The sequence below is a fragment of the Tetrao urogallus genome (assembly GCF_951394365.1).
Source record: "Tetrao urogallus genome assembly, chromosome: 12".
Lineage (NCBI taxonomy): Eukaryota > Metazoa > Chordata > Aves > Galliformes > Phasianidae > Tetrao > Tetrao urogallus.
This window is the reverse complement of record NC_136825.1, coordinates 16,961,376-17,022,323: the sequence shown is the minus strand read 5'-3', so window position 1 is coordinate 17,022,323 and position 60,948 is coordinate 16,961,376. Positions and strand designations below refer to the sequence as shown.

Here is a 60,948-nt window from a genome sequence, read left to right as displayed (position 1 = left end):
CAGCATCATCACCCCATCCGTTCCAGGCAGCAGCCCGTACCGACCTGCTTTACCGGGACCGGCTCCGGGTCCCGCTCATCCCTCGGAAGGAGCGCCCAGACGGAACGGAGGCACTTCCAGGCCGGGCTCAGCGGGCGGCGAACAGCTTCTCGCCCGGGGCTCCCCGCAGCCCGAGCCCACCGCCGGGCCCGCCCCGCCCGCGGCCCGCCGCCCCCATGGGCCGCCCCGAGGCCCCGCGGACGCGCGGGGGGCAACTTCCCGCCGGCCCGAGGCCCGCACAAAGGGCCCTCACCTGCGGCGGGAGGCCCCGCTCAGCCCGCTCGCTACCCGCGGGCGGGGCCGCGGCCTGCTCGCTCCGCCCGATCCCCGCGCTCGCTTGGCGGCGGCGGCGGGCGGCGGGGCGGGGAGGGCCGGGCCGGGCGGCGGAGCGGAGCGGAGCGCAGGAGGCGGAGCGCGGCCGGCGCACGGCGCCCCCTGTCGGGCGGAGCGCGCAGCGCAGCGCCGCCATGAGCGCGACGCTCGTGGGGTACAGCAGCTCCGAGGATGAGGAGGAAGGAGGGGGGGGGACGCGGGGCAGGTGGGTGCCGTGCTGCCGTGCGGCGCCGAGCCCGGCGCGGGGGGAAACCGACGCGCTTCTTTCTGTCTTGCAGCCGCCGCCTGCCCGTCCCCGAGTGCGTGCTGGCCATGTTCAGCGAGGAGGAGCGGGAGGAGAAGCGGGACGACAGCTCTCGGCACGGCGGCCGCGTGCGGTGCTTCCCACACGAGCGGGGCAGCTGGGCCACGCACGTGTACCTGCCCTGTGCGTGAGCCGGGGCGCGGGGCCGGGCCTGGGGCTGCGGGGCGGCGTGCGGGGCATCGCTGACGCCTCGCCGTGGGAGGGCGGTGCGGCCAGGCACCGCTGCCCGGAGCTGTGGGTGCCCCGGCGCTGGAGGTGCCCCGGGACGCGGGCGGGCTCTGGGGGGCCGGCTGCCTACGGCAGGGCCTGGAGCTCAACAGGCTGTACGGTCCCCTGCAACCTCTGCCGTTCTTTGTGCCCCACAGACCAGGCCCAGGAGGAGTTCCTGGAGCTGCTGGAGCTGCTGGCGTCCCACGCTCGCACCTACGTCCCGTCCCTCACTGCCATGGAGGAGTTCCACGTCAGCCTGTCGCAGAGCGTGGTGCTGCGCTACCACTGGATCAACCCCTTCATGCAGAGCCTCAAGGAGCGCCTGGCCTCCTTCCACAGGTGGGGACAGATGAGTCCCTGGGCAGCTGCTGTGGGCCTCTCATCCCACTCTTTAACAGGGCCTGTTGTGATAGAATCATAGAACCATAGAACGGCCTGGGTTGCAAAGGACCACAGTGCTCATCCAGTTCCAACCCCCTGCTGTGTGCAGGTCACCAACCAGCAGCCCAGGCTGCCCAGAGCCACATCCAGCCTGGCCTCGAATGCCTGCAGGGATGGGGCATCCACAGCCTCCTTGGGCAACCTGTTCCAGTGCCTCACCACCCTCTGGGTGAAAAACTTCCTCCTAATATCCAACCTAAACCTCCTCTGTCTCAGTTTAGGACGAGAGGAAATGGTTTCAAACTAAAACAAGGGAGATGTAGACTGGATATAAGAAAGAAGTTCTTTACACTAAGATTGGTGAGGCAGTGGCACAGTGGTGCCCCATCCCAAGGTCTGGAGGGGCTTTGAGCACTGATGGAGCTGTGGGTTGTCTCTGCTCATTGCAGGAAGTGGGACCAGATGGCCTTTAGGTGTCCCTTCAACTCAAACAGTTCTATGATTCTATGAAATTCCATGCCTTCTCTGTCTTCTGTTTGTGTTTGGTTTTTTTTTTCCCTAGCTGAAACAGTTTCTATCTCACTTCAGGTTCTTCTGTGTGGCTGACCGAGTGAAGGTGTACACCAACCAGAACAAAACCAGGTGAGCGAGCAAAGGGGAACAGTGCCAGGCAGGTGAGAGCGGAGAGCTGCCCGTGCCATCCCACACCATGGCAGGGAAGTCCATGGAGGGGCAGACCCTGAAGTTTCAGATCTTTGTCCAGCCCCTTCCAGCAGCGCCTTGGCGTGCGTGTGTTTTTAGTTTCTCCATCAGTTCTCCGCAAGCTGTTATTGTCTTGTGGGGACTGAACCTCGGGCTGCAGAATTTCAGCCTTCTGAAGTTAGGAGGAGGGATGTGTTCCCAACGTGGCCTGAGGCAGCCTTTCTGCTGGGGTTGGGTGATGCTGCAGCTTCACATCCGCTCTGCCAGAGAGACAGCCCTGCACATTGCTGTGCTGATCTCGTTGGCTCTGTGGTTGCACAGATCCCTGTGCCAGCTGGGAGAGTGGGTGAGGGAATGAGCAGCCTGGGGCCAGCGGAGTGGAGGCCACCTCCTTTGGCAGCACTGCCAGCTTATGCTGATGGTGAAATTGCATTGTGAGTCTTCAAAGGGCTGGAGACAAACAGCTCTGGCAGCGCTAACTCACCTGGGCGCCAGCTCAGAAGCCTGATGGTGCTGCTTCCAGTTTAACAAAATGAAGCAATTTAAATGCCAAAGCACATTAAAGAGAAAGGTGATTAAAATTATGAAAAGCTGCTGAATCTAATGGGAATGGAAAACCACATCAGCCATGGGCAGGAGGAAGCAGGTCTTTGAGGAAGACTTGTCCACCCTCCCGTCGTGCGGTCAGACGCAGGCGTATGAGAAGTGTCACCACGACGCTCCTCATGAGGAACCTCTTTGTCACAGCACTTCCCCATCCACACTGTTCTCAGCTGGTGCTTTGCAGCCACTTCCTCTCCATTGTACAACTCCTGTAGCAACCTCCATCTTCTCAAAGCCATACAGCTCTTGCACAGGGCTCTGTTGAGTTACTCACGTGTGTTCTGGTCTTTGTTTAGGACCTTTGTAGGTTTGGAAGTCTCTACTGGACATTTCCAGCTGCTGGAATTGGTCTCAGAGGTGGACAGGGTTATGGAGGAATATGACCTCCCCGTATTTTACAAGGTGAGGCCTTTCCCTGCTGGTCTGGAGGTGCTGTCTGGTTCCCTGTGATGGGTTGGGGCCTGACTGGTCTGTGCTGTGTTCAACGTTAAATAAACAGGAGTGGAGAAATTGGGCTCTGAAATGGTTTTCCACGGGCCAATCAGTGGCATTCACAGCTAACACCCTGAACAGGATCTTGCTGAGAGTGGGACTTGCACAAGTATGACTTCTGTTTTGTGCCCTGGATGGGAGAGTAAGGATGTTAACTAACTGGTGCCCTCTGGGAGTGGGGCAGAGTTGGGGAGGACCCTCATTTCCAGCGCTGTCACATTTCAGCTCTGCAACCACGGATCTGGCTTTGGGGCTCCCTGCTTTGCGATCCTCCTGCCCATGAATGCAGAGCACTCCACAGGGCAGCACCGCAGCGAATCTCCCACTGCAGTGAGCAGAGCCTCCTTTCATCCTTGTGATCCAATCCCTGCTTTATCTTCAGGACCCATCGTTCCACATCAGCATGGCCTGGTGCGTCGGGGACCTGAGTGGCAGCCTGGAGGGGCAGTGTCTGCAGGAGCTCCAGGTGTGTCCCCACATGGGCACGGGGGAGAGCCAAGCAGAGGGAGTTTGCTTCTGTGAGGCAAACTCAGCTTGGCTGAAAGAATGGAGGCTTTGGGCGGGGGGGACAGAGGGAGGTCAGCGAGTTGAGTCACCTTGCCGAAGAACAGCCACAAACCAGTCTCTGACTCGGTTCTGGGATGGAGCAGCCGACTTCCCCCTCCAGCAGCCGGCCCACCCAGCCTCCTTATGCTCACTCCTGCCCCTGCTTGTGTTTTTCAGGACATTGTGGACAGGTTTGAGGACTCGGCGCGCATTCTGCGTGTCCAATGGGAACAAATCCGCTGCAAGTCAGGCAACAAGTTCTTCTCCTTCCCCTTGAGGTAGGACCTGATGGGGCTGTGCATCTCAGAGCCCAAAGAAAGACCTGCTGTTCAACAAAGAGCCGTTCTCCAGCACAGCTCCAAACACTGGGGGCTGCCACACGCCTCCCACGCTCTTCTTGTCTGCTCAGCAGCTCTGGGAAGTTTGTGGTCTCAAGCCACGCAACTTCCAAGTCTGAGTTGTTGGCTAAAGAAATGTGTGTTTGCAGATTTCTTACAGCGGCGTGCTGTCAGCAGCCAGGATGTGCTGCTGTCAGCATTGGTGGCTCCAGTCAGAGCTGCTAATTTTGCTGATTTTAAAAAAGAAAAAAAAACAACCCTCTCTAAAAGCCGTAGATGCCTTATGTTTAGGAGAAGGGAGGTCGCGTGGGAAGCGGTTGCTGAAGGCAGCTTGTCTCGCGCAGTTGGAAGTGGCACTGTCATTGTCTGGGAGGCTCAGGGCTGACTGCTGAGCTCAGTTGTAGCTCTGAAAAACAAGAAGGCAGGGATGCAGCAGGGCATCTCCCTACCGTAACGCAGCCCACAGAAACTCCTGGGTCACATCTGCGGCCCTCTCACGCTGCTGCTGCTGCCTCTGCAAATTGCAGTACGAGATCCCGTCGCCAAGACTGAATCGTGGCGATTGCATCTTGACGGAGAGGCTTTACAACGACGACTTTGAGGTTATTCGAGTCGGAAGGCCGTGTTCGCAGGGCTGTCCCTGCCGTCGCGTTACGGCGAGCCCAAGAGAGGGCACTGTCGGCTCTCGCACCGCGGCCCGGTGGGCGTTCTCGCTCGGTCGGGGGGTGGCACGGGGGCTTCTCCATAAAGCGGCACCCACCGCGCTGGGCTGTCCCTGCGCTGCCCGTGGGCGGACTTTTGTCCTCGGGAAAAGGCCCCTTCTGTCCTTTGTTCCTGCTGCGCTGCCCTCCATCTTTCGTCCCGCGTTTATTGATGAAACACTGCCAGAGTCCTTCCGGGCAGTAAAACGCGTCTCACAGCGTTGTTTCTGTGCTACATCTGAGCCGCTCCGCGTCTGATGCGCCGTCGGCTCCCAACGAGGCGATGCCCGCGGCGCTCCTGGGAGCGGAGTGCGCGAAGAGCATCGCCGCGCGGCGCGGCCCGCAGCCCTCACGGCCACGGGGCGCATCTCCCCGTGCCTGCCAGCCGCCCCGCAACTGCGGGTTTGACATTAACCGAACTCCCGGGGGCAGCGGGAGGGAGAAGCGGCAAAAGCGGCGCGTCGGCTGGTTTACAAACAACCCCGTCCTCGCCGCTGTTTGCTGGGAGCGCCGGCCCTGACGGCCCCCTCCTCCCCCGCCGTGGCTGCGCGCACCCGGAGGGACGCAGCGCGGCCCTTTCCCGGCCCGTCCCCCTCCTCGTCGCGCGGAGGAGGCGGCGCTCGCGGCGCGGGCACCTGCCGGGAACGCGGCTTGCCTTCCCCCGCCCCGCCCCGCCGACCGCCCCGCCCCGCGCCGCCACCGCCCCGCGTCTCTCCGCCGGGGCAGCGCCGAGCCGAGCCTCGCCGAGCGGCCCTCGGAGCACATGGGCCGCGCCCCGCCGGCCTGAGCCGCACACAAAGGCGGGCGGGCGGGCGCCGAGGGGCAGCGCCGCCCATGCTCCGCTCGCAGCCCCCGCGGCGGCGGCCCGGGCCCGGGCCATGAGGGCGGCGTAGATCGGGATGGCGGGCGGCGGGGCGCGACGTGAGGGCGCCCCCTGCCGGGCGGGCGGAACCCTGGTGGCGGCCGTGCTGCTGGCGCTGCCGGCACTGCTGGGGGCGGCGGGCGGAGAGCTGAACGCCGAGGTGAGAGCGGGGAGCGGGGAGCGGGGAGCGGGGCTCGGGCCGGGCCGCCGTGCCCCCGGGAGAGGCTGCGGGGCCGCGCGGAACCGTCGGCCCGGTCCCCGCCCGCTGACCGCCGCGTGCCCTTAGGCATGGCTGCGGCTGTACGGGTACCTGCCGCCGGGCAGCCGGCAGATGTCCACCATGCGCTCCGCCCAGATCCTCTCCTCGGCCCTCTCCGAGATGCAGAAGTTCTACGGGATCCCCGTCACCGGCGTGCTGGACGAGGAGACCAAAACGTGAGCTCGCCCCCGTGCCTCCCCTCGCTCTGCCCCCCGGCCCTCCTCTCCCCGAAGCGGGCTCTGCCCTTGACCCACGCGCGGGGCCCCGTTCTTTCCCGGCGCGGTGGACGCGCTCCGGCGCTGCCCCGCGGGGTGCACGAGCCCTGCCCGCCACCAGGAGCGCGGCCGCTCTCCCCCCCCCCCGGCGCTGTAAGCCCTCGGGGTGCCGTGCCCTGAGCCCCGTCGCCCCCCGCCAGGTGGATGAAGCGGCCCCGCTGCGGGGTCCCGGACCAGTTTGGGGTGCGGATGAAGTCCAACATGCGGCGGAAGCGGTACGCGCTGACCGGGCGGCGCTGGAGCCAGAACCACCTCACCTTCAGGTACACGGCCACCAGCGTTGCTTGCCCTCGGGCGCAGACCCTGCAACCCACGGGCGCAGCCCTGAGCCGGCACCGCTCTGTGCCCGCAGCATCCAGAACTACACGGAGAAGCTGGGCCGCTACCACTCGTATGAGGCCATCCGCCAGGCGTTCCGCGTGTGGGAGCAGGCCACGCCGCTGGCCTTCCAGGAGGTGCCCTACGAAGACATCCGCCAGAAGCGAAAGAAGGAGGCTGACATCATGGTGCTCTTCGCCTCCGGCTTCCACGGGGACAGCTCCCCTTTCGATGGCGTCGGGGGGTTCTTGGCTCACGCTTATTTCCCCGGCCCGGGGATGGGGGGGGACACTCACTTTGACTCGGATGAGCCCTGGACGCTGGAAAACACGGATGTGTCGGGTGAGCTGGGGCTGAGGGCTGAGTCGGGTGGTGCTGGGGACAGCCTGAGGGCCGGACGGTGTCCCTGGCACATGAAGAGCGTGGCCCGAGGCAGTGAGAGTGTGTGGGCAGGAGTGCTGGGAGAAGAGATCCTCTGAGGGCAGCATGGATGGCTGTGGCTCCCTGCAGAACATCACAGGGTGCAGGGTGTTGGAGCAGGGAGCGCCCTGTGCTAGGTGCTGTGCTGACGGTGCCTTTCCCCATAGGGAACAACCTCTTCCTGGTGGCTGTGCACGAGCTGGGGCACTCACTGGGCCTGGAGCACTCTAGCAACCCCAGTGCTATCATGGCCCCCTTCTACCAGTGGATGGACACGGAGAACTTCCAGCTCCCTGAGGACGACCTGAAGGGCATACAGCAGCTGTACGGTGAGGAGCTGCGCTGGAACGTGGGCTGGCAGGGGGACGTGGATGCTCCACCAACCTTGGCGCTGGGTGCTGGGTCTTGGAGCCTCTGAATGGGGAGGAGAAGCACTGTGGGTTGACAGTGCTCAATCCACCCTCTCCTGTTCTGTGCAGGTACCGCGGATGGGCACCCTCAGCCCACCAAGCCCTTGCCCACTGTGACACCTCGGAGACCTGGCAGGCCGGACCACAGACCCCCCAAACCACCTCCGCCAGGGAAACCAGAGCGGCCCCCAAAACCTGGCAGCCCAGACCGACCCGACCAGTACGGCCCTGACATCTGTGATGGGAACTTTGACACAGTGGCGGTGCTGCGGGGAGAGATGTTTGTGTTCAAGGTACCAGCCAGGACACCTCCCCTCCCTTCTGAGCCTACATCCACCCCATGTTCTCTGGGTGGAAGGGGTACTCCGGCACTTTGCCCATCCCCAGGGCTCTGACCCTGTGTGTGCCTGTGCTGTGCTGATGCTTTGCTTCCCACCAGGGCAAGTGGTTCTGGCGGGTCCGGCACAATCGGGTGCTGGACAACTACCCCATGCCCATCGGGCACTTCTGGCGGGGACTGCCTGGGGACATCGATGCTGCCTACGAGAGGCACGACGGGAGATTTGTCTTCTTTAAAGGTGAGCAGGGCAGCTGGAGCTGGCGGGGATGGGGCAGGGGGTGCCCCCACATCATGGCCAGTCCATGCACAGCTGGGCAACGCAGCCTCACCTGCTTTCTCCGTTTCCTTCCAATCAGGCAACCGGTACTGGCTCTTCCGTGAAGCCAACCTGGAAGCTGGGTACCCCCAGCCCCTGTCCACCTACGGGCAGGGCATCCCCTACGACAGCATCGACACTGCAGTCTGGTGGGAGCCAACAGGGCACACCTTCTTCTTCCGTGGAGACAGGTGGGTGCTTCTGTTCCCCCGGCTGGAGTGGGGGCAGTGTGGGGTGCATGGAGGTGGGATGATGAGTTGTTGGCAAATGGCTTTCTGGACCAAGGGCTGATGGAAAAGCTGGGGCTCTCAGGGGGCAGCGTGTCTGTGCCCCCCCTGCTCACCATGTCCCGCTGCCTCCCACAGATACTGGCGCTTCAATGAGGACACACGCTCAGTGGACCCCGGCTACCCCAAGCCCATCTCGGTCTGGGTGGGCATCCCCCCCTCGCCCAAGGGTGCCTTCCTCAGCTCAGATGCCTGTAAGTAGAGAAGGGTGGGCAGGAGGGGTGGGCAAAGGAAATGCAGTCACCCTGCCAGCAGCTGCCTGTGACCATTGTGGGCCGCAATGGGATGCTGCAGGATGCGATGGAGGCAGAGCCTGCCGTGCTTGGCACTTTCTGCTCTCCATCGTATGGGAGCTGTGCCTGGATGCAGCCGCTCACCCCTCTCCCCCGTCTCTCCCCCCCGTCCTTCTCCCCAGCCTCCACTTACTTCTACAGAGGCACAAAGTACTGGAAGTTTGACAACGAACGGCTCAGGACGGAGCCGGGCTATCCCAAATCCATCCTGCGGGACTTCATGGGCTGCAATGTGGAGCTGGTCCCGGAGCCCAGCCCGCCGCGCTGGCCTGACATGGACCGACCGCCTTTCAACCCTGACGGCGACGAAACACCACGGGATGATGGCGACGAGGAGGAGGAGCAGGAGGACGAGGAGGATTATGGCGAAGGCGGCCGCGAGAAGGGCGGTGACGTGGACGTGGTGGTGCAGATCGATGAGTACACGCGCACCATGAGTGTGGTGATGGTGCTGGTGCTGCTGGTGCTGCTGCTCTGCATCCTCGGCCTCATCTATGTCATCGTGCAGATGCAGAGGAAGGGCACACCCCGAATGCTCTTGTACTGCAAGCGCTCCTTGCAGGAGTGGGTCTGACCCCCGCCTTCCTCCCCCCCTCCCCACCACCATGGTGCTAACAATGAGCCCGCCCCACCCTGCCCTCCCCAGCGGCATATTTATATGCAGAGGTTGGTCCCGTTCCCCTCGGTCCCTGCGCACTCTGCCACCCTCTGGTCTGGCTCCAGAAAGGAGGGATGCTGCCTGCCCCAGCCCTGGGCTCAGGGCTTCTCAGAGCCCCTGGCCTGAGTGCAGCCAGGTGCCACAGCACCAGGGCTGGGGTGTGGGCGAGGAGCTGGGGAGAGTCGAAGTCCCTCAGGCTGGAGGTGCCCCTCTGTGTCTTGGCATCCCCGGTCACCTTGTCTTGCGTGCCCCAGCCCAGCTGCATTCTTTGGCCTGAACTGTGGACACTGCTTGTGCGTGCAGGGCAGAGAGGTTCTGTGCTGCCCACCCATGCCCCCAGCCGGCAGCAGGTGGACATACGGAGCTGTGGGCACCTGAAGCGTGAGGCAAGTGGGGGCTGAGCGTGGCTGGCGACAGGGGACAGTGCATGTGGGAGACAAAGCGCCTAGCAATGGCGCCAAGCTTGCAAACCCCATCAGAAAAGCAGGCGAGGGGCCAAGCCCCCTCCCCAAACCCTCACAGGGCCTTTGGTTGGCGTTGGGTGTGAAGCTGCATCCACATCCCCCTGCTCAGCTCAGCCCCCTCTTCCCGCTTTGTCTGCCAGCACAGGCACCTGCTGCAGCTGTCGAAGCCCTCCAGGAGCATTTCCCTTCGCAGAGCGTTGCCTCCCCCGGCCCCGCGGGCAGGGCAGTGGGCACGGGCGCCTTGTGCTTCTATTAAACGGGTCGGGTGCGTGGAGCTGTGGTGCCATCCTTTGTGCAGGGATGGGCTGGCTGCCGTTGTGCGGGTGGACGCGTACTCAGTGGGTGTCAGTGGGGTGGGGGGATGCAGCGGGAGTTGTGCGCAAGGCTGGGAGGGGGGCTGTGGGGATTGGGGCTGCTGCTGGGGCCGCTGCCTCCAGGCTGCCGTTCTGGGGGGTCAGCGGAGGCAGCCCGGCAGCAGCAGCAGACAGAGCTGCCTTTCAGGGGCTCCCGCGGGAACACAGCGTGCCTTGTTCTGTGCACGGCTGAGCAGTGTGGCACGCTGGGGGCTGCGTGGTTCCCCAGCAGGGCTGGGGCTGGGTTTGGCTGTCTGCTTGCTTTACCCCCTGCCCCATGCTGCGTGGTGGCCGTCCTGGAGGAGCAAGGCCACAACTTGTGAGGGAAGGTGAAAGCTGGAGAAGCTGTAACTGCTACAGATGGGAGAAAATCTTGGGACTGGGAGAGATTAGATCCAAGAGCAGGAAATTGGCTTTATCCAGGGAAAAACGCTGCTCAGCCCACAGTGGGAAGGAGAGCTGGCAAGGCAGCAGACACAGCTCTGCCAGCAAAGCCTAGGCACGGGTCGGGCGGCTCCAGTGGGGCTCAGCATCCCCACGCTTCCCTGGCCCAGGTCACCCCTCAGTGGGGGCATGGACTCCTCTGGTGGTGCTGCCAGCTCCTGGGAGCTGTGCTGCTGGGAAGGGCCCCGCCTCCCATGCAGGCTGCCACGGACTGAGCGGATGCAGAGGCCATCAGCATGACGTGCAGTGAGCGCTCGAGGGGGGAGCATGGCTGGCGCAGGGCCGAGTTCCTGCAGGGACCGAGGCGGAAGCAGCCTGGCCTGACCCTATGGAGCGTAGGGGTCTGGGCTGCCGCGCAGGGAGCAGACCCCAATCCTTATCCTCTTTTCACCTTGTGCCCTCCATCCTGCCCAGCTCCCCAGCAGGATGAGACCAGGAGCAGTGGAGCAGGCACTGTCCCTGACCTGCTCCCCCCACTGACCCCAGCCCTGCCAACCGCAGAGGGAGGGGACTCCCCCAGTTCAGAGGGGATGGTGCCTTGATGCCTGTGGCCAAGCAGGAGGGATGAGGCCCCCTCCACCATCTTGGGCTCAGGGCTGCTGGCACAGTGCCGAAGACAGAGCTGCAGCCAATTCCCAGCAGTTGCCCCGCGCTTCCATATCTCTAATTACATTAAAAGGGGAGGGGTGCCAGCACTCACCTCCTCCCTGGCTGCCACCCACAGCACTGGGGAGCCCCATGGTAGAGGACACCCTACCCCTGACCCCATCCCTGCCTACTGGAGCTGGGCAGTGCCACCCGAGCACATGCTCTATTCCCTGGAACTCAGTGCAGCACTGCAGCCCCAGGAGACGACAGCACTGGGAACAAAGAAACATTGGGAAAAGTGTCCCAGGTGAATCCACTGCCTTGATTTCCACCTGCCTGGCCCCGCTGGGTCACTGCTTGTGGGGTTTGCTCTCTATTTCCCCCATATTCGAGGGGGGCTGTGCTGGGAGGCAGTGATGGCAGCTCTCCGAGGTCAGGCCTCCTGATTTAGCTGTTATGGCTCCGGCCCAGGAAACTGAAACAAACAAACGAAACAAACCCCGCAGCAGTTCCCTTGCAACCAAACGTGTTTCTCCCACCGCTCTGGGGCCCGGTGCCAGAGCCGAGGACACCCCCAGGCAGACCCTGCAGGCAGCTCATATCCCCCAGCACGGTGGGACCCCAAGGGATGACCCCAGCCAAAGGGTGCGGAGGCGGCGGCAGGACATGTGGCTGGGAGTTGCTGTTTCCCATGGTGGATGCCTTTCCCACAGCAGCTGTGTTTCTCCTCTCTCCTGGTGGGGCTCGGTGGGGTGCAGGGCAGACACCAAAGCCCGGTGCCCAGAGTCGCTGCGGAGCCGCCCAAGGATGTGCGGCATCTCCTTCCTGGGGCAACGTCTCACTCCTGCTTTGGGGCTGGGAGCGGCCTGGGGGAACCATGGCCCTGGCCGCCCCGCTCGCTCTGCAGGGATGTCACTGCCCACCCCCAGCTTTTCCCCGGATGCTGCAGCAGAGCTGGTGCCAGGAGCCCGGGGCCATCTGGAAACACTCACTGACAGCAGCCGGGGACCCTGCCAGAGACAAAGGCTTTGGCAGAGCCCAGGCTCTTCGCTGCTGGCTCTGCACGGCCTCTGGGCACCGCGCATGAGACCCTGGGGAGCGCGGGGATGGACCCCAGCAGGAGCCCCGCTCCTCGCCCCTCCCAGCACCTCTCCGTGCTTGGGGAGCACGCGTCCTGCTCAGCTGCACCCTGCCAGGATCCACCTCCCAGGCAGCCCCAGATTCCCAAAATAGGCTGGAGAACGCCCAGAGCTCAGTGTCTTGCTGGGATGGGGCCACTGGCACCCCCCGCTCTGCCCTGCAGACCCAGGGCTGGCACAAAGCGCAGCCCCAGCCATCCCGCATCCACATCCCCTGCCGCAGTGGGGGCAGCACCTGTGGCTTCTAGACACATGGCAAGGCCGCACTGCCCCTTCCCAACGTGCTGGCAGCCAGTTCAGCAGACAATGGTGGTGAGCCCAGGGGCAGCACCCAGGGAAGGGCAAGGTATAAATAGCTGCAGCTGATAAGCAGAGCCTGAAGGGCGCTGAGAGTTACAAGGCAGAGAGGCGTCAGCAGCACACACAGGGAAATGAGTGCCTGTGCCCCTTTTCTCTGCCTCAGTTTCCCATGCTGTTCTAAGGGCTATGAGCTCCATCTGCAGGGAGAACCCCAGCCATGAACAGAGCATCCCACAGCCTGCAAGTGACCTTCTCCTGGGGGTGATGCTAGCAGAGATTCACTGCTGCCCGCTCAGCACTGTGACCCTGCTCTGCTACAAGCAGAAGGGAAGGAATAGGGCCCACGTGCCCCACAGCAGGACCAGGAGGAGCCTCCGCCCTCCTCTTCCTCTGCAGGACACAGAGCAGGGCACAGACCCCTGCATGCTGCGGGGAGAGGACCCGGAAAGCAGAGAGGAAGCCAGAGAGGAAGAGCTGGGGCCAGGCCCCGCGGACCGCCGCCTCAAGGCCAGAGGAAACGCTGCTGGGGGAAGGACAGAAGGAAGAGCCACGAGGCCATGGGGCTCCTGAAAAGCAGCTCGCTGCAGCCATGGGAGGCAATGAACTCACATCCATGGCTTTTCCCATCCTGTGCCAGGGGCAGCAGTCAGGGCGCGCAGCTGTTCCCTCATCCAAATAAAACCTTGCTTGGGTGGTCGTGCAGCACAGGGTGCCAAGGGAAGCCCTCACCCCTGGCACCATTTTCCTGCTGCGCAGAAGTGGCCAAAGTCCTCAGCACGGTCCTTCACTTTTCCTGGGCAGTGGCCAATAGCAAAACTCAAAACAAATATTTCCCTCGCCTCCAGCACCACCCTCCCCACGCTGGAAAACAGCTGCAGAGGATTAGCATTGCCCCAGAGGTGTAACCCCCTCATCGAGAGGGCAATGTTTAGCCCGTGACATCCAGGGAGATGAAGAAACAAAGGCAAAAAGGGCAAGAAGCTGAGCTTGGCTCAGATGTTAATTCCTGGATATAGCATCCATGGTTGGATCAGAAGTAAACGGGACAGTTCTCTGCAAGGCAAGGTGTTGGGATGGCACAACACAGCCCAGCGCTGCTCAGCTCTGCTCCTGCTCACTGCCAGCACTTCTGCTCCCTCACTCAGCTCCCCAGATTTGCTCTCAGGTGCAGTAACACATGCATTTGGCATCCTTCAGCAGTCAAGATTACAAGGGAAGGAAGGCTTAGGAAGAAGGCTTGGGGTGCCCACATCATGCTCAAAGTGCTCGTTCACATGACCTTGCCCCAACCAGTAGAGGAAGGAGGAAAGCTTGCAGAGATGTGGGAAGCTCTTCTCTGGACCTCATCAGCACCCGCTCCACCCCAGGCTGAAACTTTCCAAGGGTTCCCTGTGAAGAGAGATTCCTTTCTCTCCCACCATAGAAAACAGTATGGGTTCAGGCAGGAAGGAAGGAGCAGGCCACCCACAGAAAGGTGAAGGAGCAGGAGATAGTTCAGAGCTGCTCTCTGCAGGGTCCCCCACCCCCCTGCCCACTCCCTGCCCTGAGCTGGGGCTGCCTCGCAGCACACACGGCGGCCATCCTGGGCTCCTGGCTGAGGCTCTGCACTCCTCCTGCTTCCACCCCTCCCACGTTGGGGCACGCTGCTGCATCCAGGTTGGCCAAAGCCGTATGCAAAGCAGCAAAAAGCTGGGCCCTTCATCACAGGAGTTTTGCTAGTGCATGTTCACTCTAGAAAGTGACTGAAACAGTTCCTGGGATATTCCTGCCCATCTGCCAGCAGCATCCCCTTCTCCTGTGGGCAGAGCATCCCCATTTCACCTGCTTTCATGTCAGTGACATAGTTAAAGTTTTGATGGGAGAGCAGGATTAAAATAGAATAGCTTTGAACTGCACTCTGTAAACTCATCACCATCTGCCTGTACAGGAAAGAGCCAGTATCTGATGATGCTCCACTTTGTGCACTGTATAAACAGGAAGATTCCCTATTTGGCTTCATCTTAAAAACGACAAAGAGAGCCCACAGAGCTGTGAGGGTCTGGAAGGGAGCTGGCACAGCTCCTGGAGCCGGGCAGGAATCGGCAGCAGGGCCCAGCACATCCCTGACACAGACAGCCACAGGGATGCCTGCGTTAACACACCAAGGTCACTCACCCAGCGCCATCCCAAATCCCTGGTGGATGAGGGACGATGACCGGCGTGGACCCAGCAGGGCTGGCAATGGCAACTCCTGGAAATGCGCTCGTGAGCGAGGGCTGGTGGGATGGGGTGCTTCATTTGCCAGGGTTTGATGGATTCCCTCGGCAGCTGAGGCTGGCCTGCTCCTCCACGCCTGGCAAGTGCTGAAATCCTGTCAGGAGAGCCTGGCCATAGACTTCATCAAGGCCAATCCTTGGCACATGATACAGCATGACTCCACTTAACGAATCTTAAGGCCAGCCAAAGCTTGACAAGCATCTGAGCAAGATGGATGGTGCCTTCCCATGTGGGCTTCCTTGGAACCACCAAGCTGTTTAGCTGCTACAGAAATCAGGAAGACTTTCACCAGAAAGCTTCCTACAAGTGCCATTTAGCACCAAGCAGCAGCACAGGGTCAGCACCTCCCTTTCCAATCACAAGGTGCACCAAGCAGCTGCATGGGAGGTGACACAAGAACCAGGTGGAGAAGTGGGGCCCTCATACAGGACTGAAGAGAAACGGTCATTCCAAGTCCCGAAACCAGGACTAAACACTGAACGTGGGGCACGTGCCCCCCAGCGTGCTGCCCTCCAGGGGACACCAGCTTTGTTTCACAGGACAATAACCCAACTAAATCCCAGTTCACACAGAGCCCAACACCAGGGACTGACCCCTGCAGTGGGCACACACCGCCTGCACAGCTGCTGGGGCCCGGCCCCAGGGAGGAAAGGCATCAGCGTCTCCAGACTTTCTCCATTACTGGTGGAGGTTTGCAGCCTCCTCTCTGCACGCCACTCCACAACAAAGGCGAATCGGTTCGAGGCAGGGAAGGGCAGGCTCAGAACAGGAAAAGACTTCCGCTCCGCTGCTTCGCTTCTATTATGCTTCTTTGCTAAACCTCCTCTTTGATCCCCGGGGAAGGGGACAATTTGGCAGTCGGAAGGCTATTGTGAGCTTTCTGCTGTAAGTAGCTGCTAAAGGCTTGGCTGAGAGCAGGAGTTGTTTAAATACACAGCTATCAGAACCGTGCCAGTCGAACAGGCAGGTAAGACCAATTTGTCACTGCTGGGAAAATGGCTTCAAGTAGGCAGGGAATGAAAAATCCATTTCCGTGTACCAGAAGAGAACAGCATGGGTTTTGTCACAGGTCAATTAACACCAGCTCATGAACTGGAATAAGCCACGGCACACAGATCCCATCTCCTCTACTGAAACCCTCCTGCTTTTCCTCTCTCCACACCACTGCTGTCCGCAACCCTTAAAAAGCAAGGCTGCCAAAACCAAATTCAGAGGCAAATCTTAACATCTGGGTTCCTATGGAAACTCAGCACTCTCTGGAGTGCAAACTCGTATGAGCTGAAGAGCCCATCAAAGGAGGAAAATGACAGGAGCAGACTTACAAACAGTCAAATGTTTAATAACTTTCCAAGAATGAGTATTACATCCATATTTAGAGTGTATATAAAATAAGAGATGGAAAACAAGGAAAGGAAGATAAAATTGGTATCTTCAAGGGGGCACGCTTAACTGCAATTCCTGCCGAATCCTCTGTTCAGAGGGGCAGTGGCCACTTTGAGCAACACCAGATCAGGATCCATGCCACTTGCAGTGTTTAGGCTCAGCACTTTAGGAACAGTTAGTAGGAAAACTTTGATTCTGTAGGATCTGCACACCAACAACACAGTCCCAGACCTGCTACGTGGTCAACTGTGTCCTGTCCAGAAGGATACTGGATGAATCAAAGTTACCCTAGGCAAGGTGAGCTGACAGAAAACTTGGTCTCAGCATGACTCTCTCCTTCACCTGCTTTTGCCGACTCGAAACATTTCTCGTGTCTCTTCTCAATACAGTGTTATTGCTGGACAGAGCAGGGAGAAGAAAGGAGACACTTAGTACACACACACAGCATTCAGATGGCACCAAGAAGACTGTCCTGGAAGGCACTGAGAGTTCCCTGAACACCTCTGCGAGGCCACTTCATCCCAGAAGGCTGTGACGGATTCCTCAGAGGTGTGACCTCCTGTTCACACTGCCTCCCACTTCCCACTAAGATCAGGACCTCCCACCTCAGATCCTTGAAATTGTATCCAGGAATATCCCCTGTTAAAACCAGGTATTTGAACTGGGAAAGCCTGGCCCTGACACAGAAGGTGCAGCTAGCTGCAAACAGCAAAGTCACGATGCTGAGTCATGGGCAAGAGCTCCCACAAGATGCCAGAAAGCTGCTGCTCTGCCCAGCACCCTCCAGCACAAATGGGAAGGGAGAGGGGAACAGCTGCACAGCTCTCCCTGCTCCCAAGTGGGAATGGCAACTTCCATGCGCTTTGGCAGGAAAGCCACTCAGCAAGCCACCAGACAAACTGCTCATCTTGGAAACAGAGAGGGTGCTCCCTGGCTGCAGGCCAAAGCTGGAGAGAACTCTGCTCCCAGAAGAAACTCTGGATTGTAAAGACAGCAGCAGAAGGAGAAATGCTTGCCTGGCTCCAGTGCTGCTGCCCCCCTTCTCCCCCACAGCTGGCTCACCTTGGCCTTGTTCTGGACAGGCAGGTACAGCTTGAACTCAGCTGGGAGCTCATCCTCAGAGTACAGCCGGTCAGAGAAGTACACCCGCCGGATGCGACAGTTGGCGTGGATCTGTGAGTCACAACAGACAGTCAGCTCCTTTTTCCACTTGCTGTCCCCACATCCAGCTTTGCCATCACGCAGCAGTTTGGATTCCCCAGCTCAGCAGCCTGCATGAGTCCTTCCAGCCTGATCACTGCTGTTGAGTGGTCTCCCTCCTGCCCCAGCACCATCTATTGCAGGTTTGGAGGCAAGGTGCCACAGCACACCAGCTATTCAAAGAACTAACCAGTCAGCAAACACCCTTGTTTGTTTTGCAAGGAAGGAGACATTCTGGCTGCCCCATTAGAAGAGTTTTGGCCTGAGTCTTTCCAGGAGACCTCATGAACTTTCTGAATCTAATGGACAGCAGAGAAAAAACAACAGCCCTCTGCTTTCTTAGCTGCTCTCTCCATTGACACAGGCTGTCTCAGGAAGCATGGCCAAACTCTGCCATCTCCACAAAACAGAGATCCATCTTATTTGCTTGGTAGCAGAGTGTTCTTGGCTGTGAACCCGTTTCTACTTCTCCACTGGTATCAGCATTAGCCAGAAGGACACTCAGCCTGCTGCACTTGAAGCACTCCCTCTGTAGGGCTTCCTGAAGTTGGTAATCACACCGTCCAGGCTGCGCTGCCTCTGCTACCAGCTGAAGGAATCGCTCCAGTCCCCTCGTGGGTACGTGAGAAACCTGACATTTCCCAGGTCAGCAGTTTGCTGATCTGAGGGCAACCCCACGAGGCACTGCAGCAGTCGTACTAAGGAACAGGCACACTCAGAATAACACATGCCACTCAATACAGAAAATGTGATTTGCCAGCATAAGAACCAAGCTACGCATCCTCAGCGAGAAAAGGCACAGCAGAGGAACCAAATGGGGCTCGGCTTGGATTCCTGCCTCCCAGCAAAGCTGTTCCAACCACAGGAAGCCTGCCGCGTCGCACTCTGCGTGCAGGACGTGCTTCTTACCTGAACTCTCAGAGTCTCAATGTAATTTGTCCCGTAAGCCCTGCGCGTGAAGTCCGAGAGGTTGAACTGGATTTGGTTCCAGCCGTCGTCCAGCCGCATGGGCATGGTGCAGATGAAGGGCTTCACTCGAGTTGTGCTCTGGTAGTTACTCGCCCGGAAGCGCCGCCGTACGTTCTTGTCATCGAGCACCTGGGGCAAGGAAGGCAGGCTGCTGACACCGAGGCCGGGCTGTCGGCCCCCTCGCGCCCACCTCACTGGTCTCTGGACCCTGCCCTCCTCACCTGCACTTCAAAAGTGAAATACTTCTTCAGGTTCTTGATGATCATCACTAGGAAAGGCAGCTTGATGCCCAGGGTCTTCTTTGGGTCAGCAGGGCACGTGATGTACGTGGTACTGAGAAAGGCAGAAAGAGGCTTTAGGATCTCGCACGGCACAAAGCACGCAGTCCGAGTCCCAAGCCTTTCACTTGATCTAATCCCGGAGGACAGGTAGGAAGAGATGGCTGTGACCGTAAGATCTCAACAACCAGCAGGGCTTCCTGTATCAAGGGGGAGAGTTTCAGACAAAGCTTCAGGGGGAACAAGCTGAAAGGCCCAAAGAAGGCTTTTCAAATCCCACTTTTCCCACCTAAGGCATGAAACACCTTCCTGAATGCTGTTTCAAGGCTACGCCAGCACACAAGCTCTTTAAATGAACAGGTAGAGTCCTCCGGAGCATGGCAGAAGGCCTGCGTGCTGTATATGGCTGGAAAGACAAAGGTCATGAGCCCTAAAAGCACACGTCATGTCTGGCAAGTTCTATATCAACACATCGTGGGAGGAAGAGCAGTGCTGGCACAGCCTGTCTGCAGGAGAGGAGACTCCACTGCCCTTATAAGGAGCACCCTGCTCCAAACCACACCGCAGCAGCGTGGCTGTGGGGATGCCGAGCCTGCAGCCACAGGAGCCCACGTCTCCTCTTCCAGCTGACAGGGAAAATGTGATTAAGTGAAGCACCATCAGCAATTCCCCTCATAAATCTCTCGCTCCTGCCTCCTGTCTGCTGTCAGAATAGCTGTCACGTGGGCAGAGCAGCAGAGCAGGCCTAAGACATGAAAGATGCAGAAGGCAGAGGGCTGCTTCCTCAATAGCCGGCAGTTACACCTACACTCAGCTCCAGGACAAGCTCTCAGGACACGCCAAGGGCCGAAGCAGCCTTTCCCTACCTGACGTTTGTTCCTTCGATCTCCAGCACCAGTGACTGGATGTCATTGTCGGTGATCCGCTTGATGTGGCCATTGCGCACCTGGAAGAGAAGCAGGCAGAGAGCACAGCTGTTAGTGGAGAGGGAAACGAGACACCCACAGCTCCACGAGCAAGGGGAAAAAGACCCCGAGAGGATCATCTGCATTTACTTGGCCGCTATTGCTCCGGACATCTCTGCTTCCAAGACTTTAATCCTCGCCCCAGAGTGCCAAGGCTCTAAGCAAGTGTCCGTGGCCAAGCATGCTGCACAGACTTGGATTTATCCAAACGCTCTCCAGAGAACAGGGGTGACTCAAGCTTCGTGTAAGGCGCCCAAATAAACAAACAGAAAAACGTCAGAGCAAGAGCAAGCCGGAGCGCGATAAGAGGTACAAGCATGAGCAACAGAGATGTAAGCAAATGAAGCCAGCAGCCAAAGGGTGTAGGGCTCTACTGCTGGGCACAGCTGGCCGCCTCTGTGGCAGAGCAGGAGCAGGTGGGAGCTTGGTTCAGACTCTTCCATTACAGAGCACACAAGCTCAAAGCCCAGGTCTGCTCTGCTGAGGGGGACGGCCTCCCAGAGCTCAGGGAGGTCACGCAGCAACCAGCAGCCAACACAAACTCAGCTCTCTCCCTAAGCAACACAGCTGAATCCCAGGGTCTGAAGATTTATGTCTTTAATGAAGCAGCTCACATCCCATCAAATTTATCTCAATTTAAAAGGCACTTTTGCTAATTAAGCCTTCCGCTCTTCTCCAACGCTAAATCAGCAAATTGCAATGCTCCTTCCGACTTCATAAATTAATTTCCTTAGCACCTATCACTGCTGCTAATATCCAGGATACATCCAGCTCCTAAAGGGATGGTTGTGATCGGGAACTCCAAAATGACTGACAAATTTAGCAGTTCACCTTCAAGGTTCGTATCTCCACGGGGACCTGCCCTAGGCAGCGCCGCAGGGGTTTGCAGGAAGGAAGAGGAGCCGTGCCAGCAGCCCACCACTCTGCCCCATCTCTGCATGAAACCCCCATCTCTGCATGAAACCCCCATCTCTGCATGAAACCCCCATCTCTGCATGAAACCCCCATCTCTGCATGAAACCCCCATCTCTGCATGAAACCCCCATCTCTGCATGAAACCCATCACCCAACCACTGCTGGGAAGTGCTGGATGGCAGCCTGCCCTGCCAGACTGCTCCTAGCTCTGCTAATTCCAGGAAGCATTAAGCTCAAAGAGGGGATCCTTATGAGACAACCGTATCTCTCCTTTGTATTAAATGCAGCTCTCATGGCCTTACAGGTCACTTGGGAAAAACCAATCACATAAAGGCTGCATCACTTGGTTTTTGGTTTTTCCCCAGTGACATTTTTTTTCCCCTCTAAATCATCAGCCCAGCAGAAAACCCATGTGCCCCTATTAAAGCAGCAGCTGGCACAAAGGAAATTAAAGCCAGGAGCCCACAAGGGCAGAGCATGCTGACTTAACACTGGGAAATCACCCTGCAGCAGGTGACAGCAGCAGTAACCAAACCTCCATAGCAGCACTCCCCAGGAGTGGTTTACAGCTCTATACAGAAAAGCCCAGGTGTGGCCCCTCCAGAGAGGTCAGTAACAAAGCAGGCAGCTAAGCGTGCTTGGAACCGATCACTCAGCATTTTCTGTCTGTGACCAGGTCACCTTCCACCTGAGCTGGAAGGCTTTCCTTCTCCGGATTAAAGCTACAACAGAAAGAAGAAACTTGTCTTCCTCAGCACTATCAGGAAGAGGATGAAAGACACCAGAAAAGAGGCTGGTTGGTAGAAATGCAGGCAGGCAGAGGCCCTCCTCCCAGCCCTACCCAGCACAGCATAAACTCTGTGAGCTGCACCCAGCTGCAGATAACACAGGTGGGCCCATGCTCGTCACCAGCTCCTGCAGGACAGACAGAAAGACGCTGCAAGCGGAACGGCAGCTTGAGGCTTAAGCCTAAGCAGGCAGACTCCTGGAGCTGTAAGACAGGGTAGCGGCCTTCTCAGAAAACAGAATTCCTTCTAATGCCCTATGGATCAAGCAGGAAACTATCTGCTTGATGATTTGAAGGATGAAATGAAGGATGAATTGAAAAAGCTCATTTTGCAGTCGCGTACCCCAAAGCCCCGAGGGGGAGGCAGCTTCACAGAGAATTATTTCTGAACAGACGTTATTCCTTAAGGCTGCGGTTGCTGCTGGCAACGCTCTGGCATAACAAAGCCCAGAGGAAATCGAGCCAGGACGGCGCGAGGCCGACCTCTGGAGGATCGCTGCTGAATCGGTGCTGGCACCAAGGGCCAAAGAAACCCGGCTGCTACCAACGCTCACAGCAGGTCTGGGGATGCACGGGGCACCAGGATGCGCGGGGCTTGTCACATTGCAGTGGTGAGGCGCAGCCAAGCACGAGCTCCTTGTGCCACCTTCCTCGTCCAGAGGCGAATGGGAAGAGGGAACCGCAGGAGCCGATGAGCTCCCGCAGACACAAGTAAGCGCATCCCCACGTTGTGCCAAGGGGCCTCGGATGCTGCTGGGGCAGGCCGAGAGCTCCGAGCAACCACACGCAAACAGAAGCGGTCCCCAGCCCGGGGCGCCCACCTCCTTCCCGGCTGCAGGAGCCAGGCTGTGCGGGCGGCCGTCGGCGCTGCAGCAGCTGCGGATGCCCCGCGGCCGTTACCGGGCGCCAATAACGCGTTCAGCCGGCCCGAGGCAGCCCCGAACAACCCCCCGCCGCAAACACGGCTGCGCAGCCCTGGGACGGCTTATCAGGGCATCGCGCTACGGAGATGCCGGAAGGGATCCGGGGACCCGAGGGATCACCGAGTCCGAGCCGCGACTCCACACGGGGCCACCCGGAACTCGGACCCGGGTTGCGGTGCCCGCCCCGCAGCGGCCCGCGCACACGGCGCTGCTCTCGGCACCGCCCCGCTCCTCGCCGCCCTCCCGGTGACGTTCTGCCCGCCCCGCTCCGCCGCGCACCTTCTTGTCCCAGATCTGTAGCGGCTTGCTGCCGATGCTGTACAGCACCGAGAGGAACCCGCTCTGGAATGTGTTCTTGAACATGGCGGCTGCGGGAGCAGCGCGCCGCCACCACGGCCGGTGGCGGAAGAACAAACAGAACTGGCGAATCCCTCCGCGCCGCCCCGCCGTCGCCGCCGCCGCCGCCAGGCACTTCCGGTAACCGCGGCGCCGTCACCAAGGAACTACTTTCCACGCGGACGATCTACTTCCGGGGGGCGCTGCTGATCTACTTCCGGGAGCGCTGCCATGGCAACGGCGCCGCACGTTGGGCCTCGCCCAGGGTTGGCCGCGTCTGTGAGCAGCGTGAGCGTTCACACTGCCTCCACTCACCGTTTTAATATCGCGTTTTGCTGCAAGCGGCACGTGTGGAAATGTGTTGTAATTTCAAAGTGTCTTCATATCTCAGTGTGCTTTAAGGAATCTCATACCCGCTGTAGGAACATATTCTCCTCCCAGCGAGGCAGCGGCACAGCTGCACTGAGAGGTGTGGGAGGCACCGTCCCTGCAGGTGACCCAGAGCCGCGGGGATGTGGCACTGAGGGACGTGGGCACAGAGGGACCCCAACCCTCATCCCCGAGGTGCAGAGGAGCTGGGTTTTGGGGAGCACACAGAGAAGGCCCGTTACAAGAGGATTATCCAGTCCTAGACGTGAGCAGAGGTGCCTGCTCCAAAAATAGCCATCTGCTGAAGCATTTCCTGCCTTCCGAGTTCCCAGCAATCCGATGCCTTCAGAGGAATGAGATCTTCAGGAAACTCCTGAAATGTTGCTCCTCTGAAGTTTCACACGGCTGCGTGCAGTTACCAGAGCCAAACACAGCAGCTCTCTTTAGCGTCAGCAGGTCTGTGCTTGCCTTGGAGCACACGCTCTGTGTTCACAGCCTGGGAAACCATAACACGGACCATCATCCTCTCAGCACAGTTGATCACTGTGGAGCACAGAATCTCATTCGTGCTGCACGTCCCAGCGGAAGGGACAGCGCTTGGACTGGAAAACCAGAATCAAGTTCAATCAGTATCTCTGTGAGCCAAAAACATTGAAACGCACGGCAAAATGAGAGCAAAGCAACGACTGCTGCAAGGAGTGTGGGACTCTGGCCCTTGTCCAGATGGCTCCACACATCTCCCATAGTCTGGATTTTCCCACGGAAGCACAGCTGGGTGAAGGGCTGCTGTAAAAGGAAACTAAAAAGGGAATTAGGAAGGAAATGCACAGCCACAACACATGGGAAGGCAACGTGTGAACGTGGCTCTGGGTGCTGAGGAAAACTGGATGAAAACCATCAGAGAAGACAGGCAGAGAAAGATGGGCAGCTGATAAGCAGAAATGAGGGTGTGTGCAGGAGGCAGTGCCAGCATGTGCTGGAGACCTTTGGAAGAGAAGGGTCAGGTCAGTGCAGCAGTCCCATGCCACCCTGACCCAAACTCACATTCAGCAGTGCAGACTGGTCTGTCTTTCAGAGAGCCTGGTCTCAGAGGTGCCCTCGACAGCTTCTGTAACTGGGGCGTGGAGGAAAAACCACATGGGCTGTAAAGGAGATGAGCAAATGAAGATAAATGACCGTGTGCGGTCGTACAGCCCAGTCAGAAGGCTTGAGACAAGAGCTTCAAGTACTGCAGAGTTCAAGTTAACATCCTGCCCTCAACACTGGCTTGGAAATGAAGGCTGCCTGCACTGAGAGGAGGAGAGTCTCAGCTCAGGGCAGAGAAAGAGAAGCGAGCTCCTGCTGAGAGAGCCATGAGCAAAGCCCATGGGTTGGAAGAATCAGGTACCAGCATTAGCACCCAGCCTGCCACCTTCAGAAGAGCATGTGGAACTAAGGAGAGGTGTCCCTAAAGATGGCAAATGGCTCCTTTTCCTTTGCTCATGGTGACTGTACAACTAGCTGCTCTTGCTCTCCTCATAAAGCCCATCCTGGCAGGCCACAGGGAAAGGCTTTCACTGCTGGCACCCTGCAGCATGGCCAGCCCTGCCCACAGCTCCCTCCTCACTGAATATTCTTCCTTAAATGTTTCTTTCCCAACTTTTATTTAACAATATAGAATTATTTCAATTATAACATAGAAATATCCATTGTGATGCTACATCCCCTGCTGCTCCCAGACTCTGGCAGGGGCAAGCTGGCTAACCATGGTCTGTCAAAGGCTGGAAGAGTCAGAAGAGCAGAGGAAGGAACAACTAACCAATAACTGTTAGCACAGCCCTCACATTTCCACATTTTCTGAGTCAGAAAGAGGTCAATGGGGAACCAAAGGCAGAACTTTTTACAGAAGAGCTGTGTTCATTAGAAGGTGGGTGCCATCCAGCCAGGCACTCAGCCCTGCCCGTGCTGCACAGTCTGCCCGCTGCCATTCTGTGCACACCGATAACAATTTCATTCTGCTTATGGAAAATTGGGAGCAACAGCATCGGGACCTGGGGAGAGACAGGAAGAGTGAAGTGAGCGTTTCAGGATATTGCCTGCACACTGCTTTGCTCTCCTCCAGTTCTGGTGGCAAGGAAACACCTGGGCCCTTTACCACGCTGCCCATTCCCGCCAGGCTCAGCCATCCCCCTCACCAGCCCAAAGCACAGCATGATCATTGTAGCCAAATCCAAGAGCAAGCCTACAAAGATTTGCTCCCCCGCCTCCTCCCTTCCTAAGGCTGACTTCTTCAGCTCCTGACTGCCCCCACAGGCAGGATGACACTTGTCCACGTCCAGAACACTGGGCTGATGAACGCAGATAGGAATCAGTCTGAGCAGCAACCAAGTGTATGCACCACGGCCTCACTGTCCTCTGGGATGAACCTGCCACAGCTTATCCTGCCCCAGGAACGGTGTAGGGACGCACAGAGATGTAGAGCAGGTTGCTGTGGTGTCTCAGGTCATCAGGACCAGGGAAAGCCATCCCCCATTTCAGACCACCTGCTAGGAGGAGCATATTTTTTTCCTCTGCTTCAATGTATCCAGAAAGCGTTTCTGTTCATAGTTCAGACTGACAGAATTGTCACTTCCTTAATCAGAACCTCAACAGGTTTGGACACTGTCAAGCACTGTATTAATGTCTTTCACCTACAGAACTTCCTCCAGCAAACTCTGTCTTCTCCTCATGCATCTTCTGCACTGGTAAACATGAGAGCTAGAAAACAGGCAAGTTTTCCCCACTGCAAGTTGGACAAACCACAAGAAATACCCTTTTCTGACTTCAAGAGAGCAATTCCACAGTTTTTTCTTTTAAAACAGTTCTGAAATCAACGTCAAAATCCCCAAACCAACCCTACTGCTGTTAGCAGAGCATGACAGCCCCACACCCCTCAGGCCAGGCAGCCTGGAGCAGGGCAGGTGGACGGAGAGCTGGAAACACACGACAGCCAACTCCCACATTGTACCAACAGCTCACACGTCCTCTGCAGCCCCAGGAGTGCAGTGGCTGAGGGCAGGAAAACCTGAAACCAGTGACTAAGGGATCCCAAAACATTCAGAGAAGGGGTGGAAAAGCCAACTTGACCTCCACGAGGAAGCAGTCCCTTCAACTCTTTGCTCTCTGGCTATCCCACAGATCAGAGGCAGCAGACGTTCAGACGTATAGATATTTATTGGTTTCAGTGAATTATACAAATGGATTGACCTGCTATCGATGCCAATAGAACTTTATTGGAATATGGAATGTAAACAGATGTTTCAAATAGAAACATTGCAACCTTATAAAAAATTAACTATTTCGACAATGCCGCAGAAGGAAATTCTGTGTTTAGGTGCTGGTGGGAAAACACTATCTCCAGCTTGTAGGTTTGAGCATCACCAGAACCACTTGATGAAACCACACACAGAACAAGTAGAGGAGGCAACTGTGAATTGTGGGGCTATAAAGCCATCCAGGGATCTGATGAAAGAACCCGCGAGACAAACCCCCCACCCCCCGCGACAGGATCGGCACCCCAGAGTTCAACAAGTGGCTGACTTCGTTAGAACACTACATGGGATCCCAAGTCCCGGATCAGTAGTTGCACAGCCCCCTCCCCGACAGACCACGCCGCTGTTTGCTGATCCTTCCCCACCCCATGCTCTCCTCCCAGGCCCCTGCTCCGCTCCCCTGTCCTGCGGCGCTGGATTGAACCGCTCCAGAGCTGCGCTCCGGCACAAGTCTGCGTCTGGCACGAATTCTCATGGGAGCCACGTCATGAGGTACGTGGTTGCACACCTATCACAAGAAGTCTTGCAGTTCTGACTCTCCTGAGCTCGGTGGGAAAGTCTGGATAGTCCCTCCCCTCTCCTGCCACAAAAGCAGCCCTCACATTCACAAGTTTCCAAAGCAGGTCTATTGAGCTTCTCCTCAGAGGGAGCCTTTGTCAAACACACCTAGAGGGGGGAATCTCACCTTTCCCCTGCAACTCAAATCAGTGCCTTATTTTTAATGCTCCAGCCCAATCCCGAGGTGCTGCTGGGTTTGTGAGCTATGTTTTCCTCGAACATCCCCCCACCCCCCAACGCCCTGGCATTTGCAATTAAAACTGGGATTCAAAGGCCAAATTCAAGCCCAGAGTGAGCAGTAGGACTTGGAGCTCAAAGCAGAGTTGCACCTGCTGACCCCCAGCCTGAATTTGGTTCACCCAGAGTCTACAAGTCAGAAAGGCATGTTAAGAAAGAGGCATGCTAAGGACTGATGGTGGAACGGCCAATTTGTCCCCACCAGCACAGTGGGGAAGGCTGGACAGAGAAGGAAGAGAAGGATCCATAGAGATGTGAACCAGAATCAGTTGTGTTGAGCCCTGGGGATATCACTACATGTTTAACTCTTGCAAGACCATTTGCCCAGGGCTTTGGTACCACAGGGTTAGAGTTACATTAACCACAACCACCAGAGAGGAACTGAGGTTTATGACCCCCCCCAAAGGTTAGATTTCTGCCGAGTATAAAGGGGAGGGAAAGGGGGGGGTCCTTGGTTCATTTCCCTTCACTGTGTGACCGAAGGTTTTGCTTTTATTTGTAAACATCTTGAGTTACCCGTCGTTTTCCAGTCTTCATCGTGCTGTTGTCAGGCCACTGGAGAGCACAGCATTTTCCGAGCTGGGCTGGGACTGCTCCTTCACCACTGGATCTGCAGGAGACAGACCAGGGAGGAAGAGGAAACAGCATTTAATGAAGAGGAAGCTCCACCCCGGCAAACCCTTTCAGAGAAACCGCCTCAAAACTCACAGACCTGTTAAGTCTATGGCAGGATGGGGAGCCAAAAACTTCCCCAAGACCCTCTCTCCATCCCAGCTGGCCCCACTGTTGCACAGACTCACAGAAATAGGGGTGCTCCATCGCCTCCTTGGCCGTCAGCCTCTGTTGATGGTCATATCGCAGGAGCTTGTCCAGGAGGTCTAGGACTTCAGGGCTGACGAGGTGTCTGTTCTCACTGTGGATGAAGTTCTCCCAGCGCTTCCGAGAATGCCTGCAAAGGGACCTGTTGTTACTACCCAGCTCTGATCAGCACAGCAGAACCACTCTGCACTTTTGGGAAGAAACAGCTACGGCAGAGACAGCCTCCATTTCTTTCTTGCAGAAGCTACTGCTTAGCAAGCATTTGCCAAAGAGAGGAAAGCCCTCTTATTTAGCCCTCCCCTCTGTACACGTGACTGAATGGATGTCCAGAGTCTGAGAAAGGCAATGTAGTGCAGAGCCTCTTCTGTCTACAGGAAGTAGACACTTACACAGACCCTCGGGCCCAGAAGTGCTCTGGCTTGCCAGCCAGCTTCACGCAGGCTGTCCTCACTATCCATCCCATCTGCCTCTGGTCCTTTTAGGAAACATCATCAGAGATTTTGAGCTCCTCAACCCACACTCAACTCCAGTGTTCACATCTCCATTTCTAGGATGTCAACAAGCAAGAAAAGCAGGGGAAAGCTCGTGGGTCACGGAAGAGGCAAAAAGAAAGAGCCTGCCTTTCAGTGACCTGCTAGGAGGCCAGCGAGCAGCACTGTGATACAGAAGATCAAAGCAGGCCTTGGATAAGAGTCCTTCAGATGGAAATTCAGTTCATCTCTCTCTGGGTTACAAGGAAAGAAAAGGCTGCATTTCACTTGTCCACTTACTGGCCCAGGATATCATTGAAGTGCGGGTCCAGTTCTATGTGGTACTTCTTGAGATACCCATACAGCTCATCTGTGCCCAGGACCTTTGCGATGCGAACCAGCTGGAACAAAAGGTAGGTTGAGAGAGAGCAAAAGAGTAAACCATCGCAGCTTGAACAAGGAACAAATTCTGCTGAAGCAACTGCTATTAAACTTGTGTCTTCTTTCTGGTTTGAAGTCTACAAATAGGACTAGCTACTGTCCTGCAGAGACAGAGCTGCCCAAATTGTAACAGCTCTTCTTTGGGAAGCCTCACAGAGAGAATGTCTTCCTTGAACATTGCTTTTGCAACACGCACAGAAAACTGTGTCCTACATAAGGCAGTGCTGCTCAAGCCCAGATGGCTCAAGTAGGCATGCAGCAACATCCTCCCAGTCTGGTGCTCCCATTCCCAGAATCTACCCTCTGTACACATGCAGATGAGCTGGTGACAGATGCCTCTTTAGATAAACCAGGTACCAAAGTCCTTACCTGATCGTAATTGTCCTGTCCATGGAAGAAAGGCTCCTTTCGGAAGATCATGCTTGCCAGCATACAGCCTAAACTCCACATGTCTAAGCTGTAGTCATACATCTGAGAGGAAAACGGAGAAGCCATCACAAGAGAAAGGCATGCTCCCCACGGCCTGGCTCCCCAACAACAGCAGACAACTTCAGGCCTTTCACTTCACAGCAAGCCTCTTTCCAACCCAGGCAATGCCCTGACAGGCAAAACCAGACAACCCAACAGTGGCCAAAGTGCAAGCACAAGCAGTATCACTGGCTTGCAAGGAGGAGGCAGACTCTTACTTGGTAGTCCACAAGGAGCTCCGGTCCTTTGAAGTACCTAGAGGCCACACGGACATTGTATTCCTGAGCTGGATGGTAGAATTCTGCCAGACCCCAGTCTATGAGCCGCAGCTGAACATGTGATAAAGAGACACAGAGTCAGGAGCCTCAGTACGAGCAAGTTAGGCAAAGCTGTGTCTGCCAAAGCCTCTCAATCCCATGCTGCAAGCATGGAGGCCGGGGCGGTGGCAGGGAGGCACTCTGAGGACAGGAGATGCTCTCAGCAGTGCTCTTCCCTTCCCCTTGTCACCACGCGGTGCTGACAGGACAGACCCCAGCTTAGAGAGCTCCTCTGCCTCCCACATCCAAACACCACCACCACTGCTGGGTGACTGGCTCCGTCCCAGTGCCACAAGCCACAGCAGGCAGGACGCTGCATGCTAGGGAACAGGCAAAGCCCAGCTGTTTTGTCCCGCTGTTAAGAGGGGCCAGGCCAAAGGCAGTGTTGATTTTAACTGGGGGCTGGCAGCAGGAAAGGAGATGGGAGATGGCACACCACATCTTGCAAGGCAGACTGTCTCCTCCGTGGCCACAGAGATACAGGACCAGTTGCATTACTGAAGGACAACAGATCTAGTAAGAGATTCCCCCTCCTTACAAACCTCAGCTGGTAACCGCTGCTGATTCACACAGTGAGATCCTGTGGACCAGCAACTCATTTGCTGCTGGAAATCCCAAGTCCCTCCAGACGTACACACAACGCCCAGAGAGGCACAGGCACCACAGCAGGGAGGGGAGCTCCCTGTGCTGCCCACTCCCATGGCAGTAAGCCTGGTGCAAACATTTCCTTTTATCTAAGAAGCAGGTGCCAGAAGTAAGGGGGGGGCAGGCTGCACTACAAAAGGAGCTCATCTAATCCTAGATAAAGTTACCCACATGTGCTTCATACAAGGCCACTATTCCTCCATCTACAGTCTCTGCACCCCACCACTACACCTCCCCAGGCAGATTAACAGACCAGATCTGTTCCCCTCAGCAAAGACACGCAGCATGGCTGGCTGGGGAAGAGAGCAACCTTCAAGCCACGGCCTCCAACTGTAGTGCTCCCCAGCGGGATTCTGGCCACCTCCTGACATGGATGTAAATGGATGGGAGCAGATAAAAAAGGTTGAGGGGTAAGCACAGCTGGGCTGGCTATGAGTACAGAGGCAGCAGTGTTGAGCTCCACTGGAAAAGCCCTGCTCGTAAGCCCTGGTGCCATCATACCTTTTTCTGCTGGTGGTCTATCATGACGTTGTGGGGTTTGACATCCCTGTGCATGATGCCCATGCTGTGACAGTAATCCAGGGCCTGGCAGACATACACAGAGATTAGATACGGCCATGCAGCCACAGCACAGCATTAACAATTTAAGACAGTTCTTGTCAAGGAGCAAAACTGTCCAGTCCATGAAGAAGGAGGAACTGGCATTTTCAGTTCTTACACTGCACATGGCAAGCTGGCAATGAAACAGTGCTGATCTCCTGTCCTACAGCATTCCTGGACCCATATTGCCTGGTGTGGTCTAGGGAGAGCACAATCCTGAGTGGTGTCCCACCTGGAAGCAGGCCCAGAGCTCCAGCCTGGGCAGCCCCTGTGCTTCCTAGGGCACAAGAGAAGAACTCTTCTTCCCAGAAGAGGACAATTCTTATGTGCATACAGTTTTATAGCCTTCTAGTGAAGCTTTCCATTGGTGCCCCAAAAAACACTTAAGCTAGATAATCACCTCTACCCTGCTCATTTAAGCCAGAACTCACAAAAAGGCAGGTGATGGCACACAAGGAAAACTGACACTGCTCTTAAAGTCTGAAGGCATGAAAGCACAAAAGCTCTTCAGTTCCATGACCTTGCACCACGCACTCCTCCCATGCAGCTGTTCCTTCAAGCAAGGAGTTTAGAATGTTTTGTTGACCACAGGGGGAAGGAAGACCCATCCATTAGGTGCACTGAAACCTCCAGAGCCACAGGAAGAGGGCACAGCCTGCAGTCATTCAATATGCAAGACATACTGCCAGGGAGTAACGCTGTCCTTGTGTCCCTGCCACAGCAGGAAGCAACGGCTTCATCTCAGCAAGGCCACAAAGAATATACTTGCAATGTGTTGTGGCCTCACAACGAACAGGACAGTTAGAGCCCTGGAATCTGCAGCACTGGAGATCCTCTACAGGTTGGACAAAGTACTTTCCTCTCAGTGCTTGTACTGGCTCTGTCTGGGAGGGAGCAGCCTGTCCTCACTGCAACCCACCCAGTGCTAGAGACACAGGAAGGGGAAGGCCTGCCCCACCTGGCCACCAGCAGTCACAAATGCTTCACAGGGAAAGAACAATCCCCAGGGAATCAGACACTTCAGAGGTGGCTCACGATCCCCAGTTTGGCTCTAATGCCTGATAGCAACAAGCCAGGCAATCAGATCACTTCCAAAACCTTCTCTGGATATAAAATATGGATTCTGTGATTCTGCGCTGGATACAAGAGAGGTAAGTGCTTAATAGTAGTGTCCCAGTAACTTGGCTACTGCCTTTCTCATTCCTGGCTTCTGTGTCAGCTGTCATATGCAATGCCACTCACCTTCAGCAGCTCATACATATAAAACCGAATATCAAAGTCTGTCAGGATCTGGTACAGTTGCTGAAATAGATTTTGGGAGGGAGAAAAAAAAAAAAAAGAGAGAAATAAAATTAAATACTCCAGATTTGTATTAGTGTCATTTCCTGCACCCCACCTGCCTCCAATAAGCAACACTTTCCATGTCCCAGTCAACACTGCCATTCCCAAGGGCCATCCTGGGCTCAGATCTGCCAGGGTTACACAGTAGGAAATCCAGAAAGGAGGCAAGAGCTTCCATGAAAAGCCACTGGGATCATTCAGACCTGTCATAATTTCTTTCCAGCAGGAGACTGCCAAGTTGTCTGTCTGAGGAGACAATGAGGCGAAACAACCAAGATCCAGGGTGCGCCTCAACCTCCACTGGGCCACCAACGCAGTCACTAACAGCTACATCTTCCTGCTGCTGCCACACCAGGTCACAGCTGATCCCTGGATTTGCCTTTTGCTCTGTATCCAACCTTGGCAGCTGTGTCAACCTGGCCCCGTCAGGCTGTGCTCTTGTCTGGTGAAAGCAAGGAGACACTGGGGCACTGAGAGGGGAGCTGGGCCAGGAAGGACATCCATGGGAGAGCAGTAGGACTGGGCCCCTCTGTCCTTTCTAACAAACAAGGATCATCTCACGTTCAGTGAAATCGCCGCCTGAATCAGCATCAGAGCTGACTGCCCATCAAGGGCACCACCTGGCAGCTCCGGGAGAAATCTCACAGCAAGGGATTGAAATTCACATTCCAAGAGAGCTGTTCTGTCCCTGGATCCTCTCCAGGCGCAAGGCAAGATCCTCCTGATCCTGTCGTGCTTAGGGTCAAATTCAAACTAACCCAGCATCCTCAGTACGGCTCTTGGCAGCACGCAAGTGTCACTTACACACGCTGAGCTTAAATGGCCCCCAGAGTGCAAGCTTATTTTATTCTCATGAGCTGGGATGATCCTAGTGCCTGTGAGCAACCCAATGAAGCACACAAGCAAGGAGCAGAACCAACATCACAACAAACTATAGCAGGGCACCATTCCCTGACTCGGCTACACGTGGCCCAGTGAGGCACAACAGAGGGCCAAGCTCTGCCAGCAGGGTTCAGCTTCACCTGGCAGCATCAATGCACCTGAGGAAGGCTGCTGCAGGTAGCATCCCTCTTTACAAGTTACAGCTTATGGTGGCTGAAGGACAGATGTCTCATTTCACATTTGAAACCAATTAGGGAAAGACCTCTAATTTCACTGATGCTTACTGACTTGGTTGCATGGCTCTGCAGCACGGCTGCGTTTTAAGGCAAATGAATGTGGGTAGCTGGAGCACTCCCAGATGACAAGTAACACAACAGGTCTGCAGAGAAGCTGCATGCAACTAGCTGCCTTTCTCACACAGCACAATATACATTTATTCTAGCTCCAAATATTACTCCCATGATTGCAGAACAGGCAGGTTTAGGATGGACCCCGCCAGGTAATTTCAGACAACACAGTCAGACCTACAGAAGTATCATGTCAGCATCCTGTCTATACCAGCATGTCAGAATAGCCAAACCTGCTGGGATACAGCTTGCACTGATGGCTTGGAATTGCCTGTAGCCGTGGCTCAGTCTGGCAGTGATTGCTGAGTATGGCTCTCACCAGTACTGCTGACTCCAGAAGTCAGCACAGAGACAGGTAGATCAGAAGCAGCTAGCCCAAAATGAGAAGAGGTCCCTCCCACCAGGATCAGCCTGTGGGGCTCCCAGCTCCAGGGAGACCAGGATGCTGGGGCAGAAGGGACAACAGAAGGATGATGACTCTGCATGCTCTCCATCTGCTTCATGTAGAGACACCTAACACAAATGTTCTCATCTACTCTGTGCTTCCTGCTTGGCACTTTAGAGCAAAGGAAGACAGCCTTGGAATCTCTGTGCAGGTGTCCCCAGCCCCCGTGCAGCAGCAGCTTTGCAGTCTGTCAGCCAGCTGCAGCCTGAAGAGCCCCCCAAATAGAGCAGCTCACACAAGTACGGCTAGAACAACCCGCATGCCCCACATGGGTTACAAAGAAGCCCTGAACATAAGCAGCCATCCTGCATGCCCTGGGGGACACGCCTGCATTCCCAAGACAAGTTATTCCTGCTCTACGCCGATCAAGTAGGACAAAAGCATCAATACTTCCAGTCTTGGACTTGCACAGCTACAAGCACAGACAGCCTTGAACAGTCAGGATCTTTCTTAGAAGCCTAGAAATGATCCGCAGCAAAATCATCCACTTGTTTCTAATGCAACAGTCAGAGCCGAGTACTGCTACTTCTGCCATGGCCATTTTGCCTTGGCAGCTGCGGAAGAGCTTTCAGCCCAGCTCTCAGCACGTGCTCTAAGCCTGGCATTTCTCAGTCAGCCCCTGATGGCCACAATCTCAAGTCATTATTTAACGCTCTATCTCACAAACACATTTCAGTTATTGAAGGGGATCTCTGGCACCAAAGTTTTCCTCTAAGGACACTACAGAATGGTGTAATGGCATTTAGACTGGGATACAAAAAGTGACCTCCAGCAAGATGTGCTGCTGCCTTTATGACCTGTTTCATCTCAAGTCATATATTAAAAAGTTTAAGAACGAACAACACATCAAGTTAAAAACTTCCTCAATCTGCCTTACTGAGAGTTCCTGAGTCACGAGGAGAAGGAAAGGGGCACATTCCCAACATACACAGTGCAGCAGCAGACCAGCCGATGCCAACAAAGCCCAGACAGACCAAGCCTATTTAATTAGCCCCGAAGGTCAGCACAAAGAACTCCTCTCCTGGCTGCTAACTTGGAGGTAACGCTCATCTCCCTGCCCAGAGCTGTCAGGGCAGATGCTCCTGCAAGTGACTGCTGTTCTAACCTATCTAACAAGTCTCTGATGAGATGAAGGAGCACTAAGAACACCGCCGGAATGGCTGCAGCTCTCGCTGCGCACGGTGAGATTCGCCTTGTCTGACAAACTCCAGGGAAATGAAAACAACACGTGCTGCCCCGCAGCATGCAGGCCTGCAGCGCAGACAGCCTCTAGGCAGTCGCAAGGTCTGTCCTTCCCACCAGCACCAACCCAGAGTCCCTTTCCAGGCATTTGCTGCATCTGGTGAAGCCGCGCTCTAGAATATGCATGTCTTCATAACGCTAGCGCAGACAGGAGCAAAAAAGCACTGTCCTATAACATGAAACAGAGGAGATTTCTTAGCACTGGAGGAAGAGGTGATGCCTAGCTTTCTAATGGTAACTGCTCAATTAATTTTCCACCACTGACAATAACTTGAAGATTCACAAGATTCAAAATAGGTGTGTTTGCTAATGGTGTATTCCTTTCGTGTATCATCTTGACCCTGCCAGCCAGAAGCATTTCAGCAGCCCATGCACATGTAGCTGCACTCAGACAGAAGGACTTCCAGCTTTGGAAAGGAGTGATGCCACTTGGAGCTTCCTAGAAACCAGGATGTGCTTCAGCCTTGGGCAAGCAGAGAGCTGCCAGGACTGCTCAGCCCCTTGCTACCAAGTTCACTGCAGCAGGAGACCTGCTCCAGCCTCAGCCACCTCATGGTTCTCAGGCCTGAAAGATTCTAGCACAAACTGCTGTAATCTGCTCCACCAACTGCACTGCTGTAAACGGAGCATCACAGTATGGGCACTCATCTGGGCTGAATATAGCACAGCAGTGATTAGTGAATTGAGAGGGGAGTTAGAAGTTCTATCCTGTTGAACTTACAGGAGGAGATTCAACACACAAAGCCCTCTACTGTTTCTCATATGCAGCCTATTTAAGAACTTCACGAGTTTCTCATTTATTTGAAGGAAAGAAGGTGAAGCTGACACAGGGAACAGACCCAAACTCCCCTCACAGCTCTTGAGCAGTATCTGACAACCCAAGAACTGAGCAACTTCAACAGAAATGGGAAGCCTCCCCCCTCCACACCCAGGCAGACTCACCTTAAAATCCGTGTTATTGATGTACTCAAACACCAGAGCAGGGGTCTTTGACTGCAAGATTAAGAGAAAGAGCGTGTCATGGTTTAAAACACAGCACTGCCCCAACACCCCCAGTCAGATAATGCACCAGACAAGGCAAAAAGGTGTCAGCAGGGGCTGAAGTCTCACAGTCAGCAGCAGGAAGATGGTCAGCCAGGACTGCCAACAAACACTACAGAGCATCATTTCCTCTCCATGGCTGCTAGCAAGCTGGGAATCACAGCCTTCCGCCAGCTGCTGCTCAGAGCAAACTTCCTGCAAATGGGGTCATTGTGGCAGTGCAGACAGAGGATGTGACCTGTGGTCACTAGACAGGACAGCAAGCAGGATGAGAAGTGCTTAATTGCCCAGCAAAACGTTTATGTTCCAGGTATCAGAAGCTGGAAGGCTGAGGTTTCTGCTTTCTTATAGCAAATTTGGAGGGTACAAAATTTCTCTCTGGTCAGCCAAGGGAAATTCCCAGGTGTGTAGAACAGCCTGGGGACCATGGAGAGACACAAGAACCTCATCTGGTGCAATATCAACCAAAAGGAAGGCAAGCCCACCACCCACACCACACCACAGGCACCTACCACTGGATCCTTGACAGTGTCAATGAGATTAATGATGTTGGTGCCACCACGCAGATTCTCCAGAATCTTAACCTCACGTTTTATCTTCTTTTTCTTCACTGGCTTAAATAGACAAAAGCAATTAGAAGTGAGAGTCCTTTCAGACATTCACACTGACTTGTTCTGCCAATATTCTGACTGTACCCCACAACTTCCCCTCCTCCTGCTCTCCCTATGGAACATTTTTAACTTCAAAAGGAAGACAGACACCTCGAACGAGCGAGGATTTCCCTTTTTTAAGTACAAGTTTCCTACCCATCAGGGGAAGTCAAGCCATTCAAGACAAACATCACTGTGACTCCAGTAACTGTGGTTCAGAGCACAGTGGACTGCACATGGCAGTTGTGTGTTATGCGTTCAGAGACAGTGGACAAACAAGGGCAGACTTCATACCTGATGTATGAAGTCTTTAACACGAAACATTCATGTTTTTAATTCTTATTGCCAAGTGCACTTCTCTGAAGTACTTTAATGCACTGAAGCGACAACACGAGGCTTTCCAACACCACAATCTCCAGTAAGCTCAGACACTGCTGGGCCTCGCTCTGTGAAAGCGTGTTTCACAGCCACCCTGAGAGCAGGGACCCAGCTGCAAGGCATGCCATTGCATCTGTGCATTGTGATGATTCTCAAAGCATACAGACATTTTAAACAGTTTTTGACTCCTACTCAAGCCCATGCAGCCCCAGGAATTCCCTTTGCAAAGTAAGCGTTTCTCTGGACATCACGGTGCACGGAGTGACAAAGAACAGCTGCTCCCAAGGCTGGGAGGGCTTTCACACTCTGCTGATCCAGCGGTTCGTTTCAACGCAAAGGAATGACCATTTCTGTAACCCATCCACTCCCAAGACAACTTGAGCTGTGCCTGCTTGAAAGGAAAGGTAGCTTGCAGCAGCTTCCAAGTGAGACTTTATTTAAGCCCTGGCCAGAGACCAGGATGGGCATCGCTGGCTGCACACCGCTGCTGGCTCCAGCAGTCCTCATTCCCTGCAAAGCTCCTCCTGCACCTCTGCTACCCTAACAGAAAGCCACAGAGACATCTTAGAAAGATGACTAAACTTCTTGCACTGGGAAACTCTCTATTCCAGTCACTCAGCTTTCTGAAGCGTTCACCATCCAGCATGGTGGCCATTCAGCAAGGAGGGCAGTAAGGAGAGGTCAGAGTCACCTTACCCAAGTGACAAGAAGTCAGCACCTTCACAGTGACCTTCTGTCCAAGGCACGAGGAGCCCTGAGAACTCAGCAGCCTCCCCCCTGCTGCAGCCTCCCACACTCTGGTGGTGGCTGCAGAGCGGTGTGGCAGCTCACGTCCACTTTAGACAGCCCTTGGTTTCAGACCACTAAAAGGAACGTACGTGGGAGAAGGAACCAAAGCTTTTTATACAGTCAGAAAATGTGGCATTTATGTAAGTGGCAAAATATGCTGTCTGTCGAGGCTCTCCAGGTAGCTGCAGCCTTCAGATTCAAATCCTCCTCTCCTCCTCCAAGTTGAAAGGCAGGAGCTAGGCCTTCCAGCCAAAAGATGAGAATCTCAGTCCAAAGCAAAGTGCCAAAAATAACACCTATGCTATGTACAGGGAGCGTCAGCACCTCATAAAGCCGCTGTGGAAAATGGCAGCAAGGCCACGCAGCTGCCAGTGCTGGAGCAATGCACAGCAGGTTCTGCTGGGGAGGGGGCAAGGAAACAGCGCAGGGCAATCCTGAGACACAGCCAGCCTAAGGCCAGACAGACACGGGAAGCCTGAGCAGGGCTGGAAGGCAGCAGGAATGAGGGCTTTGTCTCTGAACCTGAGCTGGAGATGCTTCATTACAGACTAATTTCATCGACGTCAGCGTGGCGACAGACACCACCCTTACATCGCCCACATCTACTGATCTTACCAGAAGGCCAAGGTGGAATTAGAGGACATAATTCAGTTATTTGCTCGTCCAGCAAAGACAGATGCACACACAAGCTGTTTTCCAAAGACCTTCACAGAGGGAGCAGCCTGGCTGCCAGCACGCTCCTGCACGCATCCCTCAGAGCCGCTCCGCTGTGCCATCGGCCAAGGGAACCCACTGCCTGCTTTGAAAGACCTTCTCCGTTGCACTGCAGTTATTTCAAGGGCCTTCTGCATCAGTTACATAGGGACAACATCCCTCAGAGATTTCCATTCCTCCTTCCATAGCAACCACCACTCCTCTCAGGAAAGAAGACATCTTCTCCCCAGCCTACCACTTCTGTGCGCTTCCACCTTTTTCAGGGCTGGAGGACTGCAGCAGCAGCTTGGTCTGGGCTGCTGCACATGGCTGAACTGCTTTACCCAGCTGTGAGCTCCACTGCCCGCAGGGCCATCAGCTTTCAACCACTACAGAAATAGGGATGTGGGAGGGAGAGATGCCACGGGGCGAAGAAGTGTTGCCTCAGAGAAACAGTTACTGCCTCGAAGTTTCCCTTGCAGACAATGCAAGGGAGCAGAGGACTCCCCATTTTGGATTTGCAGGAGAAAGCGGTGGTGATTGCTGCCTCCCCAGCACAGCTTTCTCCCCACAAACCTACCCAGCAACATGCCATCCTCTACCCACATCACTGCAGCCATAACCACAAGCACCATCTGCCACCCAGGCACTCTACTGGAGCTCCATTTTCCCACAATAACCAATTCCAAGCCTGGGCTCTTGCACTATCCAACCTGGCAACACAAAGACTTTGGTGCAAACCACTCCAGCACACTGCTGCTGCCATCCCATCCCCATCCTGCAGCGCTGCCAAAAACCCAGGCCCTCAGCAACATATCCTCCAAGCACAGGATTAAGCCTGGGTTGCTACAACTGTCTCTCGGAGTCACTCGATCCGTCTCTCCAAGGGTGTTGACTCCAAACACACACGGATTAAATGCGAAGCTCTTATGGCCTCCAACCATCTGCTTCTCCCAGCAGGAAAAGCTCCTAAAACAGCACCCCTTGCAGTCAGAGTATTTGAACGGTGCTGATTTAAGGCTGTTTGATATGAACAGCAGTGTTCCGTGCAGCTTATGCCCTGCATGGCTCAATCACATCCTGGGAGAGGTATTTCCCATGGAGCCACCCGGGTACCATTACCTGAGTTTGAGCAGCCTGTGTTTGGGACACAGCACTATAGAAAGATACAGACTCCAACTCCATCTGCTCTCCCATGGTAGAGGCATGTCAAAGCTTCCCTATGAGCTGGGATTACCTAGTGACCAATATGAGTCAATCCTTGTGAGAGAGGCTCTAAGCAAACCCCAGTGCTCTGTGCTAGCACCTATGTCCATGAAATTCATAGGAATTCAACAGTTGCATTCAGTTGGGATTGGCCAGCCAGGGGGAGGGGGAGAAGGCTGACAGACAGCAGGATTGCATAAGGCTCGTTTCCATAGGAAACCAGGCTAAAAGACATGTCTCATTTTAACCATGTCTACACTGGGTGGGGTTTAACTGCTCCAACTGCAGCAGCACCCTCAGAACAACCTGACTGCCTAGCACAATTTCCTAGTTTCCCAGGAAATTGCTTTCTTTCTCAGCCAAGCTGGAAGTCAGATGGCTGCAGACAGTGGGGACATACAGCCTGTGGCTGCCCAGTGCCTCAGCAGGCAGAGCAGAGGGACATGGTGACCTGCAGCCAGCAGGATGCTCCTGCTGGACCCCACACCCGCCCTGCCCCCAGCCAGGCACCCTCTGCAGGAGGATTCCCACTCTCCCAACCATGTGGTTGCTTCAACCTGCTGAAAGTTAGCTAGGGCAGGACAGGCAGTGGTGGGGGTGGGCTCAGGGTGCAGGAGGGAAATGGCACGGGGTAAGCTGTGCTCTGCAGACAGGTAAGTGCAGAAGAAAAACCCGCTCTGTAACAGAGACCAGATCCTGGGTCACATTCTGGGAGTATAAGCAAGCAAGGAGTTTAGCTGCAGCAAACATCAGCTGGGAGAACTAGTGTTGCTTGCTAAAATAAACCTTTAGATTCAATACTGCAACCATCACTTCCTGCGTTGAACAAATAGATGTGTGCCTGGCTAATCAACTGTTGGTTTGTTTCTGCAGCAAGTGGAGCACACATCTATCATTCTTCAGCTGCAGCCATCTCCACCAAGCTGGGGACCTGGCGCTTGAATTCAAGCAAAATGAGGACATTTTTTAAACCAAGTTCCACGGTTAGCAAGAAAAGCAGTAATCAGGAAGACATGTGAGATCCAAGTTAAATTGAAAGCATTCATTTCCCGTTAGTGAAAAGCAGACAGTGCATGTGTCCTGCAAGCTGAGAAGCATCCATGCTGCTCTGCAGGAGTCACAGAAGGTGCTCTGAAAAGAACTAGCCTTAGCACAGCAGGGAAGAAGGATTAGCAGACAAAAGATATGGATCCATGAAAAACAAGAGTCATTTATCCCACCACCCAATAACAAAAAAAGCTCTACACATTGCCCACCAAACCTGAATAGCCCAGAATCACCACAGCACTGCAATGAAGCAGCAGGCAGGTCTCTGCACACAGAGCCCAGGACCAGCAGTACCCTTAGACAGGCTTTAAACGTTTGAATGGAGGCTCCAGAAGCTCATTTGTTCCTAGCAAGTACTGAAAAGATCACAATAACCAGCCTATAAAGCCCCATGCCAATTGCTCAATAGGAAAATTGCTTTTGGAGCAGGACTGCTTATTTTGTCAGACATCAGCTGGGAAACCAAATAATCATTTTCAAAAGAGCGATGAAAATGAAGGAGCCCACTTGTGTTAATACTCTGTGAGATGTTTGCATTTCACAACTCCAGTACCAGAATTTAAACTTTCCTCTCCCGAGCTGCTCATCAATTTTACAAGAGGCAAAAACAAACAATAAACAGACCCACCCTGAAACTACTACAGCACTTTTGCTTTTGGATTCAAGTTTAGGGAGAACACATCAGCAAGGATTTTGAGGATGCCTTTCCTCCCACAAAGCGCATCCCTGGAACAGCCCTCTAGGGCTCACCCTCCTCCTCACAGGAGCTGCTGTTCTGCTGCTCACCAGCTCCTTGTGTCCAAACACAGCTGTGGGAGTTACCAGTACTGCTCCAGGGGGTCCCAGCTCCAGACAGGGCTGGGCTCATGCTACTGACTGTGCCAAGCTTGGTGTGGGCAGCTGGCGTTGGGAACAGCAGAGCTGAGTGCTGCTCTCTTGCAAAAAGGCTCATTTCAGTCCTGCCAGAGGAGGAAGTGGGCCGGGAAGAGTTGATTCAGTGAGTACAAATGCAGAAGAAGTGAGAGGCACAGAGAGCTCCCAGGAGCAGGATTGGAGCAGCGATGGAAGGGCAGTGATGCAAGCAAAAGCTCCAGCCCTGAGGGTCAATCATTGCCCTGTGCAATCCTTTCTGCACGCAGCACAGCAGGCCTTTCAGCCCCCACCCAGAGCACACCAATATACAAGGGCTCTGAAGCTTCCAGAGATAGCAGAAAAATCAGCAGAACCAAAGGGCTATCTCCTTCAGATGGCTCTCCAGCTGCCAGAGCAGCAATTTGAGCTCAGCACAAAAGGATGCTGCTGCAGCCCCAGGTGTGAGTGGTGGCTCTGGAGGCTCACAGAGCACAGAACAGGGAAGAAAAACAAACAAAGCAGAATGCATCTGTGAAACTGCAGACATGGTTGAAAGTTCCAGTTTGTGGACTCAGCACGGGGGGACTAAAGCCACCAAAGGGAAAGGGGCTTTTCCTGCACTGCCTCCAATCCCTCTCCTTGTAATTATGCCCTTTCCCTCGCCTGTTTTACCTTTTCTGATAGCAGCCAACTATGGAGACAAATGCGTAGTTGGGCTTACTGGGTCTCAGGCAAATGAGCTGTACGTAAACACATACGTGTGTGCAGCGAGTGGAACAACCCCTGTACAGAGCTGGCAGTGTGGATGTCATCATCCCCACCCTGGAAACACACTCACTGCAAGGGAATGGCTGTAAAGGGCCAGCTCCAGGTGACTTAACAACAGCATTCCCACCACAGCCACCCACAGTACAGAGCTCACAGAAAACAAAGATGTCTTAAGCTTCCTTCATACATGCAGAGGAATGCCAGGTGCCAACAACCCAGAAGCCAAATATGAGCATCAAATCAATACGAGCAAGACACAAAAGCACACACACCCCCTCTTCCTGGCTCGGTGCTCCCCTAAGCGCCCAGAAGCGTGCCCACAGCTGCACCATGGTCAGCCAGATCAAAAAGCCCACAGGAGCCCACTGCACCAGCTGCAGAGCACGGGGCACAGCTGCAGGCTGCCTCCATGCCCTATGGCTGTGAGGGGCACACAGCTGTGTATGGCACTGAGTGCTCTGTGCCGTGCCAAGATGACTCTACTGCTGCAGAATCTTTACTCTCTGAACGGGCCGAAAAGCTGAGCAGTTGCCCTCTGCCTTGCTTTTGGAGGATGCTGTCAGGGCATCTGTGGGGTACATCAGGGCTGCTGTCTGCTGCTTAGCAAGCACTGTCATACACAGCACAACCTGACATCCAGCAGCAGCAGGAGAAGGAATCTGTTGGCTCTGTTTGCTTTTTTCTTAAAGAGCTACAGAAGTTTCCTGGAAATAAGTGGCACTAAGAACATCCCATTCTCAAAGCGAGGCACTCGACCCAAGAAATGGTAACATTACAGTCATCTGTATGATCTTAATGGTGCTCCTTTGCTGATGTATGCTATTACCACAACCGGGGGCATGATCACAACCCGTTTTCCTATAGGATTCCACCTGGACCTGCACTTCAGGTAGCAGCACATGAAGGCAATGCCAGGGAAACGGGGCACCGTGCTTGATGCAAGACCAAGAGGCCTGGGGCACTGTGATACCTATCAAAGCCATCAGCTCCCCAGCCTTGTCCAAGGCTGAATATGTCACAGGGCACTTGAATAAACACAGCAATTAGCCTCCAGTAGAGGAAGAGCAGCTCATCTTGTTCGCACAGCACCATGCTGGGACCCACGCTTTAGTCTCAGCTTCGTTGAGGCTAAGGGACTTGCCCAAAGTCACACAGGAAATCTGTGGCTCACTTCTGCATCTGAGAAAGGGTGGTAAAATTTCCTGACCTCTCTGGAGGAAGGTACAAGATGTTCAGGTACAACAACTGAAGAAGGGGAGCAAAAAGGCCTCATGTTAGCTGGAGCTCATTAAGAACCAGTCGCTTCACAAAGCAAGGCTGGGAAGATAGCAGTCACTTCAGATGAGGCACAGACGCTAAGAGCACCCTTAACACATAACAGAAATTGTTCTCTCCATGAGCCTTAAATAGCAAAGAACAACTATGCTGAACAGCCATGTCCACCAGCAACACTTTCTCCCCTTGTCTCACCCCTCCTGGAGCCCAGAACCTTGTAATTTGGTTGCATTTCCCACCTCAGAGAACCCAGCCGGAATTACAAGCAGCAGACACGCCCAGCCTATTTGCTAAGACCGAAGATACATGTAATTACATTTGCAATTAAGTTTTAGTCTCACTACAGGAAACCAGAGGCACTTTCCACAGATCACAGTGATGTTATTGCCACACTTTGCAAGTTTTCATAACCTATACAACAGTGCTCTGCAACTCACTTCTCACTGACCCACTTTCCACTAAGAAAGTTCATCTATTTATCTGGACTTTCTGCTTTCCCTTGCTCACTCGCCGGAATGCTGCCTGCATGCTAATAGAAGTGGGGGGAGCCAGGGAACTAGTGGCAACACCATCAACTCCAGATCAGGGCCAAGCTCGTCCCCTGCTTGCGGAGCAGGAGCATGGTGGCAACACATTCAGGCCGCAGGGAGAAGCAGCACCCAGCCACCCTCAGATGACTCTGGCTGGCTGACTCACAGCTCTGTGCTGATGGGCTCCCTGGGGATGACAGAGTTTGGCAGCACTGCTCCAGGGGAGGCTGCTAAGAAGGAACGAGGAATATTTCTGATGACTTTCCCTGCAGCCTCTCTGCCTCATGGTGCCTCTTTTCGTGCAGAGCAAGGCCTGGACTCTCAACATACCACACCCAAAGAGACAACCAGGGGCTCCACAGCAGCATGAAGTGCAGTTTTCCCACATAACTATGAGCCATCTTGCCATCAAGTCCAGCTCTGCACTGGCTACTCTCTCAGAGCAGAAACCTCATGAAAACGAAAACAAACACATAAAGCACCCAAAGCAGAGGAGGCTCCCCGCAGCACACCAGAAGAGTTCAGCAAGAACATGTGAGCCTTGCCATGAGGCTCAGCTCTGGGGCTGTCCCTGAGGGCTCAACTGAACAATACCTCAGCTGCTACCAAGGCAGGGCTGCCATTCAGTCCTCCCAGAAGCAGTCAGGATGGGAGATCACTCCTTGCCTAGGAGCTGCATACAGCAGGGCAAGCTCCCTTGGAAGCTGAGAAAGATCCCAAGGAAGCAGGAACTGCAAGTGAGTGTGGAAGCAGGGAAGCCATCACAAAGCCAACCAGCGAGCCATGCTATCAGAGTGCAGCAGCAAACACCTCAGGGCTTCAGCCCTGCAGACCCTTGTCCCAGGAATCTGCCAGCCTCGCTGGCTGCAGAGGCAGGTTGAGCTCAGACCCCCCTGCAATGTTGCAGATCAGCACATGCCTGAATCCTTCATACATCCTGACCAGAAACTGGTTCCACGTGCTCCTGGCAAAAAAGTGACACATGCTGCTGGTCCAACAAATGACAGCCACAAATGTGAGCCAAGCCAAAACCAAAAGCACCTCAACTGTAACCTTCGGGGCTTTTTTTGTTTCTTTTTTAAACACCTCCCATCTCAGATCATTGATACAGACTGCTGCTAGGATGGCTACCACAGTTCTCTGTGACTCCACTATTCCACAGTAAGGTTTGTCTTACAGCAGATAACTCCACACCATCCTAACCCACAACCTGATACAGCTGCAGAAAGGTCCCCACAGCCCAACCCACGGGGATGAACACACCAGAAAACACCCCACTGATCCCACTGAGCAACAAATGGTCTGTGTTCATCCCCTCAGATTTTCACGGTATTTCTGGCCTCTCCAAGGTGACATTTCCCCCATGTAACAGATCCTCTGCAACATTGAATACAAACTTTTACGTGCTTCATGAGCACCTCAGGGTCAGACTGTGAGGAGTGTGCGGCCGGGCTGTGAAGCGGCTGCGCGCCAGCTGTCTGCAGGCTGACAGAAGGATTCCCCTGCAGGCTCCGCATTCCTGTTGGCATGGCCTTCTTGGGCTGTTTGCAACAGGCACGGCCAGCCACCAGTTGCCCAATGCAGGCAGCACACAGCGCTGTAACAACACCAGAGCTCTGCACGTTCCTCCTCCAGGGGAGCCTTCAGCCAGGAGCAAACAGCGGGTGGGAGCTCCAAAACCCAAACCACCGTCCAGCGCCCAAACATCCATCACAATAAGATGAAACAGAGCCAAGAGGCCTCGGTGCTCCGGCCCTGCCCGGACACTCACCTTGAGGATCTTGACGACGACCCTCTCGTTGTTGGTGATGTTGATGGCCTCGAAGACCTCGCTGTACTTGCCGCGCCCCAGCTTGCGCACCAGCTGGTAGTCGTCCTGGTTGCTGCGGGCACGGAGAACACAGAGAGCAGGGCGGCTGAGGGCCTCCAGCCTTGCCCGGGGCCGCCCCTCCCGGCCCGTCCCGCCGCTTCCCCCGCCCCCCCCCCCGCTCCCCACAGAGGGACCCCGGGGCGCGACCCCTTCCCGGGGCTTCACGTGGGCCGCGGAGGGCCGGCGGCCGGGGCAGGGGACCCCGCGGGGCGCTTTACCCCCAGCTCGGGACGTGCGCTTCGTAGTCCCAGTACTCGCGGCTCCTCAGGCTGTTCACCTCGGCGTACACCCGCGCCCGGCTGCCGGCGGCCGGGCCGGGCATGGCGGCGCCGGGCGGCGGCTGCAGGAGGAGGAGGAGGGCGCGGGGCCGGCGCGGGAGGCCGGCGAGGCGGGGCGCGGCGCGCAGGAGGGCGGCGGCGGGCGGCGGCAGGGCCAGGCCGGGCGGGGCGGGGCCGGCCCGGGGCGGCGGGCGCGGAGCTGAGCCGAGGCCGGGGCCCGGTGCCGGCGGCTGCAGCCTGGGCCGGCCCCGAGCGCCGCGCAGCCGACCCGGAAACGGCGCCGCGCGTCCGCGCCGCCGCCGCCGCGAGAGGCGTCCGCCACGGCGCCCCCCGGCGGCGCGGAGGTCCGCCTGCCGCGCCCCCGCCGCCGGGCGGCTGACGTCACGCCCGGCCCGGCCCGTCACCCGCGGGGATCGCGGCGGAGCCGCCTGTGAGCGCCGAGGGCGGTCGAGACGGCCGTCTGCCGAGGGAATCCCGCACGGCGCCGCGCTCAGCCCGGCCCCGAGCCAAACCGCAGCCCCGAGCACCGCTGGGCCGCGGAGCCGCTTGCAGAGTTGGAGCGGTGACTAACGATGGAAATCTGCCTGTGCGCTCCTGCGTGCGCGTCGGCGCGTACGCGCTGGGGAGCAAAGCTAACGCGGTGTCAGTGCCGCGAGCGCACGCCCGGCCGAGGGCAGGAGCGGAGCCTCCGGGGCTTTGCACTGCTGCCGTTGGGGCGTGCTGCCGTGGTGCGGGCTCACGCAGCACCGGGCGCGGTGCATTTCCCCTGCTTGGGTCGGTAAAAACTTCCACTCTGCAAAATGAGTGGGAACGAGAGAAACCCGTGGGCGCCAGCAAGCAGAGAAACAATCGAAACCGATCAACGGCCGTCGGAAGCTCCGCGAGCCGTCCCGCCCTCTCCTCCCTCCGCTGCCCCCCGTGCGGCCGTTGCCAGGACGCGCCATGGCGGAGCAGGAGCTGGCCGCGCTGCCCCTGCCGCAGCTCCGGGACCGCCTGGAGCAGAAGCGGTACCGGCTGGGGCCGGGCTGGGGGCGGCGGGGCGAGGGGATGCACGGGGTGGTAACTGGAGCCGGGCAGGGGCTGGGGCTGGGACGGGACAAGAACAGGGAGAGGGGCAGAGGCAGGGAGAGGGGCAGAGAAGGACCGGGACAGAGATAAGACAGGGGTAAGGACACGGATGGGACAAGGGCAGGGACAGAGAAGGCTGCGGGGCGACCTCATTGCAGCCTATCAATACCTGAAGGGAACCTACACCCAGGAGGGGAGTAAACTCTTCAAAAGGGCTGACAATAGCAGGACTAGGGGAAATGGATCCAAGTTGAAGGAGGGAAGATTTAGGTTGGATGTTAGGGGGAAGTTCTTTACAAGGAGAGTGGTTGGGCCCTGGAACGGGCTGCCCAGGGAGGTTGTGGATGCCCCGTCCTTGGACGTGTTCAAGGCCAGGTTGGACGGGGTCCTGGGCAACCTGATCTAAATGTGGATGTTTGGTGGCCCTGCTAGGCAGGGGGGTTGGAACTACATGATCCTTGAGGTCCCTTCCAACCCGGGTGATTCTGTGATTCTGTGTGATTCTGTGACAGGATCGTGGGCAGGACGAGGACGGGGGCAGAACAGGAGGACAGGGGCAGGACGGAGACAGGAATTGGACAGGAGCAGGAATAGGACAGAGGCAGGAGCAGGGATGGGGGCAGGACACAGAGGCCAAGCCACCCCTGGCCACCTGAGGATCCCCCCTCCTGCAGGCCCCTGGCCCAGGTTCTGGCAGCCCCTTGTGTCCAGGTTGGAACAGGGGCAGCTCTGAGGGTCTTTTCTGTGTCCTGGCTCTTGGAAGGGAGACCTGCAGCCTCCCTCATTTGGCGGGATCTGCTTTGCATTAGATTGTTCTCCTTTGCCCACTGCGCCTGTCACAGTACACATCCATCACTTTGCAGCCATGCCAATGACTTGCTGAAAGCCAAGGTGGAGTTGTTTCAGAACCAGTACCACAAGATGCAGCTGAGCAGCGCGGACCTCCCACAGCACAGCTCCCCACCAGAGCTGGTACCCATACTGGTATGGAGTGGGGCAGATTGGGAAGAGTGACTTAACCCCAATCCCAACTTGAAAACAGGTGTGCTGGGCCTCTAGGTGTAGGTGTGGGCTCACTCACCCTTCTGCATGCCAGGCTGAGTGATTTGAAGGAGAAACTGAACACACAGGGGGGATGATGCCGGGATGCTTTGATTGTCCTCATCCCAGCTCATCCAGACCTTTGTGCATCCACACCCAGATCCCTCTTGCCAAGTGCACGTTGTTCCTCTGCTATCTAAACACTAACTTTCTTTGGGAATACATGAAAATGCAGCAGCGGTTGGCCAGTGCTGGTTTGGCATCTGCGTTGTTGCTCAATTGTTGCAGACACGTGGCAGGTCCAGATCCAGGCTGCGCAGTTCATCGGCCTACTTTGGAGCCCTGACAGTGGAGCAGAAATGTGAGCTGGCTGAGCGGGAGCTGCTGGACGTGAAAAGTGACATTCAGAAGATGGAGGAGGATTCGGAGGAGACCTTGCATGACCTCGAGGTACAGCTCTTAGGATAGCGAGGCATCCTGCAGCACTGTGGATTTTCACACCTCTTTGACTGTGATGTGACTTCGTTACTACAGGCAGTCATACAAGAAGCAGATGCTTGGTGGGCTGATGTTAAGAAAGTTGTCAATGACTTTGAGGAAGACATTGTCAAAACCATCTCCAACGAGAAAGGGAGCATCACAGCTTCTGAGAAGCTGTTGAGATACCTGGAGGAGAAGAACCACCAGAGGGTCAGTGCAGCATGGCAGAAGTTGAGCCTGGTCCATCTGAAAATTCAGGTTCCCATACCCCTACATCAGCTGCCTCATATTCTCAGACTATCTTAGCAACTAACCCTGTGAGCACAGGTGAGGCAGAGCAGTGGTGTGAGGGCTGCAGTGCAGGTGGAACAAAGGGAAAGCGCTCAGTAAAGCATGGGGCCTGGTGCTCTGCCTCCTCCCAGGCCCTGCTGTCACTCTCTAATCTGTTCTTTTTTCTTCAGGATCTGATGAGACAGAAGCTGCGCTTAGAAAGCAATTTTCTCAGGAGCTACAAGAAGAAGCTGCAGCAGCAGCTCAGGCAGGTGCGTGCTGCCTGGACACCCAGTATGGGACATTTGTCTGACATTTCTCTTTAAGCCTCAGGTTTGCAGCCAGGCAGATAACCATGTGCTTTAAGTCTGCTTTCCCCATCAAGCAAAGCTCTTTTATTTGAGTCTCAGCTTCGGTCAGTACTCTGCAGCTCTGTTTCCCTGGGCTTGCAGAAGGAGCAGGTGGGAGACATGCTCCATGAGGTCCATGCAGAGCTGCTGCAGGTTAAGAAAGCACAGTATGAGGAGGAGATTGATGAGAAGAACAAGGAGCTGCAGCAGCTAAAGCTGGCCTTAGAGAAGATCCAGATCCTCAACTTCTGGAAGGTGAGTGAAGATCCCAGTGCTCCTACTTGTCCTTCCTGCTATTCCCCATGGTCACACATGAGCTGACCAGCAGCTCTTGCAGCCTTCCCTTCCTCAGTCCAAGTATGCCAGCGGCTCTGCAGGGACTGGAGATCTGCCGCTGCACCTGCTGCCAGTGTCCTGCTCTTGTGTTCCAGAAAAAGCTGCACAATGCCATGGAAACATCTGCAGTTCTGATGAAAGACATCTCCCAGAGGAAAGAGATGCTGGAGAAGATCGAAAGAAATACTACTCTTGTGAAGGAGGTAAGAGAACAATTTGGGAATCATGGAGACTTCACTTGAGAGGACTTTTTTTTAGGCCATAGCTATCTGCATGCCTTGGTGGGACTGAGAATAAGTCCTGGAGCTCCTGCTGCTGTGGGTGGGGATGGGCAGCTTTGCTCCTTTGTGGATTTTACCCCTCCAGGGTCCATCCACTGCCTTTTTGAAGTTCTCTTTCCTTGAGGTTTTCACCAGCAGTGTCCTTCCTAGTGAGAAGTAGCACAGATGTCACGGTATGGGGACATGGACGCTGGGCCACCTCTGGGCAGCTCCACTATGGGATGGAGGCATGGGTGGGTACATCGCATCGTGTCCCTCCTTTATCCTGCCCTGTCCTTGCCCTCTGTCACTTTTCCTCCTGCAGCAACAAGCCAAAGAGGAAAGACTCATTGGGTGGCTGCAGAAGCAGCTGTCAGACTACAGCACCCCTCCTGTGATGAATTACGTGCAGACAATGATTGCTGTTGCTGACCTGGAAAAGAGTATCAAGGCTTGGGAGAGGAAGGTGGCAATTGCTGAGGTGAGGGAGATGGGACCAGGAGTGGGCTGGGTGCTGTCTCCTGCTGTGCTGCTGCAGGCAGCGCTGGAGGCTCTTCCTGTTGCCTGCTCCCTACTCCCAGAACAGAGACTGAATTTTAACAGCTGAGCTTGGAGGTGAGGATGCAGCATGTAACTCGACAGGCTGCTCCATCAGGCTGGGCTCATGCTGGAACCTGAAGGGTGTGTAGGAAGGGGACACACAGTGCCCGGGACGTGTCTGGTTGCAGCACCCCAGCCAGCCGATGGCTCCCCAGTGCTGGTGCTTCTCATTGATGATCTCAAACATTTCTTCCTCATCTGTATCTTGACTGTTCCCTGGTAAGGAATGGCTCTATCTGGCCAAGAGCCAACAAACATGAGTTCATGACAAAGCTGCAAGAACAGTATCTTTGTCTCTGGCCCTGGCACAACTCCTGCAGCCTGGGAGGAGATGTGGAGATAAGAGACGAGCATTGTCAAAGCCCATGGGCTGCAGTGTGCATTGAGTGCAGGTGGGAACAGGGTGGGTGCAGGGGAATGCCATACAGCAGCTTTCTCCCCAGCACATCACTGCTGCCTGAACTCATTAAGATCTTCTCCATTCCCCCCTTGCAGATGACCTTGCAAAGCCACCACAGAGCATGGAACCAAGTCAAGATGTCTGGTAACCTGCACCTGCCTTGTGTGATGCTTCAGGGCAAGCAGTGGAAGCTGCAGGGGGAGCCGGCCTTGTGGGGAAAAGTGCTATCAAATGGGTAACTGTAGCACCCTGAGAGGTGCAGGGGGCTGAAACCACTTGTGCATGAAATGATAAATTAACCACAGCTCTGTTGTGAGTCTACCTCTTCAGTCAGTCCCAGCACAGCTTCCAAGTGCAGTTGCTCTTGGAGACAGGAAGCATCTCCTCACTGTGGGAGAAGTAAATCCCAAGTCGCCCATCCTTAGATGAGTTTGGGGATTCACTTTTCATGCTTGGGGTTGAAATCACCTTCCTGAAATACCACTGCTGCCTGTGTAGAGGTCTCTTCTCATTCTGTGAGTGGAGGCTGCAGCTCAGCTTGTGCCCTGACAATCTACTCCTGCCCTCTCAGTTGTGGCCAAGATCCCTGCTGCAGTGGGACACCAGGGCATGCAGGAATGGCCTATAGCACCTCATGCCACTGTCACTGAGAATGGCCTTCAGGAGCCATATCTCAGTTCCTTTAGTCTGGCACCTCACAGGGTTTCCAGGGTCACCTTTTAGGAGAAAAAGCCAGGTTGTGTTACAGCAGCCCCACTGCTCTCCCATCTCATGGAATTCAGTGGAATCCACAATTTCTTATTCTTTGCTCTGTATCCAGATGGAGTTTTTCATCCTTCATAGATTCTTCCATACAAAAGACAAGGTTGCTTCAAACTTGGGGCTGTATTGCACACTGTGTGTTGTGTAGAAGGAAGATAGGTGGCAGCTGGGTTCTGAGCAGGGCAGAGAAGTAGTGTCCACACAGAGTCCTTCAAGCAGGAGATGACGTATGAGCCATGGAAGTATGGCAACAATGTCAGAGGGGCACCCAGGGCCAGGCTGATCCACAGCAGTGTGTTACGGTAGCAGCCATCAAAAAGCAGTTTTGGCAGGCAGGAGAGTGAGGTCTGTCTGGAAAAGCAAACAGCAGTCACTAACAGGGGTCTGCTCGCGTGGTTGTACCATTCTCTAAGGGGCAAGCATGCCCTTGGCTAACGGACAGATCCATACTGCATTTGTTTTTCTATTATAAGGATGAGAACTCAATTTATTTCTAATGTGTGCCCTTGCCAAAGGGCTCTGTGTTTATGTGCTTCATAACAGAACAATTAAAAACCCCATTAATACTAAAATCTTAGTGGGCTTGCATAGAAAGGAGAAAGAACGGGTCGTCCGCATAGAGCCAAAAGTAGCTAAATTTAGAGGCGTATCATAGGAATGGAAAGACTTTGAAATTATTTTCAAAGGCCTGAAAGAGATGAGATAGGAAGGATTATAGAGTGCCACAGGTTTTGTGTTCAGAAGCCATCGCGGTTGGATAGACCATTACATGAAGGCAGTCTGCTCTCGGACAATACTCAAAAGCTTTCAGACCAGCAGCAGGCTCAGTGCAGCTCGGGTGACAGAGCCTGACCTCACTGGGCTGGTTATGAAACCTTCTGGGCTCTGGTCTCATCTGCTGAGAAAGATTTGATGGGAAGGACAAGTATAAATGGCTCAGGGATCTGGTTGCTGTTTTCTCACCTCCGGAGAATCGAGGAGATGTTTTCCTGATGGACTTACATACAAGGGGTTCTGCATGCAGGGCTTTTTTTTGTAAGTTTTTGGTGACAGAAATGAAGGATGCTCTTCACTGTACATTAAGAATTCCATTGCCAAACAGCACTTCATTGTGAAACCAGCATTTGCAGTCCTGCCTGTCTTACTTAGGCCAGAAGGTCAAAATAGATGGTTTTAACTATTATCTTAAACTACAGACCAAGGGCACTGAAAACAAGCAACTCATTTGTTTTCTCCTTTTTGGATGCCGTGAAAATAACTAAAGCCATTTAGAATCTTTAAATTTGTTTGGCTTCCTATTTAGGTAGCCTTGGGAGCCTAATTTTATGTATTGCTTTTCCAAGCTTGGCAGATGAGGCAGACAGCAGGTCTACATCTGTGGCTTTGCAGTCACTGGCGGAGTGTCACAGATATTTTCTCTCCTGAGCACGTAAAAGGCTCAGCATTGACTGTGGCCAGGCAGTAAAACAGCAGCAGTAATGACTTGTGTCCCACTTAGTGGCTTCCAATGGGCGGACAGTGACGTCTCTCTCCTGGAGGCTTTTGGACTAAAGAACATGATCATTCCTTGCTGAATCTGCACGTGAAACATTGTAAGAACAGCCTCGCAGAGGCACTGGTGAAAAGAAAGATATTCTGCCTATTTATAGATGTCAATAAGATCCAGCTTCCAGGGGATCTCAGCAATGTTTTGGAAACTTCCTCCTTCCCAGACAGGGCCTGGGAATGCTAACAGCCTGGGCTTCCTGGGCCTTGCCCACGTTCTGGGGGAAGGGGAAGCACTAGTGATGTACTGACTCATGCCCTCTATTTCCTGCAGTGGAACATCCCGACTCCATCCCTCCCTCGAGAAGAGCCAAGGTTCAGCTTAGTGGGACCAGAGTGCTATTTCTGAAGAGCCTATTCCCAGCAGCACAAACTACATGCCTACAGAAAGTTTGAAGCTTTTAATTTAATAAAGTCATTTCACGTCTGCCTGCATCCCGATATTCTTTTGAGACTAAGCTAAAATATAAAGCTTGCTCGTTCATGACTTCAAATGTCAAGGTTTAATTACATACAACGCCTCAGAATTAAACTTCAAACCAGAGAAATTTTTTGAACCATTCAGAAGACAGATACGTCCAAACCAGGGGCTGGAAGTGCTGCAGAGCCCAGCTGCTGCCCGTGGGTCTGCGTTCCCCAAGGTGACAAGAGGGGAGGGCTGGCTGCAGGCTCCAGGTGAACCTCACCTGTGCATGGCACCAAAATTCCCATTTAAAGCTGTGCTGGTTGGGAAGAAGCAGAGCAATTGGCCCATCAGGGTGACAAATGTCTGCCAGGTGACAGGTACCAGGGCACGTTGCTTTGTCATTGACTTTCATTTCACCTTCCTGACAATGCTTTCAGCAGTGAAGGAGGATGAAGCCCCCCAACAACACATCTCCTAATGGCAGTCCAGGGACAGGAATCTTGTAGTTCTCTTAGGTGCTATATCTGTGTTGAAAATTTGCATTTAATTTAAGCTCTCTTACTAATTAAAGATTGGGATTTAGAAGACGATGGCATCTTGCAATATTTACGGCCCCAGCTCCGGAGCAGTGTCTCAGCAGGGAGAAAATTAGCAAGTTTTGAAAACTTGAAAATCATGAAGGGCCAAACATCAGGAGAAGACTAAAGAAAATCTCAGGTCCACTGAGAAAAAAATGGATACTTCTGAGACAGCTTTGTGACTTGCAGGGCCCAATTCATTATTTTCTAAGACATATTGTTGTCAAAGCTGTAATTTAGCTCATAAAATGTTTGTTGTTCTAGGGATAATAACATGTCCTGGGGTTAATGGGTTCTGTAACCTCCCATGTTTTGGTTATTTTTAAAAAGCAGTGGTTGGCAGCCAGCTGGAGAGTGCTTTATTAGTAACATCCCCAGAGAGCAGACAGCCTAACACTTGATATCTTTTGGTTAGAGGGTACAGCAAGGACACAAAGCTCCTCACTGAGCCTTGGAATATGAGAAGATAACGACGACACAGCCCCAGACGCGCAGTGCAGCATCCCCACGGAGCCCTGCACTGGCACGGAGCGACGCTCCCATCTCAACATAAAATATGAGCAAGTTTGAATGTCTGGCAATGGTTACATTTGAAAGCAAAGGTCTGTGTTCTTGCCTAATGTAATGCTATCTCCTCTGTTTCTGAGCCGCTCCAGAGAGGTGCACCAGCACATGGTCCTGTGTGGAGCCAAGACCTGGACATGGTCTTGACCTTGGTCTGTGATTCTGTATCAGATCAATATCACCAGTATCACATCTTACTTAAATATCTGTATGTGTATATATATATATATATATATATATATATATATATATATCAATCAGGTCAAAACCCACTCCTTTGGAGCATTGCACACCCAGTTTCCCTTTTAGGTAAATGCATGCATCTTTCATTCTCTGTGGAAATGCACATCCTAATCTATCTGAGTTTAACTTTTCAATATGTTCATTTCAACAGAATAATTTCACTGTCTATATGGTAAGCACGCATCTAAGGAATGTATAAATATACAATACACATCTTTATATATGCAAATAGTATGAATGTGGAGAAGCTTTAGTAGCTAGCAAGCATTGAAGTATAATGAATTCATCCACCCCTAAAGAAGTGACCTTTCTTAGTCAACTGCACTGGAAAAAGGAGTTTGCACTACAGAAATCCAGCAGAGGTTAAAGATGTAAGCTTCGTAGAGAGTCTCCTGGTATCTTTTTTTCACAGATCCATCTCCTTGTATGGGGATGAGAATGGAAGCAAGGAACAGAGGCTAATAGAGGCTAAAATAGTCTTAGGTGCAGGATTATGCATCTGTCTAAAATAGGTAAGGATTTGATTTTTGGATCATGTCCATACTTTACTTGAGTAAATCAAGTGTCTGTTTCTGAAGAAACAGTAGTGAAAACAAAACTTACGTTTACTCCTAATGTGAACACTGTATATTAATTGCAGTAATATATACTATTGCCACCCTGTTAGTAATGTTTAGTGTCTTTTCCACAAGGATGTAAATGGCAATCCTAAATGTGAGGTACGCAAGGTGTGTGGTCATTTCCTGAAAGCCTTACCTTGTTTTTGTCAAAGTATCAAAGTGTTTTATCAAGTATTGCCCAGTGACCTTGACTGGCTCAGTTCTGAACCCACATTCAGCCATGCTGCAGGTGTGCCAAATTATAGCTGCACAGCCAGCAGGGGTTCTTGTATATTCTTCATGAAGCTAAAGCACATCACCTAGCAGCCTTACTAGGAACTAAGCAGCAGCACACACTTTTTGTAAGAGGCACCTTAACACCAGTCCAGGTGAAACTGGTCTCCAAGTTGCAGGTTTTGTAAGGGGATTGAGGCAGCAGCGCACGTTCCGATAACAAAAGACAAGCCAGATGAAACGATCTGCCACCTACAGCAATAGACCATAAAAATAATCTCTCCCTCTTGGTTCAGTTCCATTCCTTCTGCGCAGTTTGAATATAATCCAGTATAAATGTGGCAACTGTATTTATAGAGGCATTTACCTTGGCTTGATTTGAAGTATCCTTTTGCAGGCCAAGCACCACAAAGTTCTAAATATAACATCAATATTAAAGGTGACAAATAAAATAGTTTGTATATAAGTAAGTTCACAGACCAGTAGAGGACAAGGAACTAAGAGTAAACTGCAAAGCTATATGGGTCTATGGTAATTTTGGAACTGAGAACATCAGAAACAGGAACACAGCTGACAAACCCAACTGCTGCTCATGCTCCTCAGCCCCTTCTCCAGGCATGAATGAAGTCTGTTTGTCTGTGGCAATGACAAATGTGTGTGCAAATTGCAAAACCCTAGCTGAGTAGACTAGATAATGGCAAACGCATCCACCTCAAACATCCAATGCAGACATGCTGCTGAATGAAATGCAGCGTTACCTTCAGTGAGTATAACCAACCTGATCCTCCTCTGCATACAAAGGCTGCAGCACTTTAATTATCTCCTAAGAATTCACTGAAGGGCTTTGCAATCTGCTGCTCCCGGGCTAAACAGAAAGATCTTAATGGTAAAAAAACAAAAAGCAGAGGGACAGAAAGAGTGCTTGTGCCCCACAGAGCATACTTTAAAGTGCAGGGTGCTGATGACATGGCAAACTACCAGGTTGGCAAAAGGCCTTAACAGCCATCTTTAGATAGGTGCTGCGACGTTGTGGCACAAACAACAAGGTGAAAGATGCAATTAGAAGGTTAAAGACTCTGAAATTGCGAGGTAGAAAACAATGAGCGATAGGGCAATTTTGCCATGATCAGACGGCTGGTAGACAGCACACAGGTTTTCAGCAGAGCTGTGAAAGCAGTGAAGTTCCAGAGAAAGGGGAAAAACTCATTAAAATCAAAATGCAACAACAGGAAGGCTGTTACTCTTTGGTGGCCTGGGTAAGGTACTCTGCTGTGTGTCTCTAGCAGAGAAGAGGAAGAAACTGATCTAGATCTAAGGCAGTGGAGCTGAGGGAGGGTACCATTAGTGGTGGGGCCCCCAGCAGATCTTAGCTGGTGCTTTTCAAATATAACAGTCTGAAAGGTAGGCAGAAACTCAGCAATAAGCAGGGATGGCAGAGCTGTGTTCAACTGTTGTACAGATTGGATACCACTGAAAAGCTTTAGGTACAGAAGAGAGCAATGAATAAATCATGGGAGATAAAGCTCACTGAAGTCAATAAGAATCTTGCAGCCCATTAATTTCAGCAGGAAGTTCAGGGATTGAATTGATTGTTGAGATTGGGCCCTAGTCCACCTAGAACAATCCTAAAGATTGGAGGGCAATCGGCTGCCGTGCAAGTCAATGCTCAGAGGTGCCCTGCAGATCCTTTATTCCTCCTGAGCAGCCATTTCGGACATAAATTGCAGTGTGATGGTTGCAGGCCCAGGAGAACAGTGCAGCAGCTGGTGGGTGCTGTGTGGCATTGCAGGGGGGAGAGGAATGGGTAGACAGGAGGAGGGGAGGAAGAAGGAAGTTTTCTCTTGGGGATGGGATGGTTCTTCCTGCACTGGTATTTGGCTGCTAAATACTGCTGGAATTTTCTCTCCAGCTGTAAGAAATGCTGTTTTTTCCTGCTCAGCCCAAATTAAAGTTCTGATACACAAAAGAAATACTAAGCACAGACTCCATGAAGTCCACTAGGTTTGATATTGGTATTTTGTTTGATAACATTTCAGTAATGCTATCATGAAGGACAATGAATAATATTAAACAGATTTTGAAGGCAACAGAACAGGTTTGCATTTCCAAACCTCCTTTGTTTTGTACTGCAGGATGAACTCTCCAACAAACATTTATTAGACTCAGCAAAAAGATACTGCCAATTTTAAGATATATTCTGTAAGTAACTCAGGCCGTATTTTCTACAGAAATAAATAAAACAGACCTGAATGTTATCTCAAGCAATGACATCAAGTGGAATATTCCTAAAGAAAATAAATTATATTTACTCACATTTGTGAACATAGTTGATTCATGAATATTTAGCAAAATCCACTGAAAGAAAAACAGAAAGCAGTGAGGGCTTTAGGAAAATGATGCCATATTTTACTGGAAAGGAAAGCTTACTTCTTAGTCCCCAGAATCTTTGAACAAAACTTCTTTTTTTTGTTCTCCACTGCCACTGATGCTAGCATGAAGGATTCTGTAAATATTCTGGAGGACATCTACTAGGAGACACAGCACAGAGCTATTTGCATTAACAAAGCTACAAAGTTTTTCTTCTGCAGATCTCACAAAGCACCCTAAAAAGGTACAGCTTTTCACAGAGGATGGGAAAATTAGACCCAGACATACAAAGGGCCACCTAGCAGCACATAAAGTGAGAGAGGCAGCACTCTGATCCCACTGCCTCCCCCTTCCTTTCTTTACACTAAGTAGACACTGCAGTCCTCATCTTTGGAGTAACCGTGCTTAAGAATAGGTTAAGTACAAACATGACAGTGTGCCATTTCGTAATGCAGTACGTCAGCATCAAGGTAGATGCAGAAGTGGCTGAGCTATAAACTGCTGCATAACCACTCTGTATGTTAGAAGCTGAGAACTGCACCCCAGCAGTCCTGTGACAGCTGAATCCCTGGGTCTTAGTATTAAAAAACAACGACAGAAACCAATATCTGTTGAATTAGTGCCAGCATGAGATAGAAATGTCTTCAAAGAAAACAAGAGTAGACTTCAAAGTCCTTCACTGATTCCTTCACACTAAAGTCACCGTGTCCTGAGGCATTACTCCGCATCTCTGCCTATTTTGTGTTTAGATACCACAACCACCAGAGTGTTTTCAAGTGCAATTAACTGGCACTGAAATTGCTTACGCTGCAGCCATAACATGAAGGTCTAGGAGGCTGGCGTGCATCCCAGCACATTACTCACTCTAATACAAGTTGTCAACATCTTAGTGTAAGGACTTTTCTTGCTGTCAGGGTTTCAGAGCATCCACTGTGCACACTGCACTGCCCACAGGCTGTGCTCAGCCTTGCCTGGCAGGGCCAACAGCTCTGTGATGAGATGCTGGGGTGGAACTTAACTGGTCCAGAACACTGCAGGAGATGAGAAAATTCCATTCACATCATCCCAGATCCTTCAAGAGCCCCTTTAAAGGTTAATGATCAAATCCTAGCTTCTTTTCAAATAAAAAATGGGAGAGGAATTACAAGGGACGGTAAGAAATCTCCACGCTTAGCAAAATATCACTGCATTATTTGACAGCATATTTCACAACATGCCTGTATGTTAAGGCCGTGTTTGACATGCAATTAGAATGTCAGCATCCAAAGAAAGACTTGACAAGCTTGGTGTGAACCTCATGGCTCAATAAAACCATTGTTACTATTTAAGGTGAGTCTCAGAAGTTGACAGATTTAAGTGCAGTGCCATTTTCTTACCACTTCAGGAAGCCTCTTAATGATACAGCTGTGTCTGCAGTGTGAATTTCTTGGGAAATGGTGGGGGCTAGGAGAAAGTAGTACAAGTCTGAGAGAAAAGAAATACCACATAATTTTCCCATGCAATCTAGTGAAAAAAGAATCTGCTCTAACATTTGGATCCCATGGGAGCTGTATCAGTGTGCATCTTGTCACGATTTCACTAGCTGTAGGTTTGAAAGAGATGGCAGTCACCATGTTTTTGAAACTCACTTAGATGTATCAGATGTAAGCAGAGCCTTAAGCAGAGCCTTGTGCTTTGTGAGGACCATTCCTGGCCTACATGCCGTGCACATCCACCTGTGGCTGCACAGAACCACGACCATCACTGAAACTCTGTCATAAGCTAAAATCCTGTAAAAGAGCAAAGGTTTCAAGCTTCTATTCAGAACTACAAATGTGGTAGTAAACAGATGACGATGCAGATGATCCCGAGTGCAGGATGGCAATACTGATGGAGTAGCATTGAACAACGCAGAGACAAAAAACAGTGCGACTATACTGCATTGATGCAAGATGCTTGCTGGCTTCTTCCAGACAAAACGAACATTTTTGATGTTAAAGGGTGGGGCTGTGAGGTTTGTTCTGTATCTTTGCATATCCTAGGTGTCCATGTGCTCATCAGATTAGTAACCTTGATCTAAGGACAAAGCTGGAAAAGCCTCAAAAACTCCAATTGCACGGCATAGAAGATCGGGTTCTCTGCGTTTGTACATCAGACTGACTGACTGCAGCCTTGTCACACCTAGCACGAAATGTTTTGCAATAAGTAAAGGTACAGTGCCTCGAAGTCTCATGCTAAAAAGCTGACATGCTCTTCTTTTTAGTGGAATTCAGAAGATAACCTTGACTCTCACAGTAAGAAGGGAACTGGCAACCCAGCAAAGACAGATTCTAATCCAGATGCAACCTTTTTATCAGGGTCTTCATCTCTGCAGCTGTAGATCAAAGAGCTGTACTTCATGCAGATACCATTGCTAGTGCTCTATAAAGCAGCCTGGCTTGCTCATTGACCTGTAGGTCTGTGAGACATGCAATAGACATTCAACCCATGATAAAGAATTTGGGATTTTTTATTAAGTGGGCGCCTACAGTGAGATTGGTGTTTAGGAATCCAATCAAACACCAGGGCTCTCAGAACACAAAAAGCTCCACTCCTCTTGGGGAGCCCAGCTGAAGGATTTTTCAAAAATGC

At 53.8% G+C, this 60,948-nt stretch overlaps 5 protein-coding genes across 5 annotated transcripts; 3 read left to right on the top strand and 2 right to left on the bottom strand.

Moving 5' to 3' along the window:
- Positions 1-506: 506 nt before the first annotated feature.
- USB1 (U6 snRNA biogenesis phosphodiesterase 1) lies at positions 507-3,892 on the top strand (the record flags this gene model as incomplete). The annotated part of the gene is given in 7 exon segments (XM_079541495.1): positions 507-613; positions 615-799; positions 1,042-1,225; positions 1,856-1,909; positions 2,869-2,974; positions 3,447-3,530; positions 3,788-3,892. Coding segments are annotated over 7 exon segments (825 nt in total).
- Positions 3,893-5,548: 1,656 nt separating this feature from the next.
- MMP15 (matrix metallopeptidase 15) lies at positions 5,549-9,003 on the top strand (the record flags this gene model as incomplete). Its single annotated transcript, XM_079541425.1, has 10 exons — positions 5,549-5,671; positions 5,798-5,946; positions 6,186-6,308; positions 6,398-6,705; positions 6,951-7,112; positions 7,263-7,486; positions 7,633-7,771; positions 7,890-8,040; positions 8,215-8,330; positions 8,552-9,003. 10 exons carry the CDS (start codon positions 5,549-5,551, stop codon positions 9,001-9,003), a joined length of 1,947 nt encoding a protein of 648 aa, XP_079397551.1.
- A 7,245-nt stretch (positions 9,004-16,248) lies between these two features.
- On the bottom strand, positions 16,249-22,414 carry CFAP20 (cilia and flagella associated protein 20; the record flags this gene model as incomplete). The annotated part of the gene is made up of 6 exons (XM_079541325.1): positions 16,249-16,302; positions 17,077-17,187; positions 18,124-18,312; positions 18,405-18,516; positions 19,328-19,407; positions 22,331-22,414. The coding sequence occupies 6 exons, from the start codon at positions 22,412-22,414 to the stop codon at positions 16,249-16,251; spliced, it is 630 nt and encodes a 209-aa protein (XP_079397451.1).
- A 4,960-nt stretch (positions 22,415-27,374) lies between these two features.
- CSNK2A2 (casein kinase 2 alpha 2) lies at positions 27,375-46,279 on the bottom strand (the record flags this gene model as incomplete). Its single annotated transcript, XM_079541681.1, has 11 exons — positions 27,375-27,451; positions 27,642-27,790; positions 28,431-28,531; positions 28,941-29,042; positions 29,258-29,368; positions 30,503-30,586; positions 31,844-31,903; positions 35,801-35,851; positions 36,412-36,513; positions 45,859-45,970; positions 46,176-46,279. The coding sequence occupies 11 exons, from the start codon at positions 46,277-46,279 to the stop codon at positions 27,375-27,377; spliced, it is 1,053 nt and encodes a 350-aa protein (XP_079397807.1).
- A 528-nt stretch (positions 46,280-46,807) lies between these two features.
- Positions 46,808-51,279, top strand: CFAP263 (cilia and flagella associated protein 263; the record flags this gene model as incomplete). Its single annotated transcript, XM_079541324.1, has 10 exons — positions 46,808-46,963; positions 47,070-47,242; positions 48,167-48,287; positions 48,633-48,794; positions 48,879-49,034; positions 49,286-49,366; positions 49,547-49,699; positions 49,876-49,983; positions 50,366-50,521; positions 51,136-51,279. The coding sequence occupies 10 exons, from the start codon at positions 46,808-46,810 to the stop codon at positions 51,277-51,279; spliced, it is 1,410 nt and encodes a 469-aa protein (XP_079397450.1).
- Positions 51,280-60,948: the final 9,669 nt, after the last annotated feature.